This window comes from Peromyscus leucopus, chromosome 11, assembly GCF_004664715.2.
Source record: "Peromyscus leucopus breed LL Stock chromosome 11, UCI_PerLeu_2.1, whole genome shotgun sequence".
Classification (NCBI taxonomy): Eukaryota; Metazoa; Chordata; class Mammalia; order Rodentia; family Cricetidae; genus Peromyscus; species Peromyscus leucopus.
Window position 1 is genome coordinate 36,399,288 of NC_051072.1, and position 72,089 is coordinate 36,471,376.

Here is a 72,089-nt window from a genome sequence, read left to right on the forward strand (position 1 = left end):
AATCTTAGCCCGCTTCGGACGCCGCCCAGATCAAAGAAACACGCCACAAGAGCTCCCAATTTCCTACTTTGTCTCCTTTGGTCTGTCTATCCCTCAAATGCTAGAATGCTGTCTCAGAGTCAATAACTGGAGAACCTAGAGTATCTCCCCGTCCTGCGGTGGGGGAGAGCCCAACCTAAATGTCTACACCCACACGGAGCCTTCTGAACGGAAGTGCACACATGTAGTTTGTGGAAGGATTTTTATATATTCCTCTAAGAAAAATCGAACCAATAGAAAGGTAAGCAACCCTCAGTAAGATGAGAATTTCCCTCTAGGGAACCAATGATCCTTCCGAAAGCAGGAAGGACTTTTATCCACACACACACACACACACAGTACATTAGAAGGCAGGCTGTGCCTCTTAGACCTCTAGTGAAAGTGGGATTTAAACAAATCCCAAACTCCAAACTGAAGGTTTTTGTATAAATTTGAGGATAGACTTGGAGGAGTGATGTTTACTCCTTGGCTAATTTGTAGGTTTTTGTGGTGGTATTGTGTTCTCCAAAATATTGTGTACCTTAATAAATTTATCTGGGGTCAGAGAACAGACAGCCACTAGATACAAAGGCTAGAAAATGGTGGCACTCACACCTTTAATCCTAGCATTCCAGAGATAGAAATCCCTCTGGATCTCTGTGAGTTCAAGGCCACATTGGAAACAGCCAAGCTTGGTGACACATGCCTTTAATCCCAGAAAGCCAACCTTTAATCCCAGGGAGTGATGGTAGAAAGCAGAAAGATATATAAGGCGTGAGGACCAGAAACTAGAAGCTTTTGGCTGGTTCAGCATTTGGCTGGTTAAGCATTCAGGCTTTTAAGCAGCAGTTCAGGTGAGAGCCATTGGGATGAGGACACAGAAGCTTCCAGTCTGAGGAAACAGGACCAGCTGAGGAATTGGCAAGGTGAGATAGCTGTGGCTTGTTCTGTCTCTCTGATCTACCAGCATGGACCCCAATAACTGGCCTCGGGTTTGATTTTATTAATAAGAACCTTTAAGAATCCTGCTACAGGTTTTGGCCCACTGTGTTTCTAGACCTTTTCTTATAATCGCTGACTTGGTTTCATGTAGAGGCAAATGTGGAGACTGCAGCAGCATGGACCGGCCACTAGGTGGCGCAGCACATCTATACTTGATCCCTGAGCAAATTCATAGGGGATCACCCACTGGGAGTAAGGAGGTTGGAATTCCAGAATTTAGGCAGTAAATCTGAAAAGGGTAACTGACTGTCAGGTCTTCTGGTACTGAGGCCAACGCAGTGTATCAGCTTATTTTAACTCCTATCCCATTATGCCAAAACAGCATTTAAAAAGCCATAGCACCTTCATAAAACATCATCTATACCAAGACCCGTATTAACCAACACCAGTACTAATACCAAAACCTTATGCATGACAGTCAGATAGTGGTGACCACACACAGGAAAAAACAACCATTTCTTTCTTAAATTTACTTAAAGGATTAGAGCTGATATAGTAAGACACCGATGGTAAGTCAACATAAAAGTGACAGCCTTGGTTATACTCACACGTTACAATTCACTAGAGGTAATGCTCGCACAAGCGTTCCAAATGAAGCGACATGGGTGGTGGGGGTGGGGTCCTAAACCAGCAGGCAAACTTGAAAGGACTGTGCTCACATGAAGTACAGCTAAGAGCAGAGACAAGAAGGAGCCACACCTAATGCCTGCTGCCACACTGGGCTAGCAAAGTGCACTTGCTTTGAGAGTGGACTACATTAAGGCTACAGTTTTCCAATCCTCACCTCTGTAGCACCCCTGTTTCTGACACATCACCTCTCACTATTCATGAACAGCATCTGCAGCCTGTAGTGACCCAACCAAGCTGGTCACAACAGGGCTAAAAATCTCTACCGAACTGGCCTAGTGTGTCTCCATCCTGATCCATCAACAGTACTGACAACTGGTTAATAAAAAACTAACCAGTTTGTGGGGCTTACAGGGGGAAAAGTCCCGGAAAAGGATGGAGCAAACGAGGAACCCAGCTCACCTGGAGCTGTCCTTTTGGCTTTGATGCCTCGAGCATACGCTAATCTCCATGTGACAGGAAAAAACCAGGAATCCAAGAGACAGTGCAGCTGCCTTGAAAAATGTTGTTGACGTATGAATTATGAGTAACCGGAAGAGAAAAAAAACGGTGCCTGGGCCCCAGAGCGGGCCAGGTGTGGGTCTGCTGGTTTACACCTTTGTATTCTGCAAGGCCCATTTTATGGCTGTGTGTTTTCTAATTTATAGGAAGGCAGATTTTAAAAGTAATCTTACCTGGGCAAGATAATCTAACAGTAACAACCTGCAGTAGAAAGCTAGCCTAAGAGGTTATTTTTAGTAACTGACCTATACATTTTTTGTAGCTTACTGATTTTACTCATCTTCCTAAAATCTTTACTTAAACAGATGGGTTAAGTACTTTTTTTTTTTTTTTTAAAGATTTATTTATTTATTATGTATACAGTATTCTGTCTGCACACACCCCTGCAGGCCAGAAGAGGGCACCAGATCTCACTACAGATGGTTGTGAGCCACCATGTGGTTGCTGGGAATTGAACTCAGGACCTTTGGAAGAACAAGCAGTGCTCTTAACCTCTGAGCCATCTCTCCAGCCCAAGAACTTACTTTTAAAACGAATTCAGTAACATGAAATAGGAGAACAAACAGGATAGTCTAATGGCTTGTTCTACTTAGTTAATGCATGTCTGTAGCAAACAGGGGAACCCTAGGATTATTAGGTCTAGATCTATGCCCTGGTTTTACTCATTCTGTGGGTAGAAAAAGAGAGACTGCTGTAAGAATTGTATTCACTGTCTGAAGGTGCCTGAGCCATCCATCCTACTTTAAACATGAGCTTTAACAGTGTCCATAAACACTTCAACAACTTCCAACTTCACTCTCAGGACTCCGGTCCCCAGACGAGCTGATGCACACACACCCAGGAATTCTGCAGAAACTGAATAACTGAGTAGACCCGAGAACCAGGTGGGGTTTGCACTCTCCACTGTGTCTGCTGTGTTCCTGAATACCGACTCAGAATTTGAAAAGGCTTTCTGCTCGAGTAGGTAAAAGATCGAAATTGTATAGTTTTGTAACCGTGATTCAGCATTAAATCTTTATGAGACAATGGCAGGATGTGTAACCTATGTTGACTTTTCCTCTAAATCCTGAGGCAACTGCTTTAGAAGTAGTGAACGAGTTCCGGCCACAGAGAGGCTGTTTTCTGATGTGCCTTATTTTAAACTACACTTTTACACGTGAAAGAATTAAAGAGTAACTACGCAATAGCTTTATTAGACTGGATTTACACAAAGAAGCCAGAGCAGTTTCTTTGCCTCCCTAAAATACAAGGTACATGCATCCAGATTATTCTAAAACATGCTGCAGCAAAGTCTGTATTTAAAGACGAGTTTTAGGATTGGTTTTTCTCTCTCAGGGCAAAGCTGATCCATTATACATTTCCTGAATGAGTTTTCATGCAGTGGCCACACTACCATCTCCGTTGGTGGGGGCACTGGCTCACTGGGACATTTTCTGAATGGGATTCAACATGCAAACTTGCTTCATTGAGGTCTTCCTTCAATGGTCTCTCATGCTCATTCATGAACTCACCCTGGATAACTGCCCCTCCCACCCCCAGTGCAGATGTCACACTACAATGTTCACAGCACCACTATTCAATGTGAGGAAAGTTATAGCTAAACATGAATACAGCAACATGACTAGACTACCTCTGTGAGAAAATGAAACATTTACAAGTGTTCTTGACATACATACATACATAGAAAATTCAGTCTTGATCTGGACCAGGCTTTGAGGTCCAGCTTGAATGTGATCACGCCACTGCCCTGTAGTGTGAATTCTGGTCTCTTTGACCCTACCTGACCTCTCTGCCCCTGACTTTTCATCATCTACTTTCAATTCAGCCATTTTCTCAGTTTCAGGTTGGTTTTGCCAAGTGGGCAACTGAATATAAACAAAAATATAGAATGAAGTGTCTACTGTCTCACAAGGATTATACGTGTGAAAGGACTCAGAAGAGTATTAGCTATTATAAAAATAGAAATGATGACATCTATCAGCAAATCTAATATAAACAACATTCGGGGAGTAAAAGGTCAAACTGCATCCAACTTAACAAGTATCATGCTTCGTAGCCTTTTTCGGGAACTACTCAAGTGCGCCCCTGCTCTGAAACCTTCCGACTTCTCCTGGGAGCACACTTCGTGACGATGAGCCACTAACGGAGGAGAAGCCCCTCCTGTCCGTCCACTCAACTTCTACCTTTAGCCCCTGGCCAGGTCACACTGGGAAGTTAGGCACAAATACATTAATGGCTTTAGTCCTAACCCCTGGATTGCCTGGACTGTCCCTTCACAAAGCAACCAGAAGGACTAGGTTTAAGATACTCCTAAGTCACATGTAAAGCTCTACCTCAGCAATGGCAGATATTAAAGATGGCATCTCTTGTTGGGTGTGGCAGCACACACCCCAAGTCCCAGATACTCAGGAAGCTGGGACAGGAGGATCACTTGAGCCTAAACAACAACATGAGATGTGTGGGTGGGGAGCTCAGTGGTTGAGTGTCTAGCATGTACAAGGCCATGGGTTCAATCCCCACCCAGCAAACTCTACAAAACCCTACAGCTTCTTCAGCTCCATATGACAAGGCCCTCAGCCACTGTGGCGGCCATTGAGACGGCTTGTGTTCTGGGGTTCTGCTTGGAGCTGGGGTGAACGCTGTCCTTCAGTAAACACCTTGCTATTCTTGAAAACGAAAACAAGGTGGAGGCAATTAAAATCATTTTGAGCTGAAGGCATACTGTATAAAGTGCGTCCTCAACCAACCTTTGGGATCATCTGTCCTGGTGTTTGTGTGCATTCAGAAAGCTGTCAGCAGCTTACACTGCGATTCTGTGAATGCTTGAGCTGGTTTGCAGCTGGAGTTCACTGCTAGCCCTATCACGCCCTCTACGGGGTTGGTGAAATTCACTTTAAAGAGCTTATCAATGAGCAGAGCTTGGAGAGGTTGGGGGTAATAGTAAGAAAATGGGAACTTCTCTGTTGCTCATTTTTTAAAGTTCATCCTTTCCTTCGGTAACAACCGGCAGCACTGATAAAAACAGCAGGGAGCAGGCCAATGTTCTCTAACTGTAGAACCAGAAATGAACCCGGCCTCACTATTTCTTTTGCCAAATGACAAAATCTGGACAGTCTGCCCCATGGCACTTTGAAATGATGCTGTTGGTTGAAGAGGGTCTAGACCTTTGCTCATCTGGATGACTAGTCTTACTAAACCAGCACACTGTACTATGCCTCGGCTCATTAGAATTCTGCTTTCTATGGAGCAAACAAAAAGCTTTCTAAATCTCAGACACAATTTGTTTTCTTCAGTGCAAACATCCTGAAACAGAGTCCTTCAGCTATTCAGAGGATGAAGTCAGTTCATGTAGTGCTTGGAGGAGAGTCCCAGACATCCGGAATGGAGATGTCTGCTGTGACTTTGTCCTTGAAGGAGAATCCCAGACATCTGGAATGGAGATGCCCCTTGAGACTCTGACCTCAGGGGCAATGATAATCTTCAGGAGTGAAGCTGATTTTTCAACTGAAGTCACAGACGAGGATTTTAGCTTCCCTTCACAGGACCTGCTGAGGCTGTGCAGGCCAGTCTTTCACTGTGGCATGTAGCCACCTTGTCTTACAGTCTGTGGCAAGTAACTCTTGGGAATTTCTTCATCCATTGCTGTCTCCATTCCAACCGGTTCAAACCGCTCTACTTGTCCATCAGTCCCTGGGCCAAGAGCATCTGCTGCAGGGCCTTCCTGAAACAGCCTCCGCTGCTCAGACCCGCAGGGCTGGGAGATGTGACCTGAGCCCTGCTGCTGCTTCAGTCTGACAAAATCCTCCTCGCTGCCCGACGACACTTGGTTCGACCTTTCAAAATGGGAAATATCTGGACTGGCTTCGGGCTGACTGCAGTTCTGTTTAAAGTACTGCTGCCTGGGCAAAACCTCCTCACTGCCGTCCACGTGATCGGCCAACTGCAGCTCGTCGGGCCGCTCCTCGGAGTCCAGCAGGGGCTGGGTGGACTCGGACCTGGAGAAGACCTGCACGGAGGGGACCTGGTGCCGGTAGCCGCTGTGAACCACGGTGGAGTACTGCACGGTGCTGGCCGTGTTCTGAGCAGAGCCCCCTCCTCGGTGCTGGAGATGCTGGGCCTGGACGAGGACATGCAGGAAGAGCCCCCAATGCCGCTGCTGTGACCTTCCGTGCTCACTTTGTCCTTCTTGAACAGGTCCAGGGACTTCAGGTCGTCCGGACAAGGCTTTTTATTGTTCGTCTCTATTTCCACAACGCTCACATCAGTGAAATTGCCATCCGAATACATTTGATCTTTGGAGCTAAAGTTGTGCTGGAAAGAAAGCAAAATGAATGATTACTTTGGGCATATTCCAACTTTTTTAACCACTGAGCTATCTCTCCGGGCCCTCTATTATGACTTTTTTAAATAAAAAATTCTAAGAGTTAGTGTATCTTTGAAACTTTTCAGTGATTTTCAGGAGTGGGATCATCCACCTCTGCAAGTCTATAACCAGCTCAAGTGCAGATAAATAAAATATTTAAGTACGAAGTCTGAATCAGTCTGTATTTCCAGTTTCCAAATTAATATTGTTGTATTGTAGACTATAAATAATATTGAATATTTCATACTTATAGCAGGCCTAGAATTAAATAGAAAAAAAAGCCTTGAAAACATTAAAAACTCTAACTTGAATAACTGAGGTTTTGTAAACTATAAAATTTTACAGGTATAATTGTTAAAATTAAGTTCAGGGATTACTAGGGGTCAGCAGACAGGCCTGCCCCTGTAGGGTGTTTTTTAATTTAAGAGTCTAGTACAGTTCCCCGAACGCATCTGCTCAGTGTGAAGATGGAGCACACGAGCCAGCACTTACGATCCAGTCCAGACCCTGTGTTCTGGTTCTCAAGTTCCCTTTCCACCAAGTGTTTGTTGTGTTTACTCAACAGTGTGAGGAACAGGGGCACAAACATGGTACTGTAAACAGTGTCCTAGAGTGAGTGGGCATTGTTTATGATTTTGACAACTGCCAGTTAAGAACCAATTGACTTTCGCCAGGTCCGAATATCTTTTGGTTAAACTCTGTAACTGTATCCTAATAAACAAGCCTGCGTACTAGAGACAGTAAGATGTTATCTTACCCTTGGGGGGGTATGAGGTGACCACTGCGCGATATGACTCTTTGAAGGATCTGGAACATTAGGCCAGATGTGTTTTTTAATTCTGAAGAGAAAAGAAGTAAGACAGATGTAGAACCACATGTAACAATGAGAAGCCTTTTTCTGTCATCCAAGAATCTTAAGTACCAAACCAACAAAAATACCTGTTATCCTAAAGCCAAACAAATTATTACTTGTAACCAAGAAAAAGATACTGCCAAAACCACATATGGATTGTCTGTACAGTATTCCTAATGAAATACGGTTAACAAGGCTAATTATCAGTATTCAATTAAAAAAATCTCTGATCAGATCCTCTAGTAAAAGACCAATTAAGAACTTTAGGTCATAACAGGTTGTGATCTGCCCCAACAGAAACAAATGCAAAGACATTTAACTTTCAACTCAAAGTGTCTAGTCAGAAACTTAGATAAAGAAATGGTTTACTGATATCACGTAGAATATGATAAGCTTGTTTTCCCCCCAAGAAGACAAGACACTGTAGAGCATACACACAAGGTGACGGTGGCGCACACTCATGTCATAAACTCAATACTCGGAAGGCAGAAGCAGCAGGAACAGGCGACCAAGACCGGTCTGGCATATGGAAAACCCACTCTCGGAACATAAAAAATTAAAAAAGAATAAACGAGTCTGGAGGAACAGAAGTAACATGGACTTGAGGAAACGACTGATCTGGGGCCCAGGAACAAACACACTTACTTCAAAAGAGACCTATTTTCAAAATCAACGGAACTAGACTGGGGTGGGAGGGGTGGGGGGACCTAACTGATCCATAGCATGCCCCCAAATTAATTCAGGATGGATTATAGATGTTAGAGCTAAAACTAGTGACCTAGAAAAAAACATAGGACACTGGGTTAGACAGATTTCTTAAAAAGGTTACAAAATGTAAGAACCAAAGGGAAAAGCCTGGGAAAGGGACTTCAAAATTAGAAACGTCTGCTTTTCCAAAGTCACAGTTAAACAAAATACACAAACTGGGACAAAATTTGCAAAACATGTATTTGACAAAAATTTTTGTTCTCAAGCAAAAAGAACTTTTACAACTCAGTATTTGCAAAACAACCCAATTTAAAACTGGACAAAAGACTTCAATTGATCTTCTATGAACAGGCCAGGTGACTCCTGGCCAGAGCCACTGGTAATCAGGAAAATGGTATGAACACAGTGAGTACTTCACTCACACCACACTTTCGGCAACAACCAAACTGAACGCCTCAGGACCAAGTGCTAAAAGATGGTGGAGGCACTGAGAGGCTTAGGCTGTCTCTTTATTCGTCTCCTGTGGTGCTGGAATTGGAACCTAGAGCCCTGCACACGTTATCTGAATGCTTTACTCTGCTTTACCGCAGTTACACGCCTGGTTCTAGCAGCTTCTCATCAGGTTAAATTATCTGAGCGCCACACACTGCAGAATGTGGAATATGGATCTTCACAGTGGTGTTATAAACAACCGTCAAGGTGAGAAACCTCTAAACTCTCCCCCGTATCCCACTACAGGTCAGGATGCAGCAGCATAAAGGAGAGACATTAACATAAGCAAGAGCATGAATGAAAGAGCATGAATGAAAGAACATGAATGAGCTCACAAGTAGCTAAACGTGAGTCTCACAGAAGACTGCAAGCCACCTGATGGCATGCACATGAACTTCGAGCTGAGACGAAGTTGTCACTGGGAACCCGCTCGTCTGTGTGGGGTGTGGGGTGGCGGCAGACTAGGAACGAGCGAGGAAGCGTTGTAGAAGTGGGGTGGATGGTTGGGATGCATCCGTACACAATCCATCCACCTGTAGACATCAGACAGTTCGATACTATCATGTAAATGAACTGCAGCCCAGTAAACAGTGAGGGGAACCGGTACTTACAGGTCTCGTTTATTAAAGCAGAACAGGACGCCCAGAAGAGTCGTCAGGAGGAATGCTAAGCACACAGGCACGACTATGGCTTCTATTTCTCCTTGAGCTAAACAACGGAGGGCAAACGAGAAGTAACGGTTAACACATACAGAAAGAGGAAAACACACGGTGTCCTCACTGGACACTGCTTGATTTTGTTCATGGAGACAGTGTCTCACATGCACCCAGAAAGACCTGGACTCACTCGGGAGCCTGCCCAGGCTCTCCTGTCTGTCTTCCCAGCGCCTGCACTGCAGATTATCAACAAAGTATACATCCTTTCACCCGCCCCGCCCTGCTGCTTTTCAGGTTGGAGGCAGCCTTTCTTCCTCTCTGTCCTTGGTTAGCCCGGCCACTGGTCCTTCCGCTGCAGACCTGGCTGTGTAGCAAGTATCAAACACACTGGCGAGGAGAATACAATGAATTTGGCTCACGGGGAATAACCATCACAACGGTAATACATCTACTACGGGGCCAAGACTTTCAGAAGGGATGCTCACAAGGCATGGGGGTGGCACAGCAGACGATTATCTAAAGAGCAGCAAGGCCGGCATGGTGGTGCTTGCCTGCAGTCTCAAGTAGGCAGCAGGTGGAGGCAGGAGGATTGGGAGGTTGATGCCAAACCTGATCCTGGGCTACATCACTAGAGACACTGTCTCAAAAACAAATAAAATATTTAAAGATGCAAATAAATCTGAAATTCCTAAATACCACCCAAATCTCTATATGCTTTTTAAAGAAGACTTAAATGAGTCACTGAGGGAGAAATGTTGGAGACATTTTAAATGCTCTCCCTGTGGTAGTTCCTGGTTAAGTCCTCCAGCTATCTCCACCTGCCTTTTCCTCTGGTTCAAAGAGTAAGTCTTCAGGAAGGCTACAGAACAGCCACACAAGAGCATAAGGATGTCAACAAGGACAGGATGAGGTGAAGACAGTAAGGAGCCTCTGGTCAAAGGGGCAAGTTGATTCCAATGCGGAACGAAGCACAAGCAACCTGACTTTCTTCGATCACGCGAGAGAAAACCACAAAGCCATGTACTGCAATTACAGTTACATTTCTGGTTTTCCCAAATAGTGGGATGGTTGCAGCAGGAAGGAGAAGGTAGCTGAAGCGTGTGGGGAGTCTAATGGGCCCATAGGGAGATTGGACCAGGGACAGAGGCGAACAGAACTTGTGACAGTGCTGTGCAAGCAGGAAAACAAAAGCAGGGCTCTAAGAACCAGGGGCCCAGGGGAGCTAAGGCAAGGGAAAGCCAACAGACTGTGCTGAAGCTGAGAAACAAAGGTGAGGCCAAAATCCAGCACTGGGCAGGACGTGGGTCCTGGATGAGTGACGGACACTGGGGTGAGAACCGACTTCAGCAGCACAGTGAATGAGCCAGACTAGTTTCTCAAGAAGTCTGTCTGTAAGCAGAAGGACCAAGTGTAGGCAGGATGGAAAGTTGACACAAGCCACCCTGTGAATAAAGGAACCCACGAAGAATGGTCTGTAAGCTCTGGGGATTTACAGTGCTGGTGGCCTCAGCCGCCGCAGGTAAGTAGACTCCAAAGGGGGAGGGATTCCTATACCGAAGCGTCTAGAGCAGATGACCACCATAAACATCCTAATGGACACACCCCTTTCTGAGGCTGCCCGCCCCCAGCCAGGGCTCTGATGCTGTTAGCACTCTACCACTGAGCTGCACTGCCACCCTCAATGGCACACTCTTAAACAACGCTTTAGCATAGCAAATCCATGTCTAGTCAAAAAAAGTTAAAACAGGCAGAACTTCCTGACTTCTTACCAAACTTTGGTGTTGTGAAAGTGAATTCCGGACCTTCTTTTCCACCCTCGTCTGTGTATGCTGCCATTTGGACCATGTACAGCGTATCACTACTCAAGGAGGACAGTGTATATTCTGTGTGGGAAGAATCCACATTCACAACTGCAAGGAAAAACGAGGCTTCTTTTATCCAATGTTTTTGATTTATCTGTCATATTTGCAACTAAAAATTCTTTAAGGACAAAATAATATTTATTTAAAGTTTAAAATTGTTGCAAACTCACACTTACTCTGTATGTATATGCGAGAGAGAGAAGGAGAGATAGCGACTGTATGTGTGAAAGTCAGAGGACAACTTCTGAGAATCAGTTCTCAATTTGCTCCCTCACCTGCTGCCATGTGAGGCCCGGGCTTGAACTGAGCTCAAGAGGCTTCGTGGCGAGCCCTTGATCTGCTGAGCCACAGCCCACACACTACCAGCCCACAATACAGTATTTTACAAAACAGTCACACACAGCTGCGAGAGACATTTGTGGTGTCTGCTAAGGATGCTGCATACTAGAAGACACCTTACGTGAGAAACTAGTACCTAAAAAGCTTAAGAAAAAGTTTTAGTAACAGTCTTAGTTATTGCTGCAATTTATTACCAATTTCATTTCCAATGATGGTTCTGTAAGAGATGGAGTAGTTTCTGATGAATCCATTCTGTTCATCAACAGGAAGCTGCTCCCATTCTAAGACAGCTTCATTCTTTCCCACTTTCTTTGTCCGAACAGTGGGCCCTCTAGAAGGTGCTGAAAGACAGTAAATGCATTTGGTGACTGAGGTAACACACATCAGTAAATAGTCTCTTCACACAATTATTTGAACATAGTAGAGAGTCTGATTTACGAGTGATCAAATGTTTTTGTGAATGGTAAGCATTCCCAAGGCAAGCACGGGTGACTCACCGGCCTGTTTGAGGTAGGCCTTGACTGACTCGGAGCTCCCGGGGCCACTGGAGAACACTGGAGTCACGGTGATCAGGTAACACTTGCTCTCCAGGAGGCTTCCTACAGGAACAGAGAAGTCATTTCCCCCAAATGAGAAATGAAAATCCAGGAGTTTACCTTACAATTTCATGACTACTGCCTTTTCCTTTCTTCTAAAAACTGCAGTTTTCTAAAGTTGCCTTTTCTATACCAAATGCAGACTTAATATACTAAAATGTCAGTTGTGTAATTCTAGCACTCAGACGGCTGAGGTGGGAGGCGGAAGACGAGCTGGAAGCTATCTTGAGCTACACTGTGAGCACAGGCTAGGATGAGCTATCTTGAGACAGCAAGAACTAAAAGGCTATGTTTACTGTCAACACAGCAAACTGAAAAGTATCGAGTGTTTACACTGTTCACAAAAGCGGACTGCCTTTACGTCAGGACGCATAAGCAAAGCCCTTCCAATTACTCTGGGACAACTTAGGGGTTTGAGCTCATTTTGAGACTGCCGAGCTGCGAGGGTAAGATCGAGGGACGAGCACTAACACCCAGCTGTGGTTGGCCAGGGGCCGTAGGGAAACGACGTGAAGGCTGCTTCCCCCTCGATTTTAAAAGAAACAAATCTTGAATACACTACTTCATTTCTAATCCTTCCAAATGATCAAAGTAAGTTTTAGCAGGCAAGTAAAGCAGCGTTTAGCAGGCAACAGTTAAAACGGTCTTTTATAAACTATGTCTCATACGTACCAGAAAATAAGGTGGTTATCATACCATTTACACCTTCAACATGAACGTCTATTTCCTTCACTAACATCCATAAAAGTATACAAACCTTTTGTCTTCCTAAAAATAGCAATTTTACCTTTTCTTGATACCCAGTATCAAGAAGTGAGCCATTTCCAAATTTTGCTCTAATAACAATGCTTCAGGGTACTGCGCCTTGAATCCTTGTTTCTAGGAGATGACCCTACCCTCTTTCAGTTCCCGGGTTTGATATGGTCAGCCTGACAAAGGAGACACCCAAGCTTATTACCAATGAAGAGCAGGTTGGTAAGAGCCATGCATGCCCTTCACAAGTGAAGCTGTAAGCTGTGCTCTGCAGCAGCCATCCTGCTCAGGGTGCCCTCTGTGCCACCCACTCTGATGGTCGCCCTGCTTTAGGAATACAAGAACACACATGGAGTGGGCTGTTTTTCTCTTAATGCTGTTACGTGACTTTACAAGCGCGTAGTAGTAGGTAGCAGCTACAATCACACAGAAGAGTGTGTTTGGAACCCCGCAACATCATTACCATTCTAGGGGAGAACTTGAAAGAATATGGAAGCCTGTGTTCTGATTGGGCTCCCTGTACTTGATGGTCCTACAAAGTTAAACTAGGAACTATTTTACATCTGGAGGATTAGGCAGTTAGCAGAGTTGAGTACACATAACGAAAGGAAAGGCCGGACTTGATTCTCTGTTAGTTTTCCGAGTGTCTACAAAAGCATTAGCCCTTCTCCACAGAGACCCTAAGAGAGGCTAAGTGTTTCGTGTAACTTGCCAAGAGTCACATATCTAGTCTCAAGTGCGGCTCTAAGTCTTTCCGGTGGCTCACAACACCTAGAAAACAGAAAACAAGAACAGCAGCATGCAAAGGAAACCGTCTCAAGAGTCAGACAGACGCGATCTACTTAAATGGTCAGGGAGGAATACCTCTTAAGTAGGTCTGCGTCACGGCGCCACCTTCCTGCTGCCAGTCTGGGACACAGGGTGAGTTATTTGACAACACACACCACTCGATGATGTATTTCTTCGCAGGCTTTGGTGGAGGAGTCCATTCTACCCAGAGCTTCTTATCTTTTGGGAATGCGCTAAGATCCACTACAGGGTGAGAGGCTTGAAAAAGAATAAAATCAGTCAACACTCACAGAGCTGACATTTCAGTATTTTACAATCATATCCAAAGCACGTGGCTTATAAAGCTCCAAAAGAAAAAAACACTTACACACAGGCAGTCTATTTTTAAACTCAAATTCTCTCTTTCTCCAAATCTCCAAAGGTTTTATGATTTTAAGTTTATAATTGGGTCTTTGTCCTAAACAGCTAGAGGTAAACAATGTATTTGTGTCACTTGCAAAGAAAGTTCTGAGAACCTTGAAACAGTCTTTCGAAAAACCAAATAAATCATAAGGAAACCCTTAAAGAATTAGTAAACTGCAGCAGAGTTTACATGAGCCACACAGTGTGGGAGTCCTTCCTGAGTCCTGATGGACAGAGCCTCCTGACCTCACCCTGTGGCCGCTGCCGCTGCGGGCAGAGAAGAGCGTCTCTACCATGCTTTCTGGGGCCCTGGCCACACTTAACCCTGACACCCACAAGTGAACCTCCACCTTACACGCACCTTTGAAGTGGGAGCTGGGGATGGTGAGGACAGCTCGATCTGACTTGCCAACCTTATTTCTTGCTGCTAGAGATGCTGTATAGCGATTATTTGTGAGATTTACTATCAATTCTGTACCATTAACTGTGTAATTTTGTGAAAATGATTTCCACTGTGTAAGAGTCACTTCATAATCCAAGATTTTTCCATTGGCTTCAGAAAGAGGTAATTCCTATAATAAAATTTTACCAAAAATTATTTTATGAATCTTGAATAATCATTTTTTTCACATCTATAAATTCTGCCAGTATGTCAAACCTGTAACTATTTAATTGGAAAGAGAAGACAAACTCATTTAAAAGAAGAGTTATTTCTGTTTATGGATATTAGTGTTTTGCCTGCATGCCTGTCCGTGTACTGTGTGCATGCCTGGCACCCATGGAGTTACAGACAGGTGTGAACCACCACGTGGGCACTAGGAACCAACCTGGACCCTCTAGAAGAGCAGCCAGGGCTCCTAACTGCTGAGCCATCTCTTCAGCCTGAGCTCATTTTGAATTTAGTACTACTCACTAAGACCATAAACAAACAAAACAGTAAACAGGAAAAAACCCTTCAAATGAACCGGGGCTGTAGCACGGTCTAGCTTCTGTTCTGCAGCGTCCACACAGCTGAGATGTGGGTCTACATTACTCAGGCTTCAGTAGTTTTTTCTCTCTACCTTTTAAAGTATGATGTGTTGGGGCTGGAGAGATGGCTCAGAGGTTAAGAACACTGACTGCTCTTCCAGAGTCCTGAGTTCAATTCCAGCAACCACATGGTGGCTCACACCATCTGTAATGAGATTGTGCTCTTCTGCTGCAGCATACATGCAGGCAGAACACTGTATACATAATAAATAAATAAATAAATAAAAAAAAAAAAAAAAAAAAAAAAAAAGTATGATGTGTTTAGTCAGCCCATGTATGGCCTCATCAGCCCACAGCCTGCTGTCTCCAAGCCTCGGTTTCTTTCTAGGAGGCTCTCTCGGGAGTTCAGAGAAGTTCAGAACATGGGCCTTGTTCTTACGGAGGTTACCATATTATGAACTGTGCTGAACTCCCAAATGAGGGGTCAGCTAAGTTCATGAACTTGGTTGGCCTCTCCCTTAGCTGAATAAGGCTTTGTGTTTCTATACGGTAACATTATTAAATGCCTGGAGGAAATTAAGATGCATAGAATAAAAATTTAAGTGTTAAAAAAATTCAAATAACATTTAAATGATTCTATGGGATAAGAGTATAAATCTTTTTTTTTTTTAAGTTTTTTTTTACCTTCCATATGAGCCGTACAGTTCTAGATTCCGGAGTATGGAGTGGATTTATCTTAAACCAGAAACTCGGTGGTTTGGATGGTCCTAAAGAAAACACAAACTTCATAAAATAAAATGCTTTTTATCTTAACAATACAGAAAAATCCCGAAGTGACTCTTTTTGTTCTTCGTGGTCTTGCCCTTCAATCACGGTGCTTCTCTTCACAGCAGCAGGCCACGGTGGCCTGCAGTACAATGCACCTGGGTCTTCATTAGTCAGGTGACCACTGATCATTTAGATCACTGTCATCTTTCGACTTCTTTACTTGAGATAGAGTTTTGCTTTGTTACCCAGGGCTGGTCAGAACTTCTAGGCTCAAATGATTCTCCTGCCTCAGCCTCCTGACAGCTGTGCCACGGTGCTTGGCTGTGGATTACAATGGAATTCTCTTCTAATCTTAATGTTATAGAGATATAAGTATATTCTAGTCAGCAGACAGAAAAGCATCCCTATTTCTCTCTTGTGTATGCACGCTTCCTTCTGTGGGGTGCTTCACTGTATTCAGACACACACCTTCACTGCACACAGCAGCCTCCTCAGTTCACTGGTCTCCTCCTTTGTCTGTTTTAACTGCTTCTTCATGGTCAGCAAACCCACCACTTACATCCATGCAAATCTTTTCTCATTCTACTGACTGGTATAGCTTCAATTATATTTAACAGTAGTGTTTTCTTGAAAAAATGAATGGGATCCTGTGGCTGGCAAGGCTGGGCCTGAAATGGTGATATTCCAACCTCAGTTTCTCAAATAGCTGTGATTCCAAGAACATGCCACCATACCACATCTAATAAGTAGGAGCAATCAGGTGACAGTATTGATTAAAAAAAAAAAGTAGGGTATGTGTGTGTGTGTGTGTGTGCATTCACGTAGTACAGTGAATAGAAAGAAAAAGTCTTAAAAATAAAGTTTTTCTTTCAATACTGCTTAAAAAATGAAACTGAATTATTTGATATTACATTTTGCTAAAATTTAAACTGGAAACACATATGTAAGTATATGGCTGAGGTCTAGAATTGTATGTACACACACACACACACACACACACACACACACACACACATATACAGATATATATAAAGACAGCTCAGAGCACTGGGATGTAGTGTCACACACTAACACAGCAGCCCTCTAGTCTGTATGGGCTGTGTTCTGAGAACCCACGTGGACACCAGGAACTCCGAGAGTACTGAGCATTACATATGCATTGCTTTCTGCAGATACACTACTCGTGCTAAGTTTAACTTGAAAATTAAATACAGTAACAGATTAACAACAATGGGTGGTACCAAATAATGGATAATAAGAGAACATAACAAAGTTACTTAAAATTGATAAATTATTACTTCCTGGAATTTTCATCTACTATTTTTAAACTGGGGTAACTGAAGACAAGGAGCGAGCACTATAACTACACTAAAGAATTCTTCTAGATCAGCACGGTGTCTCATTACCCAGCACTGGAGATGTGGAAGTAGAAGACTGTGGCCAGCCATGGCTACCTAGCAAGTTTGAGCATGGGCCCATTTCACACAACAAATCAAACGGTCCTGACTTTTCAGAGCTGTGTTGAGTTAACTGCAAATACAGTACTCACTAAAACAAACCAGTATTTGGAAGAAACACAAGAGGTGGGGTGCTGGTTATGAAAAGGCTGTAACGCAGTACCCAGTGAGGGTGTGAGGAGAAGGCGGCCATCAGGGTTTGTGAAGAGCTGCTGGCGCAGGACATTTGGATCTAACGCACTCAGATGGAATCAAGAACATGAGAGCACACAGGAAGTGAGCCAGAGAAATGTCTTCACACGAACAGCATCCAGAAGCTTCATGCTGTAGGCTTACGGAATACCTCCTCTGATGGCTTGTAAGGTATTGGCTCTAGAGAACTCTGAATGTACACTTAACCAATTTTGCCTACATACTGAGATGTTTCATGAACTTGTACAAATGACCCATAAACCTCTAAAAACCCCTTTAGGAATTCCCAGTTAACAGCCTGGCGTGGTGGTCTAATATTCCTAACATTGGGAGGCTGAGACAGGATTGCTGAGAGTCTAAGGCCAGCCTGTGTTACAAAGTAGGAATTCTCCTGCAAAAAAATCCTGTCAAGCTGAAGGAGCTTAAGTTACTTGATTGAGTATCTTCAAACTGGCCATAGTAAGACTGCTTTCTTCACCGTATTTATGAGAGTGAGAGAAAATCCTTATAGAACGAGGGGACTTTTCTGCCTCTGACATTCTTAGTTAACACAGTGACCTAAACCTCTAGCACGATGGTGTGAAGGAATGGGGTGTGTAAGCTTAAGCTGCTCTTCTGAGACTATGGTAGGAGAAGAGTCAATGCCAAGGGCTGTTTCTTGGTGGCTACACAGGAGCTCAGTGATGCTGGCAGTTCTGTGAAGAAAGCTCTTTCTTCTGATGTATGTGTCCTTATTTTATGAGGGTTTTCCCTGCATGTATGTCTACACACTGTAGTATGCAGTGCCTTAGAGGCCAGAAGAGTGGGGGATTCTCTGAGCTGGAGTTACAGATTATGAGCGGCCATGCGGGTGCTGGAAATTGAACTCCAGGCCTCTACCAGAGCCACAAGCGCTCTTACTCACTGAACACCTCACCAGACCCGGAACGACCCTTTTTAGACTCTCTACCATTTGGGGTTTTATATTCTGTACAGTATATGTAATTATGATTTAATCAATGATGAAAAAAGGAAAATTAAAGCAAACCAACCCAAACCCCAAATCATTCCTTTTCCAAGGGCTTATCAAATGCTGGTAGGAAAAATAAAAATGTGTAATATGTTTTTTTTGGCAGTGTTTTGTTTTGTTTTGGAGACAAGGTCTGTGTAGTCCTGGCTGGCTTGGAACTCAAACCCACAGAGATCTTCCTGCCTCTGCCTCACCAATGCTGGCATTGATGGTGTGCACCATCACACCCAGCTTTGACAGTGTGACTTTTTAATAAGTTAGGAAACAATTCTCTAGTTAGGGGTATCTTGGGACCACCTTTTTTGAACCAAGTTAAGTGAATGGTTTTTTGGTTTTGGGGTTTTTTTTGTTTGTTTGTTTTTTGAGACAGGGTTTCTCTGTAGCTTTGGAGCCTGTCCTGGACTACTCTGTAGACTAGGTTGGCCTTGAACTCACAGAGATCCGCCTGGCTCTGCTTCCTGAGTGCTGGGATTACAGGCGTGTGCCACCACTGCCTGGCTAAGTGAATGGTTTTTAATGACAACTAAAATACTTTTTCATAATAATGTAACCTAATTAGGTATCAAATAGATTTATTCTATCAATAATACACATCAAGTTCTATTTCGTGATGTCCTTACAAATGAAAGAATGAAACACTGGTTTGACTAAAATGACCCTATCTAAGCAGCAGTGAGGTCTGCATCTCTAAAAGATGGCAACACAGTTCACAGCCTGACCTCCACTGGTGCTCTCTCCACCCCAAAGTTCTCCACTCACTGTCCTCACAGGTGACCCCACCCCGTTCTCTACTCACTGTCCTCACATTCTCTACTCACTGTCCTCACACGGGACCCCACCCCGTTCTCTACTCACTGTCCTCACAGGTGACCCCACCCCGTTCTCTACTCACTGTCCTCAGGTGACCCCACCCCGTTCTCTACTCACTGTCCTCACAGGTGACCCCACCCCGTTCTCTACTCACTGTCCTCAGGAGACCCCGTTCTCTACTCACTGTCCTCACAGGTGACCCCACCCCGTTCTCTACTCACTGTCCTCACAGGTGACCCCACCCCGTTCTCTACTCACTGTCCTCACAGGTGACCCCACCCCGTTCTCTACTCACTGTCCTCATATGTGACTCCACTTGACTCCTCACTCCAGTCGCTCCAGTAGCCTTTGCCGTCCTCCTTTATGGAGCGGATCCTAAACACATACTCTGTGAAAGGTTTAAGGTCCTGGATGGTGAAGGAAGTTCGGGGAGACTCTGTATCTTCAAGAGGGACCTGAAAATAAAGCGAATCGATACCATCATCAACACCCCAAAATATAATGTTTCCTAAACTGAGTACAATTTTAGAAATCAATTTAACATAAGATTAATAAATTCAGCCTCTGGAGAGAAAGAAATGAAGGTAAAGATATGACAATCTACATCCATCTGTTCTTCCTTTTCTTTCTTTTTTCTATGAGACCTGTATTGCTAAGGATTCTCAACATGAAAGAGATGACACGTGCTTGTAATATGAGGCAAGACTGCACTAGTGAAGACAGAGCCAAGTAGCAGGTTCGAGGCCAGGCCAGACTATTTAACGGAGATGCTGGCTCAAAGAACCGCACCAAGCAAACAAAGGACCAAGTACAAATATAAACTTTTATAAACCAAACCAAAGAGTAAAAACAAACAAACAAACGAACAACAAAACCCCTCAAGGAGGCTTAGTAAAAAGATATGGGCAAGACCATATATATTGGAATCTCAGTGGTCAACTAACTCGATGTCCAAAGGGGAAAAGAGTCTGAACAAAGAGTCAGAGAGGGCAGCCTTGACAGGCACAATCTTAGAGAGGCAGCTTACTCCACAGAAAAAGAAAATTGACGTGTTCTCAACTCTATCTCTCTTCTTTCCCATCAAGCCCCTTCCATGCATTAACTCATAGGAAGGTAGATGGAAAGGGAACCCACAGTGAAATCATACAGGCCAGCACACCAAGACAGGAGTCGTGTGGAGAAGAAAGGATGTGCCCTCGTCAAAGAAAAGGAAGCCATTATCCAAGCGCATCAAGAAAAGAAAAGCTAGGGCTGACGGGATGGCTCAGACCGTAAAGGCGCCTGCCACCAAGCACGACAGCACGAGTTCTGGGGTCCACACAGTGAAAAGAGAAAATGCCTTCTGTAGGTTGTTGTGACTTCCACATATGCGCTGTGATGTGTACACAACTAGAAGCTAGCCTAATAAATAAAGTTGCCTTTACTTGGGCGTAGAGAGATCAAATATACAAAATTACTATTTTTTTCTTCCACTCTGCAATTTTGATACTGGATACAAAAATAGATGTTAAGTTTGGTGGGGTCTCTTTTGTACTACTAAATTAAGATTCTATAATCTTAAAGTATACTTTGAAGAACTTTGGGTACACGTCCTCTCTTTACAGTATGAGTCATGATCCCGATTCTGTTTTGTTAATTTGTAACTGTATTCCGAGCCCATAAGAAAGTGGAGCAGCAGAAAGTAGTACCAAGGTTTGGGGCTCAATAGCCTTCTAACTTCATAATGCAACCAGGGTAGTAAAATAAATGAATGGACCAATCAACCAACTAAAGCCAAAGTGGGCTATAGTAATAAGTGGAGCAAACTAACCCAGGCAGTCAGTGAGGTGCTGGCCTGGAGACAGCGGCAAGTACTTCCTCTGCTGAGCGTCAGCTCTGGGCATGCCACCCCTTCCCTTCCCATTTTGAAATTCCCCTTCATCTTTTTCTGTACTTTAGGAGCTGGCAAAGCCTCTTAGGGCTGGAGAGTAAGGATCATGGGCTGTGGGCAGAAAATCCATCACACCTGTTCAACTCTTGCACTCTAGCCCCCAAATAAAGACAACAAACACGTCCCAGTAAAACCCCATTTATAAAAGTGGTGGCAGGCTATAGTCCACTGTAGCAAAGACGGTCTGAACTATGTATGCCAAGCCCTGCTCTATTTCATCCTTAAAATCTCCGTATTGATCCGCATGCCTTTCATTTCCATCAAAAGTGCTCTTCCTACGACCCTGCATCCTTAAAGATCACTGTGTGTTTCTATCAGCATGTCTGTCAAATGACATGTTCACATGATCACAAACTTCAGACATTGAGAAAAGAGGTAAGACTTTATATTAGTGTTAAAAAAAAAAAAAAAAAAAGAACACTATTAGAATAAACAGCAACTTTCAATTTACCTGGATCCAAGTTGAGGCATCTTTGGTCCTATATTGAATGTCGGATTTCAGCCTTGAAGAACTGCCAAAACCCGAATTGATCCATGTTAACTTTAATATACTGGATAATTCCTCTGAGTTGGTCACTGATAAATTATGTGGTGGGCTGGGTTTCACTGAAGAAAAAACAAGTCCTAATGTTGGTTATACTTTAGTTTTATAATTTCATATACAAAATCAAACCAACTATAATCTTCTTTATTAGATTATTCTTACCAAATGAAAGTTCTCTAGAAACGATGCTCTGCTATACAATGAGAAAAGATGCTAAGGAAAATTTCCTTGTCTGTTTAGTATAGTTACTAATTTTCAGGTGCTGGTATAAAAATACTTTTTTTTTTTTTTTTTTAACAAAACACATTTTAAAAAGAAAATAAAAATAGAACAAGAAAGCCACTATGATTGCAATGGTATGAGATGCTGGAAAATTGGATGAATACCAAAAGGTAACATTCGGAGCATCAGTTCAATGTTAGCCTCAGATACACAGTCAGTTTAAAACCAGCCTGGGCTACATGAGACCTAGTCTCACAAACAAAACAACAGAAAACAAACAAACAGCAATGATAAAACATTCCAAAAGCACACTGAAAATGGCTACAAGTGTGGCCAGACTACAGCTATTTATAATATTACATTTAATAATATTATAAAAAGACTACAAAAATAACTGTACTAATAAGCATTTCTATATTAACTGAAGTCTGAAAAGTAATTACAAACCATTGAGTAGTCTCAAATTCAGGCTTATAGGTACCTTTATCCACGGGATCGAAATTGATGCCCTCTGATGAGACCTTCCCGAGGGCATTTTCTGCTTCCACCCAGACTTCAATGTTGACAAAGTAGATAGGAGGATAGCTCACCATGCACGAGGTGCCATGCTTTGTTAGACAGTCAGGAAACTTTTCTGTTGCCCTAAATATAAAATTGGAAGAAATCAGCCATTAAAATAAATTTAAAAATACAAAGGTAAAAAAAGTTACTGGAAAAGAGTTGGATATGACCCAGACTGTTGCAGTAAAGTCTGCAATAAATGTTGGACACCAAAGACAGATCACATATTTTTTAAAATTGTACTCAATCTATATCTATGTCTTATTTCCACATTTTAATCTGAGAATTTAATTTCAGAATTTTATGCTATGTCCTTATTGACCCATCACTAAAAATTATCTATTTCTTGTGATCTTAGAATAGCAGCCCCACCTCATCCACAAAGACATGTTTCAGGATCCCCTGCAGATGCCTGAAATGCTGAGTAACAGCAAATCCTAGGTACACTATGGTTTTTCCTAACAATGCTTCACTATGATGGTATTTAATCTCTAAATTAAGCTTGGTAATGAACAACTCTACCATGTAACAGTTAAGTAAATGCAGTCTCTCCCTAAATCTGTAGTGTGCTCACTTTTCTAGTCATGCTGTGAGGTGATGACACACTGCATGGAAGACAGTTTGAATTGAGGTGAATGATATCAGTCCTGAGAGAGAATGTTGGGACACTACTGACCTGACAATAATTCTGAAAGAGGACTGTGGTGGTCTGAGCAAGAATGGCCCCAGAGGCTCCTAGATTTGAATGTTTTAGTCATTAGGAAGTGGTGCTACTTGAGAAGACAGGGGCTGTGGCCTTGCTGGAGGAAGTGTGTCACTGGGGGTGGGCTTTGAGGCTTCCAAAGTCCAAGCCAGGCCCAGTGGCTTCTGCTGCCTGTGGATCCAGGTGTATAACTCTCAGTTACTTCTCCAGCACTACCTACCTGCGAGCCACCGTGCTCCCTGCCGTGATGATAATGGACTCGGCTCTGAAACTGTAAGCAAGGCCCCAGTTAAATGTTTTCTTTTATGAAAGTTGCCTTGGTCATGGTGTCCCTTCCCAGCAACAGAACACCTTAGTTCTTAGGACCATCTGTTTCAGGTGATGCCATTTGGGGCAGATTATGTCTATGGTTGGTGATCTATTGTTTGTAAAATGATCCACTGCAAGCTTCTAGAAGAACACTGTAAGTTCAGCTTGCCTGAAAGGATTGCTTAGAAAGGCGGTAATCTGCCTGTGATCAGAGCATGCCTTTAATGTTGTATTTCTCCAAGGACTATATTCTATACTTTTGTTCTTCAGTGTCTGTGTGATTCAAACACTCTGCAGATTCCCTAAGTTCTTGAACTTTTGTTCTATGAGGCTGTTTCTGTAATATGTTCGTTGCTGGTTATACTTCAGTTTCCTCTTCATCTTCTTCTGTAGGTGACTCAACAAGATGGACCATTCTTCATTCATTAGTACTTCTCAAAGGCCTTCAATGCTGTTCCACACGTCAGCAAATCATTCTCTACCAACTTATCTGCCATGTGAACGATTTCCCTGTCTTCTCTGTAAACTTTTGAAAAGCATTCACAACTACACTCTATAAACTTACCAGCAGGCATTTACATGTAGATCTGGTTTGAATTCACCCACAGCAACTCTATGACTGTTACCATCCCAGAAACAGTAAGTCACCTACAGCACTGCCTATGTACAAACTAGGGTTGAACACAATCAATACCAGGTGGGCACAAGTGGCCTCTGCCAGCCAGCCAAGGCTGTAGTAAGAGGCAAATACTACTTGACACCTTGGTAGCAGCCTATGCACTATCTATTGCTTGTAGGACTCTAAATCTTCTTAAACTCTTCTTCCAAGGGTTTTTCCACTTCTTGGATGAGGCAGTGATGGAAGCACCCCACACAGGAGGGGTGTGTCACCTCCACATTGTAATTATGCTATCAGAGCACAGGCAGATAGGCATGTAGTCTTCACTCGTACACTACACCAGGCTTACTCATTGCCTTGAACTGGGACCACACAGTACCAGATAAATCTATGCTTCATGGTTTGACGGCATCACCGCATCTTAATGACTGGACGCTCTGCTGAGCACCTGCAAATATAAGGGCAGTTTCTTCATTTGCAGACAACCTCTTCAGCAGGTCTGTATGTTTCAATCCAAACCACTTCTGAATATGTATAACCATCCCTTACTCACAGTAAGTGGCTTGGTGTCGCTCCCCTTAGAGATCCCTTGAGATCCCTTGCAGACTCATCTAGAGAATGATTTCTGTTCACATCATCCAGTCACAGATTTTAAGGAAGTATCGCACACTGTGGTAGTAACTGAGATGTGAAATAGCATATTTTTTTCTTCTTCATAATACCACAAATAGTACATCTGTCCTTACTGCAGATTAAAATAACCATAGCATGTGATTTTCCTCTTCTTGCTCAAGAACTTCCTGTCTTTACTTAAAGAAAACCACTACATCATTTCTCTTTGCATATACAACGCCATGCTTTAGGACCACTATTAGGTCAAACTGGCTTTTCTGTTTAAACACTGCACTGTGTTATCACCAGCAACCAATCTAATAACCAAGGTGACTGCTAAGTAACTAATAAGCAGGCAGCATGGATATGTGGGACCAAAGGGAGGACCGCAGGGGATGGGGAATTTCAGGGGAATTTCATCAATGCAGACAGGAGTACAATTGCTCGGAATTGCTTATTTCTGCAACTGTACATTTAATACTTTTAGACTGAAACAACAGATTAAGGGGATTGTTGTAGTTTTCTCCTTCTCGAAACAGAATCCCTACGAAACCAGCAATATCTTCTCTATTCAGAACAGGCTAGGCAACAAAAGATTAGGTGAAGGGGGTCTATCAAGCCCCCAAATGTCTTCAACCTTTACAGCCAAACCAGGGAGCCACTTTCTGATTACTGTCACCATAGAATAGTCCACACTATTCACAAAGTTATGGCCCAGTTTGAAACATTCATATACAGTAAACCTTCAAAAAAAGGAAAAGATAAAGCAAACTCTTCCTCAGCAGAAGTCTCTCCAGCCCTGATTTCAAATGTTCTACAACAATGATTTGACCATACATACTTGTGGCGAAAATCAACCTTAAAATTGCTTTTAGAAATATCATCACTAGTGCTAATACTGTGCTTGGTTATATTCCTGTTTATCTTGGGAAACGGTAACAAACATATGTTAGTACTGTTGGGAACTAGCATTTCAGTGCAGAAAAAAGGAGGATGTAGCTGTTTGATGGATTATATAAAAAACAAAACAAAACTATAGTCCCCTTTTTCAAAGATGAAAAGATCAACATGAACTCATGATGCACCTTATCTTTTTGTGTGAGAGCATTCAAGTAACTCTGAGACTAGAGGTCTAGCTCAAAGGCAGAGTGCCTGGGAAGCATCTGTTTTGATACCAGGAACTACAAAATAAAATACACAAATAAAGGAGAGTGCTATCTTATGATTCACAAATAGTCATCACTGACAAGTGCTCACACACAGAAAGAAAGTCAACAGGAAGTGAGTTCGTTCAATCTTAGTAGCTGTCTCCTAAGCTGGAGTCAGGACTAGAATTAACTGAGGAGAAACGTGAGAAAACTTTTCAGGGAACATCTGAGTTCTACAGGTGTGTACACTTGTCAAAACGTGTAACAGACACACTTTGGATCTGTGCTCTCACTATATGCAAAGTTTAGTGCACTTAAATACTGATCTAATCATGTAAACACTGAAGTGTTCAACTAAATCATACTAATGCTTACAACTCCTTTGAAATTCTTTAAAGAAAGAAAGAAACTGACTGCTGGGGAGGAGGATGCATATACAGGAGATAAAGCGAATCTAGTAAACTGTAATTGCAGAATCTAGGTGACGGGTGTGTATAGGTATCCACTATTCTCTAAGCTTTGGTGTGTATCAAAAACAGATTTTTAATTTGCACAAGGCTGACAACACTAGAAATCAATGCTCAGTGTGTGTGTATTCATGCAAGGGCAGTGGCTGATGGCCGGTGTCTTCCTCAATCCCACTGCACTGTACTTATTAAGACAGTGTCACACGGACGCTGGACCTCAGTGACTCAGGCTGCCTGGCCAGGAAGCTCCAGCCTATCTCTAGCTGTCCCCCAGAGCTGGACCACTCACCTGGCTTGATGTGTGGGTGCTAGGCACCTGAGCTCAGAGCCTCAGGCCTGTGCAGGAAACACTTCCCTGAGCCATCTCCACAGCCCTCCCCCTAACACCAGAAAACAATGTGGAAGAGCACACATCCCTGGGAGTGGGATTTTTGAGGAAAGAAATCCAACCCAAATTTGATCAATATATAGACCTAACAACAATTTTTTGGATATGTTATACAATATCCAACAAGTAACTCAACTGCATGGAAAGGAAAGAGAAGCAGGTAGAAGCAGCCATTTAAGAAAGAGGAGAATTTATCAACTTAAAAGGTGTGTGTGTGTGGGGGGGGTGTTTTCTTTGTTTTTAAAAATCTCAATTCAAAAGAGTATTTTTATAAGAAAATATTTTTGAGAAATGAGAAAGTTAATACTAGCTGAAAGTCTGATGTTAAAATATTTTAAACTGTTGGAGTAGAACCATAGAGCGGTGGTCTGAACAGGAACGGCCCCCACAGACTCATACACTCCAATGCCTGGCATTAGGGAGTGGCGCTATTGAGAGGTGTGTCCTTGTTGGAGTAAGTGTGGCTTTGTTGAGGAAGTGTGTCACGGATCTGGGGGAGGCTTTGGGGTTTCAAATGCTCAAGCCAGGCCCAGTGGCTCTCTCTCTCTTCCTGCTGCCGGGGATCTGGATGTAGAACTCTCAGCTCCCTCTCCAGCACCATGTCTGCCTGCATGCTGCCATGCTTCCCACCATGCTGATAGTGGACTAAATCAACCATTGATTGTAAGCAAGCCCCAATTCAATGTTTTCCTTTATAAGAGCTGCCATGGTCAGGGGTCTCTTCACAGCAAGAGAACATCGCCTAAGACAAACAGTATGTGACTGTGTTTGAAAGTCATCATTTAGAGCTATGCACTGCAGTATCCGTGGACGGAACATGGCTGGGCTTCTCTTAAAGGCAGCATTGGGCAGACAGAGGACACACACTGCTGACGGCTGACACTGGGGACAGGTGCACATGAAGAGCACATTGAGTCTCCTGTCAGAGGACGCCATGTCCTAAAACAGTCACCCAGTATTACTACCGATGAAACGAAGGTCCCAGCAACGGTGTCTGAGAATCCAGCAGAGGGCATATCTGGAGTGACTTACCACTCGGACTTCAACGTGTAGTTTGTTTCCAGGAACGTCTCCCTTCCTGGGTCCCACTGACACAGCATATTCTTCCCCTCGTTCACAATGCAACTCAAATTTGTAGGTATATCTGGGGGAACTAAAAGGAAATAAGCATACATATACAAATATTATCCAACTCATATAACACCTAAGATCCACCTCAATTAGATAAACAAACCCAAGATAAAGATATGGGCATAACGAGAAACAGATGTTAGTTATCTTTTTCTTCAAACTCTTAAATACTTCTTAGGTCATATATATATTTTCAAGTGTAACTGTCATTAATTTATTGCTTTCATATTAGTTTTCTATATAAAAATAACTTTTTATTTATAACCAGATAAATTACCAGTAATGTCTCCATTAAGTGTTCTAAAACTAATAATAACTGAATAAATATTAAAAGGCAGTTATAGGAGCAAAAATGATTCACATATACTTTATTTTACTTTTCTATTTCAGGACAAGCTCCTACTATGTAGCCCAGGCTGGCCTCAAACGCTCAATCCTCTTGTTACATGTGCCAGGAGCTGGCATTTCTGGCCTCATCAGCACACGAGGCTGCTGAATTTGTCCTTACTGCTTTGACCCGGGGTGGAAGTAAGGTAAACGCTGAAACTGTAACTCCCGGCTAACCCTCATGGGTCTGGATCACTGGTTCCACTCTTTTTAAAAAATATTTTTAAGATTTTAATTCCATCATTTCCCTTTCCCTTTCCTCCCGTACACCCCTCCCTGCTCTCTTCAAACCCATGGCCTCTGTGTTTCAGGGTTCCTCCATTTTCTTCATTCAGGGGCCTGTTTAACTTGATTGAACCTTTCTCAGTAATGAGGAGACACAGAAAGCTGCCATCAGCAGAAGCTCTGCAAATCAGTAATACTCTCGGGGATACGCAAGAGTCTCTGGTCAAGGCATTCTTCAAGAGCATGACGATTGCTTGTCTTTTAGCAAAGAAAAGGCAGCCATGTTACTCTTGGATTTGTGTATAACGGTGAAAATGTGCACAGTATTTCTAAACATTTTTATAAAGTAAGTATATCCAAAAGCTACTGAACCAAATGACTGTCCTTGGGAAGGCTAACAGAAACCATCACAAATGTAGTTCAAGAGTCTGGCGAAGCTGAAAAGAAGACACAGATCTTACAGCCTGAAAGTACGGTGGTTCCGTACACGTTCTGTTCGATCTGCCCAAATGACAAGACATTGCAGGTGAGCTGGACCGTCGGGAGGATCATGTCTGTGAAGGTGACACTAGATGTGGTTCTGTTGATGACGGTGACCTGCTCCTTGGGAACAGCAACATGGTTTGTCTTCCACACGATGAAGCTAGCATTCACGTCATACTGCTGAAGACACTTTTCCTTTAGCACACAAATGGCAGTGAAGTTAGAGCCACGCTGCACAACCGGAAACTCGGGGTAGATATAACCACATGGTTCCACAATTTGACCTGAAAAGAACAACAGACTGTGCTAAGTGACCTGAGCTTGCCTAGCACATGTGATGCCTTGGGTTCGATGCCTGGCACTGTGACAGGAACAAGGCAAAGGAACAAAGACTGGGTATCTCCAGTACAAAAGGGTATCTGGATAGCAGCACTCAATGTGGACCCCACAGATTCATTATAGCAATTCTGAAGGAAAAGGAAATGTAAGACTGAAAACATTGTGGTCTGAATTTAAAACCTAAATTTGTAAAGAAATACACAAATTATACTGTACAAAAGTAAAAATTACTGAGCCCATGGTCCAATATTCTGATTTTCCTTAGACACAGACTGCTTCCAGTACATCTCAAAGCTGCCCATCCCTCATGCACCCCCTTGACTCAGACAGCCTAACTAAACTCCAGAAAACAGGTGGGCTGTCTTCTCCAGCCCTGAATGCTGGTGGAGGCGAGGCCACAGGAAGAGAGGGATGGACATACTGTCCATGCATCAAAATTCAAACCGTAGTGAGACAGCAACCCAAACAAGAAAGACGAGAAAATATGGGCAAATATGTGTGTTTTAACAAAGTGTAGAGGATAGGGTTTTCTGAGAAAACAATTGGACTAGTTTTAGCAATAAATGTATTTTATCCATCAATGCAGGGAATAAACGTTTCTATTTAAAGAAGGAGGAAAAGAAATTAGATAGGATCAAAAACCACAAGCCATTATACAGCTGAAGTGTCTCACCCCCACTGCAGATGACAATGACAGGTCCACCTCTCATTTCCTCTGCTTTCAATATCCTGCTAGAGACACAGATCTTTGCAGTTGGAATTGTTTGGGAATGCACAGGATGCTACCACTATTATAGTTACTTTGCCGTACAAAAGAACCCCAAAGCTTATTTCTTGTATTTAAATATAACTTAGTACCAGTGAGCAACCTTTCCCTCCCCTAGTAACTACCATTCTACTCAACTTTTTATGAGATCGACTTTTTTAGATTTCACAAGTGAGATCATGTGATATTTATCTTTCAGTGTCTGGCTTATTTCACTTAACGTGGTTTTCAGTTCTATTTATGTTGTTTCAAATGACAGAATTTTGCTCTTTTTTAAGATGGAATAGTATTCCATTATGAACACACACATTCCATTATCCACTTACGTAGTTCTTGCTGTAATAAAAATAGGAATGCAGCTCTAATTTGATATACTGATTTAATTTCTTTTCTATTATTTACCTAATAGTGAGAATGCAGGATCATATGTGGTGTGCATCAATTGTCAATTTGACAGGATTCAGACTTGCCTAGGAGATAAACTTCTAGGCACGTCCATGAGGGGTTTTTATATTGGATTAACTGAGATAGGAAGACACACTCTAAATGTAGGTGGCACCACTGCATGGGCTGGGGTCCTGGAGTGAATAAACGGATAAAACAAGCTACACACTAACATTTATCTCTGTTTCCTCTAAGTGCATGCACAATGCAACCCTAATGTACCAAACTACTGTCGCCAGGCCTGCCCCAGCCCGATGGGACTATCCACTCAAGTCCTACCTTCCTGAAATTGTACATCAGGTATTTGATCCTGGCAATGAGAAAAGCAACTATAACAATCTGGTGGTGGAACTGCCTTTTCATGAAGAGCCTCTGTATTCCTTTTGAAAACAGCTGAACTAATATAACATCCCATCAATACTGTGTTTGGTTTCCTTTGCTCTACAGTCCTGCCAGCACGGTTCTTGGGTTTTGTGCTAACAGGAAGCAGGTCATTCCTCACTATAACTTTGGTTGGCACTTCCCTGATGATTAGTGCTGAGTATGTTTTCATGGAATTATTAGTCATTTGCATGTCTTATCTTGAGAAATGTCTACCTAGGTCTACTACCCCTTTAAAAATTATTTATATTTTTCTACTGAGTTGTTTACATTCCTTGCATAATCAATATTAATCCCTTATCAGGTGTATGATAAGGAATATTCCCGTTTGGCGAGTGTCTTTTTACTTGGTTGGTTTTCTTTGCCACACAGAAGCTAAAGTGTGACACACTCTAATTCTTCTACTCTTGTTGTATTCCTATGGTTTGGGATCCTAGTGAGACACTCCTCACCTGTTCCAGTATCCTAAAGCATTCCCCCTGTATTTTCTTCTAGTGATTTCATAGTTTCAGGTCTTGTACTAAGTCTTCAGTTCAGTTGGTTGTGTTGTGCACACCTTTAAGCCCAGCACTTGGGAGGCAGAGGCAGCAGATCTCTGTGAGGTCAGTGCCAACCTTGTCTACATAGTGAGTTCCAGGGTGGCCAATGAGACTGTGTCTCAAGAATTAGTAAATAAATAAGCCTCTAATCTGTTCTGAGTTATTTCTCAGACTGTTGACAAAAAGAGAAAAACTGGACATCCAATTACCCCACATCTTGATCTGGAGTGACTATACTTTAATATCTTAGCGCCCTTGTCAAAGATTGGTAGCTATACATAATGAATTTACTAGAAAAGGCTCTCTAGTCTTTTCTGCTGTTCTGTTTTCATGGCCACACCATGCTGTTTTAATTATTGTAGCTTTGTAAAATATTTTGAAGTCAGTTGGTATAATGTCTCCATTTTTGTTATTTTGTTCAAGGTGTGGAATAATCTTTTTGTATACTGTGAAGATTTGTCACTTGGATTGGTTTAATAAAAAGCTAAACGGGCATTAGCTAGCAGGATTTTCAGGGCAGAGAGAATGATGGGAAGAGGAAGGGCAGAGTCACACGGAGATGCCATGAGATGCAGATCGAACAGGATGGGAAGTATGTAGATGAGGTAAATGAGCCTTGGGGCAGCACATAGATTAATGAGTGTGGGTTAATTTAAGTTATAAGAGCTAGCTAAAAACAAGCTTAAGCTATTGGCTGAGCATTCATAATCAATATTAAGTCTCTATGTGGTCACTTGGGAGTGGGCTGGTGGAACAGAAAAGTCTGCCTATAGCTCAAGACTATTTGGGTGTTTTGTGCTTCCACACACATTTTAGGAATTATTTTTTCTAATTCTATAGACTGCTTTGAAAAGTACAGAAATTTTAACAACTTTAAATCTTTTAGTTCATGCACATGGACTGTCTTTCCATGTTTTTGTGTCCTTTCCAAAACTTCTTTCATTAGTTTTATAACATATTTTAGCTCTGACTAAATTTACGTGTATTTATTTTTGAAGTCACTGTAAATAAGAGTGCCTCTTCAGATACTTTACTATTAGCATATGGAAATGCTGCTGACCTATGCATGCTAATTTTTTAATCAGCAACTTTTCTGAATTCATTGATTTAGTTCCTTTTTTTTTTTTTTTTTTTTTTTTTGTAGACTCTTTGGGGTTTCTTGTATATAAGACCATGTCATCTACATGAGACAATCTGACATCCTCTTTTCCAACCAGGATGCCTTTTATATCTCTTTGCCTGCTATTTGCTCTGGCTAAGTCTTCAAATATCATATTTAATAGAGGTGGTTAGAAATAAAGGTAACAAAAATAACCTCTATCTGTATCAGGATCTTGGAGAAAAAGCTTTCAGCTTCTCTCCATTCAGCACATTAGCTGTGGACTTCAGATGTGTATGTGGGGTGTGTGTGTGTGTGTGTGTGTAAAACTTTTATTATGCTGAAATGTTCTTCCTATACTTAATTTATTATTTTAGGTTATGAACGGTTTTACATATTTATCAGAATGCATCTAAGGTGGCCATACAGTTTTGTCCTTCAATCTGTCTCAAACTAGCTAATTAGCATTTAGTATTTATAAAACTCAAATAAATGATATAAAACAAATTATCAGGCTTATTTGTACTAAGAAATTTCTCTCAATAATAACCAAGAAAGAATATATAAGCATAATTATAAAACTATTAAACATAAGCCTAATTATACAGTATATAAAACACATAAGCCGAATTTGTAGAGTTGAGACATTTCATGAACCTTACCTATAGATTCAGTGGTGATAAAAATAAGCAAAGCTTGTGTTAGCCAAATCCTCAGTGTTGACATCTTCAGGGATGCTCCTGTAACAGACACAATGTGCAACTTAAAAACCTTTCTCTTATACACAAGCTAAGACACAGGCTTATTTCTACTGTGCAGCTATTTCCTGAAAGGTGGAAAAATACCTATGTGAATGAAGAAAGGGAATATTTTTCTCTGTTCACTAAAGTTACAGCTGCACAAAACCACTAGATGCCATCGACGGTTAAGGACCAATCCTGTTGTTTGTTTTGTTTTTTGTCTGCATGTACGCCTGCAGGCCAGAAGAGAGCAGCAAATCTCACTATAGATGGTTGTGAGCCACCGTGGGGTTGCTGGGGATTGAACCCAGGTCCTCTGGAAGTACAGTTTTAACCTCTGAGCCATTTCTCCAGCCCCAATCCTGTTTTTTTTTTTTTTTTTTTTTGGTTTTTCGAGACAGGGTTTCTCTGTGTAGCTTTGCGCCTTTCCTGGAGCTCACTTGGTAGCCCAGGCTGGCCTCGAACTCACAGAGATCCGCCTGGCTCTGCCTCCTGAGTGCTGGGATTAAATAAAGGCATGTGCCACCACCGCCCGGCTGTTTTTTTTTTTTTTTTTTTTTTTTTTTATGATATGAAATCATACATACAAGTAAGTAACTGTGAGATGGAGGACTTCAGAAATGGCAAAGTCCCCTCTAAGGAACCTCAGAAGGGACTAGACAATGGGAAATTAAGCTCAGTGTGACCACAAGTAGTCCCTGACAAAAGGAGAATGCCCACAAAGTACTAAAAGATTCTAACATCTCAGAAAAACAAGCAAAAATTTTTGAGTAGGCAGTTTATAGAGAAATTCATGTAACTAAAATATGCAAAAAGACAATTTTAAACTATTCACAAAGAGATGCAAATTAAAAAGAAGATAGGAATGAAAAATGATACACTCTGGAAAATGGCGGGGCAAGCGAGGCTTTAGCAGGTTAAAAAGCATTCTGGCATTACACATATAGCTAAGGAAAATAGGAACAATGTATGTCCACACACAGACACACTCAAATGTTTATAGCAAATCTATTCAGAAAAACCTCAAACTGGAAACAACCCAAATGTCTATCAATTGGTGAATGGATAAAGAAAATCAGCTCAGGGTATATCTACAAAACAGAGTACACAGCAATAAATGGGAACAAACTAATGATATATCAAGCACAAGGGGAGAATCCCCCCACAGAAGTGAGTGGAATAAAGACACCAGTCACAACAGGGTGCATGAGCAAACTAAGATGACACACAGCAGATCAGGGAGCCCTAGGGTGAGGTAGAGGGGAGGAATGACCCAGTCTGTCGGGGTGATGAAAATATTCAATAACTTGATTTGGGTGGTGACTTTATAAAGACTATAGGTATTTGCGAAGATTCACTGCATTGTGCCAATATTACAAGGCTCTGGTCTGAGACTACTTGGAAGCTGATAAAATTTGCTTGCTGCAGTTACATGAATATCAGCAAATCATTGTAAGCCCTCTGAGTTAGAAACAAAAAAAATATGATGCATAACAGCAGCGACAAACTATCAATAGCTTCTTTTGCTAACTACCAGCTCATTTCACAGGGTGCTGTGAAGTCAGGTGACACCCAGAGAGAGCAAGTTATCTTACAGCACACAAAGATCTGGCTTAGGAATCCACACCTTAAAGTGAGCAGGAAGCATTCCGGCCTTTTACTCTAGAGGGGGCCATTACAGCTATGTTTTAAAACTGCAAGCACGCCTTCCTAAGTGAAACAGTATTTCAACATCCTCCAAATGATAGTAAGGGTGGGGCAGTCAGGGCTTTTGCAACTAAGGCATATAGTATGCAAAAATCACGACCCACTTTTCTTTTTAGTTTATACATTGAATTTTAATTGTAACCAAACAACACTACACAGACGAGGTGTACATACACTGAAAGAAACATGTGCTAATGTCTTCCAAAGGATATACACATAGGATGCCCAAGGCAGGTGCAGCTCCACAGATCAGGTTCTCAGGATACACAGGGCATAGGTTCAGTCCCCAGCAACAAGAAAATCAAACCACATCCAAAAGCTGATGAGAAGCAACCAGACAAACTGGCAGTCACGTAACTGAGCCATGGCAATTGGCGAGAAGAATGTACAAGTGTGCACAGCATGGTTAACCCTCACATGCAATACAGAACTAGAGCAGGGTAGGCTTGTGACTGAGCAGTGTCATGAGGAAATGGGAAAGTCTTTCACTGTAGTGACTACAAGTATTACTTCCTAATTTTTAAAACTGTCACTGAGACGTGAGGAAAGAGCGTCTATGAAAGTGCCTGACATCAAAGTACGAACGTATTCTGTTTGGTATCCTATACAACTAACTTCTCTTGGGTTTTATTTTGTTTTAAAATGGACAGTATTCTGCTACATTCTTTTGATTCTGTTTTTGAGTAAACATTCAAATTAAAAGTGTATTAAACAGCCAGCACGCCTTTAATCCCAGCAGAAGCAGGCGGATCTCTGTGAGTTCGAGGCCAGCCTGGGCTACAGAGTGAGATCCAGGAAAGGCTCAAAGCTACACAGAGAAACCGTGTCTCAAAAAAAACAAAACGACAAATAAAAAGTGTATTAAATGCTCCTCTTACTCCACAGCTCTTGCAGAATATGCACATATCGCAAAAATACTGCATATGATGACTTCCTTGAATTTGTAAAAGCTTTCTAGGAAGCCTTTACAAAGCGAAAACATGACTCGTAACTGCAGATGCTTGCATCAACAGTTTATTTCAGAATGGAGTGACTCTTCTATATTGGTAATTCCTCAACTCTGTCGAGCCAACAGTGGTGTGCTGAAAGGTGTGTCACCCATGACTTCCTCCAGTAATGCTCCTCACACAGACTGTGAATGGCTTGCTTGAGAACTCAGAGCAGATATGCAGTAACTACACCACCGCTCGCTCTGTCAGTCCATGGATTTTCTCGAGTGGGAAAAAGCAGTGTAGTTATAACTGATGAACAGTTAACAACTGTGCATGTTCCTCCTTAACAAATGTCATGTTCCTTCTCTTGGTCTCCCTGTGAAGACAGAGAGCCTTGTTCAGAGCACTGGCTTTGGTAAGTGTTGTACACGTGCTTCTTACTAGGGTCTTTGAGAACGTCATACACGCACACAATGTATTTTGTTCATATTCCCCCCTCCTCCTCTAACTCCTGAATCCACCTGTACACATGTTCTTTAAATCCTCACTGGTATTATGTTTTCGGGTTTGCCCCAAGTAGCACATCAAAGGACTTGAAAATAAAAGAATCCCACAAATACTTGGGTGAGAGCACTCAATAATTCAGTGGTTATTACTATGTCTTTTTTTCCCCTTTGAGAGAAGGTTCTGCTATGTTGTCCTGGCTGGCTATTAACTACTGAGTTCAAGTAATCTTCCTGCCTCAAGCTTTTGGGATCAATAGGGCCCAGAGTTATGTTTAATAGTGGTTCTCAACCTGTGGGGTTCTGACCCCTTTGGGTCAAATGATGTTTTCATGGGGGTTGCCTAAGACCATCACAAAACACAGACATTTATATTACAGTCCATAACAGTAGCAAAATTAGTTATGAAGTAGCAATGAAAATAATTTTATGGTTGGGGTCACCACAACATGAACTGTAAAGGTTTACAGCATTAGGAAGGTTGAGAACCACAGGTTTAATACATAACTATTAAAGTCACCTACACCTAATTCAACCCCCTTGATGTCTGTGCAATGTCACAAGGGCATTTTGTTGACAGGAACAAGAGGTCCTTAGTAGAAGGCTGATATCTTTTGTTCTCTAGTCGCCCTGAGTTCAAATTGCTGACTCCTCAACTGTCCAACCATGCCCAGTACTAGGTTCAGCTGAGCAGTGGCAGCTATTTTTTTTTGAAATAACTTGAGACTTAGGCAAAGAATTGAATCCTGTATTTCCGCTTTCCACGTGTTACATCTTTGATATGACGCAATAACAAAGAATTAAGTTTGTAACATTTTAAAAATTTCAAATGAAAAATGGGGTGGGGTGGGAAATGTAGGCATGTAAAGTCTATAATTTTACCAAGAAAAAATAGCTAGTGAAAATGCTGCTGGTAGTCTGGAAAATTCTCCACCTACAGCTTCATACTGTCTAAGTAAGTAGGTATTTCTTACGTTATAAAGTCAGGTTCACCGTGTGGTGCGGCCTGCCGCTTGCCTTCTTCATGTAACACTACAGATTGGAGCTCTGTGAGCACCACAGAGGTTAGGTTTGCAGCCTTGGCTCTCCCTCCTCTCCAGAGGTCTTTCTTGGCCTCTCTGAACTGCTTCTCCCACCCTGCTCTCCTGCTTTTTGTTTCCTCCTTCAGAACATTTGAGACATCTGTAACAGATTGGCAAATATCGTATGTAATGAATCAGATAAATGTTTAGACTTTCCTTACAAAAAGACTGCAAGCCAGATTTGGTCTGCGGGCCACTGTTTGTCAGGCCTCATTTTAAAATGCCATATAATTTTCTTATTTTGCTTACTGTTTCTTCAAGGTTGAACTGTGTCCCCTACAAAAGATGCACTCAAGTCCTAACTCCTGGAACCTCAAAACAGGAGCCTCTTTGGAAACAGAACCATTGTTGGGGTAGTCAGCAGAGAAGCCCTAGTGGAGTATGCTGTAGAAGAGTATTTTAAGATGTGTTGCATTTGTATATGCTGGGGAACATTTGTTTAATGATGCAAAGATGTGTTGCATTCTTTCACGTTGCATTTGTTTAACTCTGTGAAGCTGTGTTACTTTGCCTGTCTAATAGACTTGATTGGTCTAATAAAGCACTGAATAGCCAACAGCTAGGCAGGAGAAAGGATAGGCGGGGCCGGCAATTAGAGAAAATAAATAGGAGGAGAAATCTGGGAAGAACAGATCAAGGAACAAGAAAAGAAGGGCCAACCACTTAGCCGCACAGCCAGACGTGGAGAAAGAAGTAAAGAAAAGATACACAGAAATAAAAAAAGGTAAAAGTCCAGAGGCAAAAGGTAGACAGGCTAAGTTAAGAAAAGCTGGATAGAAATAAGCTAAGGCCAGGCAATCATAAAAAAGACTAAGACTCCATGTGATTTATTTGGGCCCCCTAAAGAGCCAAAAGAATATAGAGTTTAAAAAAAAATAAAAAAATAATAAAAAAAAAAACCACCAGCAGGAATAGGTAAGACATTAGAACAATATGACTTTTATAACAGAGACACAGAAAAGTGCCCGATGATAGAAGTCAAGAGTCTGGAGTGACTGCAGCTACAAGCTAGAAAAATGTCAACATATGGTTACTACAGGAGGCTAGGAAGAGCCAAAGGATTCTTTCCAATCTTAGAAGGACTTAAGGAGAAAATAACATTTCTACAGTTTTATTTAATTTATTTATTTATTTATTTTTGAAGACAGGCTTTCTCTGTGTAGTCCTGGCTGTCCTGGAACTTGCTCTGTAGGCCAGGCTGGCCTTGAACTCAAAAATTCACCTGCCTCTGCCTCCCAAGTGCTGGGACTAAAGGTGTGCATCACTACTGCCTGGCATCATTTCCGTAATTTTAAACCATCTGATTTATGGCACTTTGTTACATTAGTCCTAAGAAATGAACACATTGTGTGTATTACCCAAACAGACTGTAAGCAAAGGAGATAGTTTCTGTCTGTGTTCTTGACATATCTCTAGAATTCAGAACCATATTCTGTATATGATACAGTTATTAAAGACACAACAATCAAATGTGTACATAACATATAATACTGCAACTTTTTTGTTTTTGTTTTCAAGACAGGGTTTCTCTATGTAGCCCTGGCTGTCCTGGAACTCACTCTGTAGACCAAGCTGGCCTAGAACTCACAGAGATCCTCTTGCCTCCGCCTCCCAAGAGCCAGGATTAAAGGCATGCACCACCACCTGACTATAATACTTAACTAGTGTTAAGTCTGTGTGTGTATACATGCTGTAATTTTGAGAAGTGAATACTAGGGGTATAATTGCTGGACTATGTGGTAGGTGTTATGTTTAGTTATAGAGCTTCCTAGATGGTATGACCATTTGAATATTCTGCTAATTTTTAATTAGACTTGTTTCATTATTATTAGGTTTGACAGTTTTGAACATATATCTTGTATATAAGGCCTTTGTTAGAAATTTGATTTCTACATAATTGTTCTGCAGTCTGTGGCCTGTCGTTTTATAAAACTTCTTAAACGCTTTTTGTTTTCAGTGTGTGCATGCATTAGGTTCTTACACTACTTTATAAAACCAACAACAACAAAAACCAAGAGGTGGGCTGTAGTCTGCCTGTTCCCATCTATTTGCTTATTCTCATGTAACTTTTTCACTGTTGTGATAAGTAGTTTACCAGTTTTGAAATATGTAGCTGCTACAGTGTCAAACAAAATCAAAATGTTAAACTAGCAGGACTCCTAGACATTTAATGTAGTGTTTAAAGAAATGATTATTTAAAAAATAGTACTTCTGAACATCAGTAGTAACCAACTAAGAAATACAATAGAAAAAAAAAACCACTATTCATAATAGCGCTCAAACACTAGAATAGGAAAAATCTAGTCAGAACTAAAAAGAATTTCACAATGTAAAAATGCAATACAACTTTAACCCAAATAGCAAAGTGGTTTATTATAGAACGTTATATCTCAATTAAAATTTCACATTAAAAATGAGACACTAAGGGCCAATTTTCAAACAACAAAAAGAGGATTTGATGTACCCTCATTCAGACCTGCCATAAAGAATAAAACACACATGGGCACAGACAACAGACGAGTCAACAGCATAAAGAAAAGAAACTCAAGTATATATAATTGCTTTTAGAATTGGGATGTAGCTTGGTGGTACACAGCATGCCTTCAAGTGTATGACTTTGTTTTGATCCCTGGTACCACAAAACAAACAAAAACCCTCAGATAAATCATAAAGAATTTATAAGCCGGGCATGCAGACACCTGCAAGTCTCAGGGGCTGGGGGTGGGGTGCTGAGGAAGGAAAATCAATTGAACCTAAGACTTGGCAGCTAGCCTGGGCAATACAGGGAAAGCATGCAAAAAAAAAATCTGTTATGGCATCTCATATTATTCAAAGATATTTTTTGGGACAACTGGTCCTATGAAGAAAAATACAAAAGATATTTTTATTATACAAGCATATTCCGAGTTAATATATTACCTATTCAGTTTCACGAGTACTCTGATAAAAACCTATGTTCTCACCATCATTTAAGACATAAAACATTGCAAACACAATTGATGCCAAACAGTTCTCGGCTGCAGGAAGCTCAAAGCTAACAGGTAAAATATATGCAAAGTGCTTTGGGAACAGATAATTTTATCCTACTCAGGGCTCAGGGGCACTCAGTATAAAATAAAGTCAGAGTTTCATGAACGGGAAAACTGTATGTTTGGCTGAAGACCGCCAATGGGAAGGTCTACGGGCCAGCACTGTGCTCTCTGAAATACAGCTCTGATGAGCTCGGCTTGCACTAGAGGGTGCAGTCGCAGGGGATGGACATAAGACAGAACATCCAAACAAGATGGACTGTGCAGAGAAGCAGTATGAACCCACTTTATAATAACTAGCCCACTCTTCCTTAGAGCAAAGGATGAAAGTGACTATTAAAGAGAATACGGAATTCCAGAGGCGAGACAGTTGTGTTCTACCGAAAGGAATTCAGTTCTTGCTCTGGTATGAGCACAGTCAGCTTTAAGGCATCAATGGAGTCTCAGCGTACACTAACAGATACAGCTCTCTGATTCGGGAGCGGAGAAACTCACAGAATCCTCTACCTAGCCAGCAACAGAATGAAGTCCTGGTGGCCCTGGGCCACCACAAGAGTTCCTGAGTCTCCATTTACTACCCTTGCTTGTCAAGTTCCTCATTAAGCTCCTGGTTTAAAATGCAACCATACGGTTGGTTCTTTCCTTTATCCACTTTTTGGTATTCTTGGCTAGCTTTTATCTGCTGGCCATGAATGTGCCCAAAGATGAAGTACTCAGGATCTACTTTTCTTTTAAAATATTTACTTTGAAGACATGTAACTTCAACTAGTAGCTTACCTTCAAACCAAATTTCAAGAATTCTGGCTTGAATCATCAATTCTAGTTATGTATCATCTTAGACATCCTGCATCTGATGCAGATCAATTTAATAAATCTCCCCACTTAAAAGTACCTACAAACCAAACACAAACAACATAATCCAATACTGTTATCAGGGTTTTTTTAATCATAGAAACTTACCCCCCCCACACACCTATAAACAACTCACGGTTTTCAGTTGCTCCAGTCAGTAAAGCCTGCTGTTCTCTGAGCAACCCTTAAAACTTGACTTCTCAGTTACGCATCTTACCCAGACTTCTTCCATGACCTTCTCACTGGCCTCTCTATGGATGACTGGACCTGGACCTGATCCCAGCACTTCCAATGGCTCCCAGCCACTCCTCTACCACAAACTCCTCCTACTCCGATCATGGCACTTCCAATACTTCGTCTATCAGAGGACCTAGGAACCGTTCCATCCACCCGCACTGTCCAGCTGACCGCCAATATTCAGTTCTATTTTAAAGTAACAGTAATGGAGGAGGCTGGGGTACAGTCCATGGCAGAGCACTTGCTTCCAATGGGGAAAGGCTGGTTCAACCCCCAGCCCACTACATAAATAAAACCCTTTCCTTAGATGTCCTTCTCTCAAACTACTGTGCCTATAATCTCAGAGAGAATTACGAACAATCTGGCTTTTTACTCCAATTATGCTGAAATTATTCTTTTAGTTTTCCAACTGCAAAGTAAATATTTAAGCTCCTCGGTTTTCCGTGGCCTCAGCAAATTGGTCCTAACTTTCATCATTTCCCTGTGAGCCACACCTAGATGGTAAGCTCAAGTTACAACAAACTTCTAACTTCCTCTCGAACACCTTCTTGAACGTGTGCTTGTACACGCACTATGGTGTGACTCCACAATGCCAGTGCCCTGCTGACTCTGTCTTGTTCTCCGTTGTTTATAACCCATGGGAGCATCTCTTCTGTGGAATTTCCTCCACATTCACAAACATCTATTTCCACTGCACTTTCAGAGTTCCCTAAAAGGATACAAAATCTAGCACAGTAATTACACAACTTCATATACTGAGAATCTTGGAGCATTTGGTGAACAGCTAGAAGAATGATTAGTTTACATATGTATGCACATATGTAAGTGGTACTGATAGACAATGCATGCAGTATGTAGTGCTGAGGACTGACCCCAGGGCTGCACATGGTAGGCAAGCACTCTACTATTGGCTACATTCCCAGCCTAATAATGAGTTTTAAAAGAACTGGTATAACCATTTTACTCTGTTGTCATGTAGACAATATGAAAAAGTAACATGTATTATAGTTAAGAGCTCAGCCTGAACTCAGGCTATCTAAGCATAAACGTAGAATCTGATGATAATGTCTGTGTTTGGAGGTTTGCCTTTGTGTAGAAGAGGGTAGTGGACCTACTTCAATAAGGCTATGTTCAGAGACTGACATACAAAACTGCATAAGTTACTGGTTATTAAACTGAATATACTGTGGTAACAGCACATGGCTGTCCTTGACGAAGTTCTAGTCTCCATTCTGCCCTCCGTTCTATATTTAGAACAGGATCTCTCTAATTTCCCCTTTATCCAAACCTTATCCAGATCTCAAGGCTGACCTCTAGGAAACACACTGACTATTTCAATTCCAATCCTTAAAGACCCACAGCACTTTCTACATCACTCATTATTTAATTGAAACTGCTCTGTCCGGGTAATTTTTTTAAACACGGATTTGTCAGCCCAATTTTGTAAACCTGCAGGAACCTAGACGCTATCTCAGGCATCTTTATTAATTCCACAGCAGGCTGAGTGCTTAGTAAAATAATCTCAAAGGAAATCTCACCTGCAATCAAACCACTTTTACAACCAAAAACATGGAGAAAGCTGTGAGAACTTCCATGGTTCTTTAGCAGACAAGCTGCAGATATATCAGGGCCAGGTGATCTGCAGCAAAATGAGGTCTGAAATCACGGCTAGGGAAAAACCCCTCCTGCTATTGCAGTGCCGTGGACAACATGCAATTTCCCAGATCGAATTATACTAATGAATTTTCTGTAAGAAATCTGCCAAAAGGACAGTCTGTGAGCACAGGATTTGGAGTCATAAATTTTTTCAGCCTGTTTCCATTTCTAAAAAGGAGATACTGTAACAAGTACTTCATAGGTATATAATAATCAGCATTCATCCTAGTATTTAACCAAAATGTCACATTCTCTTAGGAAAAATATTTTTAAGTGAAAACACAAAGTCATAAATAAAATAGAACAAAATGTCCAGTTACATAAAAAGAACGTTGCATTAAATTAGCAGGTAGCAGTGTTTGTAGTATTTTAAATAACCATGTCAACAATACAGATGAGAAGAGTGAAAAAAAATTCTACCATAAAGTTTATGCTTATCTGACATCACCCCCTTGCAATTTTTTTTTCTTTCACTTGTGAGTAGAAGCAAACGGGCACAATTATTCCCCCAAAGAAACCTGCGGAAAACACAATTAAATCTACTATCAGATCAGTCCTATAAATACAGCACTCCAGTTTAGGGCTCAAAAATAATTCGGAATGTCAAATATGAACATGAACTTGGGAGATTAAGGCGATGGCGATCATCCCCTCCGCTAATGAGTCAGTAAGTTCAAATTAAGAGATGTTCCAACTGGAAGCTGGCAGTCACACATGGTCTGAAAGGGTTTGTTTACACCCCTGACCAGACCAAACAGCTTAAGCTTTCAGGATTTACCCTGACATTCCAGTATCAACTGTCTACTTTGAAGCAGCACAGCTGGAGGAACATCCCATAACCATACAAATTAAGCCCAAATGAGCTTCCTTTTGATGGAAACAACAACAACAACAATAAAAGGAGCAGTGGGCCCAGCCTTCGATGTTATTTCTGTTTGGAGTTCTGAATTAAAACGTCGTTCATCCAGGAAAGAAGAGAACAACCCTCTGCTACTTGGAAAAGTTAACGCTTAGGAGAAGAGGTGAAAATGTATAAAGACAGATGGGATTGCGCTCCGGATGTAAAGGCACGCGGGATTTACTAGGAAGGGACCAGAGGGAGCGTTAATATTTATAATCCCTGAGCTTGTCATCAACGCCAAACCCTTGCGATTTCTGGGTGAAAAGTTCGCTCTGGGTAAGAGAAATCCAGAGCAGGGAGTTTAGAGTCACGTCTGGGGCGGGTGTTATTTCAGGGGACACCGAAGACTAGACTTTTCTGGGGCCATGTCTACCGCTGGTTCAGGGGACGGGGCACAGGAGCTGGGAGGACGCGGGACGACGGACGCGGTCATCCAGGACGCGCGATCCCGAGGGAACTTTGGGGCGGGGGCTCCGGAACTGTGCGTCAGGAACCCGGCTGGAGGAGACGAGTGACGAGGCCCGGGAAGTGGGAGCCCGGGAGCGGGGAAGGAAGGAATGCGGGGATTCCCGAGCCGGCCTGACCAGCTCCGGGCGTGCGCCGAGCCGCTCCAGCCCGGCCCCGCTGGGCCCCGGCTGCCAGGTGGCGGCGGCGGCAGCAGCGCCAGGCAGCCCGCACCCTCCCGCGCCGGGGCCCTGCCCTCCTCACCTCAGGCCGCGAGCCTCGCCGCCCCGGCGCGTCCCTCAAGCCTCCGGATCCGGGCCCACTCCGCCCGCCGGCCCCTCCGCGGAGCCGCAGCCCGGCTGGCTCGAAACTCCCGACGGCACACGCCGCCCTCCGCCCGCCGCCGACCAAGGCTCTCCTGGCCCCGCCCCCCCGTGGGCCCGCCCCCTTAGGGCGCGGAGTCTGGAGCTGATTGGCCTGGGTCGGTCCCGGAGCGCGCGGCCATTGGTCCCGGGGTCGCCGGAGACGAAGGGGCGGGACTGCGCGCCGCCGCGATTCCCGTAACGCGGCTCCCCGCGTCCCGGATTCCCGTGGTTTGAGCCCCGGTCTCCTCTCCTAGACGAGATCGAAGGCTGCCCCGCCGCTCCTCCGCGGGTGGCCGGGACGGAAAGTTCCATTTCCCCCGAGGGTAATGGGGTCTTGGACCGCAGCCCTGGCCTCAGCTGCCTCCCTGGGCGGTCTTCCCCGAGGGCCTGCGAGCCTCCGGAGACAGCCCGGAGGCCCTTGGGACTCCGGAGGCGAGGGAGCTCCCTGGGGACAGGGCAGGGCTTAGTGGCTGTGACTGCACACGCCAGTGGTGACCGCACTAGTCCTAGGCTTAAGTAAACGAACCTTGCTACTGTGCTATTTTTTGTTGCTAGTAAATGAGTTTGGGTGTGATTGATTGATCCGTGAGTCCCAGAATTGGTGACCTGCCAAGAAACTCTTGTTTTTTTTGTGGTTTGCATCTCCTGGTCTGTGATTAGAAATACCGCGGAAAAGCCAATTTCATTGTAACTCATCACCCTCCCCTCGACTGGAAAATGAACCTAAAAGCTCATGTGTGTGTGTGCGTGTTTGCGTGTGTGTATGTGTATGTGTGTGTGTGTGTGTGTGTGTGTGTGTGTGTGTGTACCCCGCACCCACGCAAGGTGAGAAGCTTAAAAGATAAGGGATGTGTAGCTGTAAAGAAATATTCCAATTTGTGTTGGTGAACTGAGCGCAGGGCCTGCCCTAGAGTGTGGTTGATATAATCAGTGTAACTCCATTGAAGAAAAGTGATTCTCTCTTCCCCAACGTCGTTTTTGTTTTTTTGCTTTGTTTTGTTCAAAGGAGAGAAAGGACCGAAAGTTGGTTGGATGGACAGGTGTGTGGGAAGAGTTGGGGGACAGACAGCAGAGTGGTGTGGTAAAAATATACTGGTTAAAATTCTCAATAAAATGTTTTTAAAGGATTAAAAGTGAAGAAATGATTCAAAAAGAGGGACTGCGGGCAAGGGACTTTTTGGAAGAAAAGCTACAGTAATGGTACAATTATGGTAGGCTACAGTAATGATTTAAGGGGCAAATAATCCCCATGAATTAGTCATTTTAAAGTTCTTTGTTATGTTGAAGATTCGGCTGGAACAAAATGCAAAATGGATCCCTGCCCCCTTTTCCTTCTCTCTCTCTCTCTCTCTCTCTCTCTCTCTCTCTCTCTCTCTCTCTCTCTCTCTCTCTCTCTCTCTCTCTCCTGCAGATCTCTAACCCCCCCAAGCTCTAGATTATGAGCCTTCAGCTGTTGGTGAAATGCTCTGAAAAGACACTGTAGAGGAATCCCCGACACACTTGAGGTGGATGCTTCAACTAAAGATGTGTTCGGGCCCTGCCGCTGCTGCCTGCTGACCTTCAGGGTGTGCCGAGATAGATAGGGGTGGAGAGGCTTCTGAGAGACATCGCTCAGCCGGAACTCTTACAAAGGGGCAGCTGACATGGCTTGGGGGCAATGCACAGCGGTTCAGTGGTACTTCTGCTTCCAGACTGTCGAAGGGCAAATCCTAGCACTGCTACTTTGCATCGCTGGGACCCTGGACATGTCTTGAGTTTCTTTGTCTGCAAAGTGAGGATAAAGGTTCTTACCTGCTAAGTGGCAAGAATGAAATTATTTAAAATACACAAAGGGTGTGACACATGCTACATGTTTAGTAAATATCAGTCATCCCTTGACGGTCCCTTGTGCCATTGCTTCTCAGACAGACCTTTCTGCATGGCAGCATCTATTTAGAATTCTGTTTCTCTGAGGCGGTCATGGGTAGGAAGAGGTCAGTATCTTATAACACACTCACTTGCCTTGACCCATTGGAGAATACAAAGGTCTATGCTGCCCCTGGAACATGTATACCTTATCACTTTATTTGTGGCTGTCAGTACTGACTCAGCTCAGGCCTTGGCACTAAGAAACTCACATTTTGCGAGAGTAATTAAAATCCTAAGCAAAGGGGCTGGAGAGATGGCTCAGCAGTTAAAACACTTGATGCTCTTGCAGAGGATCCAGGTTCCATTCCCAGAACCCATATCAGGTGGCTCCGTTCCAGGGAATTCAGTACCCTCTTCTGACCTCCAAAGTCGCCTGCATACACATGGTGCACGTAAACTCAAAAGGACACACACACATTACAAGAAAAAAACAACCTTGACAAACAATCCTAAATGGAAACGATTAATGTTGGACAGAGAACTCCCAGAACTGCAAGACACTAGGAGACAGCCACTCTGTGGAAGTTGTTTGATTTTTCCAGACCCGTCTGTACAATGTTGATCCTGAACTGACCACTTTAAGTGGTTAAGGTTAAGAATTGGTCATTAGAGCCGGGTGATGGTAGCGCAGGCCTTTAATCCCAGTATTTGGGAGGCAGAGCCAGGCAGATCTCTGTGAGTTCGAGGCCAGCCTGGTCTACAGAGTGAGATCCAGGACAGGCACCAAAATTACACAGAGAAACCCTGTCTTGAAAAAACAAACAAACAAAAGAATTTGTTATTAGAAAGCCCTGTCAAACATTGCAATGTGCACTTTTTTTTTTTCAGTTGTAACACCTTGTTTCTAACTACGATTGATAATGAGCACTAGTTTGTGGAAGAAAGGATGGGAGAAGAATGGGTGGAGGAGTGTCATATGACCCGCCCTCCAACTGTGTTTGGGGTAGGTGCACAAAGCTAATGACCCATGCTGTAGGAAGAAGGAGACAAACGTTAAAGACACACTCTACCTGTTTCTGTTTGCCTGAGTCTGCCCTGACCAGGTTGTAAGTGTGATTCCTTGTCTGTGCCCTGTAATGTTTCTGAAACTCTGTGTCAGTCCTGCAGCTAATCACACACCCTGTTATCTAATGATTTCAGCCTCCGTGTTGATGATTCAGTGACTACTCTGAGCTCACAATTTCTCATCCTTTTCCAATGATCATTGGCTTCATTTTATATGCAAATATAAAGGTAAAGCCACCCCTTCATCCTAGTCATTTAATGAAATTACTCCATCTCCCAAACTTGGGGCTGTTTCATTCTCAGTATCCTTAGCCACCTACATCTGCACCTCCCTTTTGTGCTCACTCCCACGGAATCTGCAATTTGTCCTCAGTGTGACCTCCAGACTTTGAGCTTACCAGTTATTTCCTGCCTGCTCTTATCTTCCTAAGCAATGGGAAACTTTCTAATCAGCCATTTTAACTATGCTCTCACTTACATCTTCAGTTCCCTTGATCTTCAGCCACATTTGCCTTATCAACCTAGTTGCTAACAATGTTCCCTTTCCTTGGACTGCACCCAATGCTTATCTTAGTATAGAAATGCATTATCCTTGGGAAAGATCAGGTCTACCATTTGTGAGCATCTTTGACTTTTTTTTTTTTTCAGTTTAGGATTCAACTACTGTAGACGTGTATCCATTTCCTCTTTATCCTTCTGTCTTCCAAAAAGGAAGGTTCTTCACAAAAATATTCATAAGGAGTATGATTTTACCTTCAATCAAACTTTTCTTAAGATCTGCATCTAGAGAATGAAATTATATCAAGCAGTGGGCTATTTTGGGGTCCTGAAATCCAGGAATTGAGGAGGTAATAATTATTCCAGTTTGTTCAGCTCATCTCCTCACTAAACATTTACTATCAATTAAGTGCCAGCTTGAGATATAGATCTAAAAAAGACATAAATGTTCCTTGAGGGACAAAAATTGTAATGCAATAGATAAACAAACAGATAATGATGATATTGATGTCCCACTGCAACCAAGAAGGTAAAAAGAGTATTTTGGGAGAACTCACGCTTGAGTACTTCAGGAACACGGTTCTCTCCTCCTCATTTATATACCCATACACCCCTGGGTGGGCTAGAGACAGCCGCTAGAGACAGTCACAATCCTTTAATGCTCTAGGGAAAATTAGAACTAGTTCCCTTCTTGAATTTGAGCTTGAGTCTGCACTGATCAAGGAAGTACAGAAAAGTGAACCTGGGTGAACTGAGGCTTCCACTGTGGCCTCTGGGAGGGCTGAGACACCATGTACAAAACCCCACTAGCTTAGCAGAGCACTTCGAGAGAGCCAAGACGACCTGGGAAATCAACGTGGTCCTTCTGATGTCCGTCCTGCTGCCGCCCCTGCTTATGGACCAAGCATGCGAGTGAGGCCCATCTTGGAACTTTTAGAGATGTATAAGTGACCCCAATCAATGACACCAAGGCAGAATTGTCTAGATGAACCCTGTCCCAATCTCCAGCTCAGAAATGAGAGTGCATGTTAACATGTAACAGTAAATCACTGTTTTGGTAAGAGCAGTAAATAAAATGAAAACCCTCAAATTAATCGTGCAAAATCCTGAAAATCTGGCCATCTTACCTTCCTGCAGCTATCAGCAGTTCCTGTTACGTAAGCCCTTTTTATATGCCTCGAGAGTCCTCCCCAACCAGACCTCTCCGGCAGCCTTATCTCCTAACATGACCTCCAGCTGTAGATGCTCTAGGGGCTCCTGTTACCTGTTAATGGTTCCCCCGGGCCAAGATCCAAGATACTATTTCCTGCTTCCATGGCAAGAAGAAGACAGCTTATGTTGTTCCCATGGCCTGTTGTGGCCTAACTTGCTTGCCAGTTTCAATATTCATCTCAGGACTGTTTCCTCCCAGAAGTCGACTCTAGGCCATGAGAAACTCACAGCAAAAATTCAAATAATTTCAAATGAATGACCTTTCATCTCAGAAGAGGAATTGAGGAGGATGGAGACTTCTGACTACAGAAAAAGAGGGAGTTGGAGTTGAAGAGAGAGCATGAATTGGGTGTGATGTTGATTGGAGTCTCTTCCCCAAGGTTCGGTTGTCAGTGTGGTGCTGTTGAGAGGAGATGGCACCTTTGAAAGTTGGTGCCTAGTGGAAGGTCTTGTTCCAGGGGCAGCACCGCAGAGGGAATGACTGCTGATCTCATTAGAGAAGGTTGTTACGGAGCTAGCCCCACGTTGGCACATGGCATTTTCTCCTACTGTCATGCCATTTTGTGATGCAGCCAGGATACCTTTACCAGGAGCCAAATCGATGGAGTCACTCTACCTTGGACTTTCAGCTTTCATGAATGAGCTTTTCTTTATAAAACAAAAACAAAAACAAAACAAACACAAAACAACCAGCATCTGGGACTGTGTTATAGCAACATGAATGAATACGCCATGTTACATGATAAACTATAAATTTTTTTTGTTCCTCACCTTAGTCTCTGACAACACATACAGTAGTGTGTGTGTGTGTGTGTGTGTGTGTGTGTGTGTGTGTGTGTGTGTTGAATGCTTGTGGTTGTGTCTGTGTGCATAGGGGCCAGAAGTCAGAAGCCAGTAGTATTCTGACTATATTGAATATCTCTCGCTGTTGCTACTCACCTTAACTTTGAGACAAGGACTCTTACTTGTTGGGGAAATATTATTTTAAAGTGTGTTACTTTTGTTTACATTGCATTTGTTTGAACTCTGTGAAGCTGTGTTACTGTGCCTGTCTAAAATACCTGATGGCCTAATAAGGAGCTGAACAGCCAATACAAGAAAGAGAAAGGATAGGCGGGGCTGCTGGGACAGTCTGTATGTCAAATTATCTGATTGTCAATAAAAAAACACGATGGCAGTGCTAGCAGAATATAGCAATAAAAGAGAAAAAGAAGAACAGAAGAGAAATCATGTCAGCCAAGACGAACACATAAGACAGTAACACAAAATGCAAGATAGATATGGAAATGAAATAACTTAAAACAGTAGCAAGAAGCTGCACGGCCAACAGTTGTAAGCAATATAAGTCTCTTGTTTACTTGTTGGTCTGAGCGGCTGTGGGATGGGGTGACAGAGATGTCTGACTGTGGCAAGGGGAAAACTAGCTACACAGGGCTGCCAGGCAGAGAGAATATATAGAAGGAGAAATCTGAGAGGATAAAGAAGTAGCCAGAGAAGGAGGAGGACTCCAGGAGCCAGCCACCCAGCTACACAGCAAGCCACAGAGTAAGAGTAAGATTTACAGAGAAGTAAGAGAAGGGGAAAAGCCCAGAGGCAAAAGGTAGATGGGATAATTTAAGTTAAGGAAAGCTGGCAAGAAACAAGCCAAGCTAAGGCCAGGCATTTATAATTAAGAATAAGCCTCCTTGTGTGATTTATTTGGGGGCTGGGTGGCGGGGGCCCCAAAAGAGTAAAAAACAACCAACGCTTACCCAACCTGAAGCTCACTGTTTCAGCAAACCTAGCCAGCAAACAGTCCTGATCTGCCCCTCCGTCCCCCTAGTGCTAGAGTGAGAGACAGGAGCCACTACGCTTGGTTCTCATGTGGGTGATGGGAGGTCCAAACTCAGGTCCCCGTGCTTGTGTGGCGAGCACTTTATCCACTGAACCATCTCCCAGTCCCTGAAGCAAGTTCTTGAAAGATGAACTCAGCAGTTGAGAACTCAGAGGGAGGTAGCTGCAGGAAGAGGGATCAGCAAGAGGAAACAATAAGAAGGTGAAAAGACAAAGTGTCAGGTGATGAGAGCAGCAGAGAGTCTGGGGGTGAGAAATAAAAGGGCACACGAAGGAGGAGGTCTTCCTCAGGTACCATGCCACGTGGAGAATTGGGACTTTATTTTGCAAGGAGATCCAGTGGGGCTTTTATTGGTTGTTGTTTTGAGACAGGTTCTCATGTAGCCTCGGCTGACTGCTCGACCTTGATACGTACAGACCTTAAATTTCTCACCCTCCTGCATCCATTTGGGTTTCAGGCTTGTGATACCGTGCCCAGGACATGTGCTGCTGGGCATCAAAACCCGGGGTTTGTGCATGGTAGACAAAACACTCTACCAACTGAGCTTACCTCCAGCCTAGAAGTGAAGCTTTTCAAGCAGAAACTGGCTCAAAGTTAGTTCTCCTAGTACTGTGGAGGGTGAGTTTGAGGAGTGAAAAATGGAGGTGATAGGTTATTTCAGGGTGTGTGCTGGAGGGCTTGACCTAGGACAATGCCTCCTTTCATGGGGGAAGGAAAGTGGCCACTCTGAGGGATGCCAGTAAGACAGAAGAGATAGGACTGAACAAGGGGTATGGGGAGGGATATGTGGACAGATCTCTGTTGAGAGTTTGACTCAGACACTGCTCACCAGCAGTTCTTAGGTAATTTACAACATCGTAGAACGTCAGATTCCTCATCGACGTAGGTGGTTACACATAGTACGTGCATTCTAGATCTCTTGAAGGCTGACATAACATGAAAAGGTGAGTAGCATAGGACCTAGGGAGTGGACTCCCATGGTTTGGGTGTGATTTTAATTTCCTCTAGTCATTGTTGGGAGTCAACAGGGATGATGCAAGGTTTATATCTTGGGCAGGATGGTGGATGGTGCTAAAGGATGGGGCACACTTGTCAAGGAAGAAGTCACATTGTCGTATTCTGAGACACAGCCTCTTAAACTGTGCTGTTTAAATGCAGAGTCTCAGAACCGAATGTGGGGATCACATAAAGGTTGGCCATCGTAAAAGGCTTCTGAACATGCAATGACCAACAATTCAAAATCAAAGACGTCACAAATGTGAGGAGTTTCTAGTAGCAGTCACCTTGTTGCCTTGGAGACCACTACAGCCTTGGTTCTTCGCACACAGCCAGCATGCACTGAACATTCCATATGCCGTCAGACCACACAATGTCAGTGAATGCTGCCCAAATAGCCACTGTTGTATAGAATGGATTGCATTGCTCTTACTGAAAACACACAGTTTTCTGCTCTTATAGAAACAATGGCCTAATTAGGTAAACAAAAACAATATTTTCCCACTGTCATTCTCAGCATGTGTTAAATAACTTTATCTTTGGATTGAGTAAAATTGTCTGCTGTTGGACTTAATAACTTTGAGTTTCATTTAAAAATTGATGAATAACTTTTGGCTTTGATTTATAAAATAAGCCTGAACATACTTCTGCCAATTTTCATTCCCCATTTGTATGAAATGTGAAGAGGTATTGTAAGTTCTGAAGATTATAAAATCGAAAGATAATCAGCTGGCTGACACTGAAGATGTTCTGTGTCCTGAAGTATCAAATATTGGGATTCAGGGCTCGGGAGAATGCTCAGTGGAGCTTGCTCTGCAGGCATGAAGACCAACACTCATGTTAAAGCTGGGCGGGCTGTGTATTCAACTGTAAGCCCAGTGCCGTGGGCGGCAGAGACAGGAAGCTTGCTGGGGCTGGCTGATTGCCAACCTAGCTTCAGGTTCAGTAAATGCGAACTTGTCTCAAGGGAATAAAGTAGAGGGTAGTAGAGACGAATGCCTCTAGTTTCTGTGTGGGTAGATAAGGGCATGCATACCTGCACACCTATACACAATTGCACGTGTGTGTGTGCGCGCGCACACACACACACACACCACACACATGACTTTTGTAAGATGCAAGAGATGTTGAACTTCTATAAGATACAAGAGAGGGCATGTCTGGCTCTCTACATATAAAAACACTGTTAGAAAAAAAAACACTAAAAAATGCACCAACATGGTGATAGCCCAAAATCTAAGATGTTTATATCACTTATATCATAAACAAATGATATAAACACACACACCAAAAACATCCACATGAACACACGCAATCATAAGTAAAATTTAAAAAGGAAATCAGGATGGCGATAGTAATGTATTGGTGAAATTATTAAGGCCACTCCACGTAGTTAAAAGGGAGGTTTACTTTGTGGGGTAACTTACAAGTGAAGGGATAGGTTACAGGGTCTGGGAAAGGTGAAGTGCAGTCCAGCGGTGTTCTCTGGAGAACTCTGCTCGGTCCACCTCCAGCGTACGGGGTCCAGGAACCAAGAGAGTGCAGCACATCTGGATCTCAGGTCTTCAGGGCCCTCTCTTGGCCCTGCCGAAGCCTCAATGGGGGTTGGAACTTCCAGGCCAAGCTGGAATGGCTACCCACTACAGTAAGTTTCACTTCTGTGCTTTGTATCAGGGTAGTTAACTCTTCCAACAGTGCAATAGCTAGTATTTCATTGTTGGTATACTCCACAGACAAAGGAAGCTGACTCTCCTCAGTAGGTAGGCAGTGTCTACAGACCCTGGGTTTGATTCCCATGCTCGTAAACACCGTGGAAATAGTACTCACAAATTACAGAGTAGACAGTTACTTTTACAATCTAGAATTTATCTTCAGAGAGAGCTATGTATCAGTGAGAGCTCCCTAACATTTCTGAGAGGTCCGCAGGCCTCAGGTAAGCTTTGATCCACATTGCCGAAAAGAAGCAGACTTCCCTTCATCTGTCCATTCAGCCTTGACAATATGGCTGGAGCCTTGGTTTCTGCTTCGTGGTTGCCTGAGTCATTTTTGTGTTTTCACTCTGTGGTAACTAAATGACTACAGCAGTTTCAAGCCTACCGCCAGCACCCCATTCCAGCAGAAGTGTGAAGTCTTCTTGTCTTTCCTCGAAACTCGAGAAAATGCCTCCCAGTGTCTCTTTAGATGACGTGCCCATACACAATGGGCACGGGATGATACACAATGGACATGGGATGATCGCCTTCAGTTCACTGGATCCCCTTTCTGTAAGTCCTCCCAGCCCTGCTTCTAGGAATGAACGGGGTGGGGTGGTGTTGTTTCCCCAGAGCAAGGACAGGCTTCTAGGAGGAAATGGACACGGCAGGAAGAGACAGCTGTCCACTGTGCTCTTACGACTTCCGGGTATGGTGCCTTTATTTAGTTTTTTTTTTTTTTTTCTAACAGTGTATTTACATGGATTTACTTTGTTCCTTGAGTTGGCCCTCTGGCCTAAATAACCCCCTATGTTGTCTGTAAAGTCATTACTGACTACACTCATGACATCTTTAGTAGCCCAGTGAAATCTCCCAATGGAGCCTGCACGGATGCCCGCAGTAACACAGCTGGCGGCCATGGTATCTTCAGAGAGGCCTGAATTAAGGTCCTAGAAGGAAGAACTGCCCAGTTGCTCCCCAATTAGTCTCGCCTCTGCTACAGTCAAGCCTTGACAGTCCCTTCTCTGCACAGATTCTGAGGCTTGGTTGGGGAGGGGAGAAGATGGAGAGAAGGTTGGTTCAAATATCAGGTCCACACTGTGGCTACTTTGCCTGTCGCCACCATTTTCTAATAACAAAAACACTAGACACCAATTCACACCTCCTCATTGCTTGAGACCCTTTCCATCTTGAGGAAAAACACCCCAAAGTGGGAGAAATCATCACTAGGGTTCTGGAGAGCCTAGGTGGAAGGAGCTAGCTTCCAATGACCCTGAAAAATGCCGGGACTCCCTGGCATTGGTCTCTTAAGAAACACAGGAACACCTCTGTGAAATGTGGTTTTCATTTGGCTTGGACTTTTCATGGGTAAGAAGGCCAGTTTCTTGAGGCTTTTCCCAGACTCTTTCAGGTCCTAAATCTGTGAGCCCAAACTCATGTGTTCATATTCTAAGCAAAATAGCCGAGTTGAACTTGGGAATTAATAGTTGACAGGGTGCCAACCAAAATATTTATCTTCTTTAATACAACAGTGAGTTCCAGTATTTTTCATGAGCCTTTCTTATATAAGGAAACAGGGCATTTCATTAAAACTGCCCTGGAGGAAATTATATGACAGCCTTTGTAAAATAATAATAATAATAATAATAATAATAATAATAATAATAATAATGTTTTAGAAAGGAGGGATGGGACAACTCCAACACTGGGAGAATGATGGGTTGCATTTGGTGACTTCAGCTGGCTTGATGCTGTGTGTGTTGCCAGAGCTCGTGGTAGCCACACTGTAAGCAAAGGAAGGTTCTGGTAAGGGGCGCGAGAGAGATGGCTGGCTCGGTTTCCCACTCTGCTGGGCCTTGGTGGAAGCAACCCTTAGAGAGGGAGAGCCAGGCACGCCGTCTCTTACCTCTGACAAGGGTGGTAATCTTTGCTATTTCTGATGATGAATCCGGGAGGAATGTCTAGGTGTGGAGATCCAAGACTAGGAGGCCCTGTCACGGAGACTCGGAAGCTTGGTTTCCTTATCTGTACAATGGGACTGCAATCTCTTCCACCAAGGGATTGTGAAATTGAAAGAAGGTCATCTGTGTGGAAATGATTTCTTTTTTCCACAGTTTTCAGGTATGTTTTTGTCATTGTTTTTTACTTTCACACTTGCTTTGAAGACTGACAATTTGGTGGGCTGTGACAGTTTCCGTTGGGATTTGTGGTTTAAGGTCTCAAAGTAACAATGAAAACAGGAACGCAGTTCCTTAATACACACAGACATGGACACACACACACACACACACACACACACACACACACACACAGTGTAACTAGGGCTCACCTTGAACTCACAATCCTCCTTCCACAGTCCACTGGGTACTGGAATTGCAGACTTCACACCTCTGTTATACAGCTGAAAGCATCTTGCACATAGAACATACACATTATGTGTTTCGCTGGGAAATCCCATGGCATGTACAGGGGCACAAGGCCATGAGGGGGTGGGGATGACTAAGTCTAGCCCGGGGCATCTGGGGCTGAGCCCTGACTATAACTTCCTTTGGTAAATTGCGTAGTCACTGGACTTTGCATTTACAATAGGTGAAAGGAGACTTAGCAAAGATCGTTCTTAGCTGTTATACAAGGCTGATGTGAGGGCCACATGGAAGAAGAGACAGAATGGTGCTGGGTGAATGCAAGGGGCAATGCCTGCCACAGAACTCTTTGGTTCTGGTGGGTTAGGGAGGTGGTGCTGGGGGCTAGGGAACATGGTGAGAGGAGGATGTTGGCGATGGTTTTACATCCACGTGTTAACGCACAGCAGCTGGGCAGGCAGAATGCCAGGGCGAGCTGCACTCGAGGGCCTGGCCGCTTCTTTTCATTGTCCCGGAGCTTCCCTGACTATGACCAGCTGCTCTAGTCTGAATCGTGCATGTCCCCCGAAGGCAGCAAGCAAGTTGAAATGAGCGCTGGTCTTGGGATGCCTTCAGCTGCTTGAAATAGAAATGCCTTAAACAGTCATTCATGATGGTGTACGCCAGTGACTTCAGTGCTCTTCAGGGGAGGCATGGAGGGAGGGTAAGAAAAAAAAAACACAAGAAAAGAAAGAACTGGCTTAAACGAGGTATTTGTTCCCAGTCTAGAGGTCGGGGGGACTTCTGGATGGATTGAACCAGTAACCACTGAGTACCATTAAAGAGCCAGTGCTTGGGTCACAGCATCATAGCAACCAGGCAACATGTTCTTTCTTGCACATCTGACAAGAGAGATTCGTTATCTTCCCCAGATATCACAAGATGGCTTTCCTTTGTATTCCATTGGCTCAATCTGGCTTTACCACCATCTGTTCCTATATAAAACAGCCATAAAGGGAGTGGAATATGACTGGCTTCCTTTAGTGGATCATAAGCATCAGCCTGTAATAAAAACAGCATTGTGCTCCAGGGGTTCTGATGCAGCAGGCCTGGGGTTACTTTGCATCCAAAATGAGCTGCCATGCCATAATTGCGTTGCTGTTCTGAGGCCACACTTTAGAGACCGCTGTAAAATATGCAAGGACAACAAATGATGACGCATCTACCGCTATGCCCCCTAAAGACAGTGACCCCAGTGTCCTGCTTTGCTTGCCTCTTTATGCTGGAATTGCTGGGGTTACAGAACTTTCCACTCTCAAAAGGGCTTTAGCCATTTTCACATAGACATTTGACATCCAAATGATTGAGGTTTAATATAGAGTCTATGTTTGGGTTTTGAGAATACAAAACATTTATTAGAGATTGATACTTTCAAAGGGAGAGCAGAGTGGAGTTGGTGAGGGAACAGGATTAGATAGAGGCAGAATTTGAACTCTAATACGGGTCCAACAAAGCCTCAACCAACTGAATGAAGAATGGCACAACTGTTAACTGTCAATTTAGTGATAGGCTACCATGACAGTCTTTTCTAGCTCACAGAAGAGAAAGTGGATCATCAGAAATACAGAGGCCTTGGTAAGCATATGGCATAGGGGTGGAGACACCAACAGTTCTAGTGCCCCCTTACTTCTTTTTCTATACCCCAAATGGGTTGATGGTAAAATGAGTGAATTTTTCAAAATAAATGGCAGATAATAAATTTAAGTTGTTTTTCCAAAACTTTCTTTCTTCCAAAGAAAGAAATAATTATCTATTGATCCATCCATTTTTTTATTGGGTAATCAGAAAGAGATTGATGATAGGCCTTGGGAATGTCAGCTTCAGGAAGAGCCTAAAGTGATAGCAACTCACAGGCTAGCCTGGTCTACAGAGCAAGTTCTAGGACAGCCAGGGCTACACAGAAAAACCATGTCTTGAAAAAAAAAGAAATAAAAAATCATTCAGTTACCCCACTTCAAGAACTTCTCAGAAGTAAATATCATCTTTAAGTACTTGAATCCAAGTACCTACAGGATGTCTGTGGGAGTCGGAGCTCGTAGTTGGCTGGTGTGGATGGGTTGAGTGGTCCAGGTTATAACATAATTATACAAACAAATCAATGGCCCCAAGAATGTGTGATGAGAAAAAGCAGGATACATGAGCTACTGTGAGAAGAGGTTGGGAAATTGCTCAGAGGCAGGAGTCAGCCTGGTGAGAGAAAGTGTGATTAAGTTAGTAAGTGAGAGAATGAAGAGAAATATGAAATAAGTGTGTTCCTCCTTGTCATGCTTCTAACCTTTCAGGGGCATTCTCCCACTTAAGACAACTGACTGAGCTCCCAGGCAGTATGTATTTCAAAGTAACAGAGATGACCACAACTGTTCAAAGTAGTTGCTCTTTCTGCCTGTTGCTATGTTTCTTAGTTCCAAGAGAGATAACAGAATGGAATTTAGAGGTGTGGTGCCTACTCTACTGCGCACAAGCAGAGATTCCACCATGTTCTACATAGGGCCAACGTGACTCAGCATCACTTTTCTTACTTTTCAGCTGTGTATGTAGAACAAATCCACTGATGACAGAAAGAGTCTGAATCCACTGTTGAGAGAGTGCAAACTGGTGCAGCCAGTGTGGAAATTAGTATGGAGGTTCCTCAAAAACCTAGGAACATACCTTCCAAAAGACCCAGCTCTACCACACCTGGACATACATCCAAAGGACATTATATTCTATCATAGAGACACTTCCTTTTCCACACTTATTGCTGCTCTCTTCACAGTAATTAGGAATTGGAACGAGCCTACATATTCATCAACTAATGAGTGGATTATGAAAATGTAGTACTCATGAGGGTAACTCTGAGGGATCCCACAGGTCCAGAGGACAGAAGTTGAAAGCACAACTTTCCAATGGACTGATTGCTTCTCTGAGAGCACCAGGTGAAGTTTCTTCCTCCCTCCCCTTCATTCGGCTGGTCACTGGCCGTCTTTGGGAGTACCCTGACTTGTAGAAGCATTGCTTTAATCACTCCCTCTGTCTTCACATAGCCCCCCTCCTCCCTCCCTCTCTCCTCTCTCTCTGTCTCTCTGTCTCTGTCTGTCTGTCTCTCTCTGACGCTTCTCCTACTCTAAGGACATTGTTCATATTGGATCAAGAGTCTCACCTCTCTTAGAGAAGGCTCTAAGAAATTATTAAAGAATGCAAGCCTGGCGAGGAGAATAGAAACGAACACAATCGTGAGTCTTTTCTGCTGTCGGATGAGCTCCCTCTAAATTGGAGATGCTTGGATGGGAGTTGGTAGTCTTCTCTGAGGCAGCAACTTGGGGGACAGAGCTATTTACAGTCTAAGATTGCTCATGGTTAAGGGTGCTCAGCTGAACATCAGCAATGAAAAGGAAGAGGAAAGAAAGAATAGTACGCCTCTTCTTTTTTCCCCTGAGAGCTAACAGTAATCAGACAATATGCAGAGAGGATTTTTTTAAAATTTCTTTGCAAAAACCTGGCATCGTTGGCAAGAAGTTTTAGCAGCCAGACAATCTCATATATTTTCTTCCACAGGTAAAAATAGACTTTGGGCTCTCTTGAGCCATTTATACTTCGGTTTTAAATTGTTACCTGGTGTGTGTGTGTGTGTGTGTGTGTGTGTGTGTGTGTGTGTGTGTGTCTGTGTGTCTGTGTGTGTGTGTGTCTGTGTGTGTGTGTCTCTGTGTGTCTGTGTGTTGTATGTACATGTCTGGTATGTGTATGTGTGTGCATGTTGTGGAGGAGAAGGTAGAGGTCACAGGATGACATCTTAGACCTTCCTTCATTGCTCTATTTTATTGAAATAGGGCCTGCCTAGACTACATAGTGAGTTCAAGGTTATATATATATATCTTGATACTCATTTTGCTCAATGTTCTTAATAGCATGATTCATTTACCAAACAGTGGGGCATCAATTGCAACTAACTTGTTTTATTTTCTTATGTCCAATGTCTTTTACTAATATTGTGTGTTAAGCTAAAATAGCAGTACATATAAACCAGCCACACCTCAGTTCACAGTCAGAGTTCAGAATTAATAAATAGGGTTGGTCGCCAGGTATTTATGGATGATCCATAATTCCAGGTTTGGTCTGGTGGACTTACTACATTTGTAGACGTACTGGGAGGTCATGGAGTTTGTGGGAGAAGAACAGTGGAAGAATATTCTTGCTTTTTTTCCCCCTAAACTAGGTTCTTTTTCTGGGCCTTTTCTGCCTAACAGTTAGTAAGCACTGTGTTTGGAATGAGCTTACCTGTTAGACACTTCTAATCTCACTCATGGAATCAGACTCAACCTCTTTGAAGGTTTTTCTTAAGAAACTGATAAGAAGAAGTGTTGAGGATACTATTCAAGAACTGACTGAAACCACACCCCAAAGCCCTCGCCAAGTTTCAGACCCATGCACAGTCCAGATTAGAATCAGACCTCAGAGCTCACAGCCAAGCCAAGAATTGTGAAATTTTCGTTCATCACACATTGTCTGAATGATGTCTTAAGCCTTCTATTGGACTTTCTCTGTGTGATGAAAGAATCTTATATGGAGCCAGACTTTCAGAGCAAGGGCAATTCATGGTGAATGTGTTGAAACAGCAATGTCAAAATTTTTCAAATATTGCAGAGGTTTTGAGTTAGAGGGATCCGAAGTGTTTTCTGTTCCAGACGTCATTCATCGGAGGAATGCATTTCTTATCATCCCGGAGGGACAGAAAGCCACAGCTTCAGAGAGATGGCCAACTGGTTTCTTGCTGAGTGGCTTCAACTACAGTGCTTTCACAGAATGAGTCACGTTGTGTGGCTGAGCACATTTACCTCAGAGGACTATAGACAAATGTATGCACTGTGTTGCATCTTCCTAAAATCTGTTTGTTGGAGCTCTAACCCACGGTGTAATGGTATTTAGAGACGGGGCTTTGGGAAGGTCCTGAAAGCCTTAGAGGTGGGAGTCAAATGATTGGTGGCCCTACAAGATGAGAAAGAAAGAGAGGGGAATCGTTCTAAGGAAAGCCTATGTCAGGACGCACCAAGAAAGTGTGGCTATCTGCAAACCACAGAGAGCCCATCAGAAACCAAACTATCGACACTTTGATGTGCGACTTCACAGCCTCCAGAACTGTCAGGAACCAATTTCGTTTCTTTTCTTTGTGAAAGTCACCTAGACCATGGTATTTTGTTAGGCTAGCCTGAGCTGAATGAGACACTGTGTATGTGCATCCTTTCCTGTGTCTGTTCTATTCTGTAAAGTTATCATGTCATTCATTATTCTTCCCCTCGTTCTGTCCCTCCTCCTCCTCATTATTGCTATTGTTGGTGTGTGTGCTTGAGTGCGTGCCTGCGTGTGTGTTAACGTGGGAGTGTATATGCCATAGAGTGCGTGTGGAGGTCAGAGGATGACTATCAGAAGACAATTCTTTTCCTTCTATCGTACTCCAGGGGCTTGCTTGTGCAACAAGCACTCTTACCTGCGGGGTCATCTCCCCAGACACAGCTTCCATCCATTCTATAAAATTAAAGTTCGCAGTGAATGCCTTTATTTATCTTATTCAACAGCTAGGTTGCTGTCCAGATCGAATGGCTATTTCGAAGTCACTGCAGCTTGTGTTGGCCTCATCAAAGCCATCTTGTTAGAACTCTGCATGGTATTCTGAGTGCATGGAGGTTTCATGTCTTCTTGTGGACCACACATAGAACCATGCTGATTTTGCTCGTTCAAAAAACACACTAGGTGTAGTTCAGGGGACGAACACTCGACCAGCATGCATGAAGCGCCGGGTTCTATCTCCAACACTATAAAAACAAAAACCTACCATAGCCATCAACACCAGCCACCAAGCCAGAAGGCAAGCATAAATCTGACCCCATCCCCCTACATGAAGTGAAACCCCACCAGGAAATACATTACACACAGGTTAAAGTCATGGTTGCCTACAATCCTTGGGGCTTTGAGCTGAACTTCTTCCTGGACCTTGCCATCCAGTGGTCTCTCGAATTACCGAGTATGAAATCATAGTTTGAAAATGTGAAGATTTTAAAGAATGTTATTTCAACATACAAATGTGAACTCCAAGAGCCGATTGGTTTTGTGGTAAGACAATTTCTGTATTCAAAATCTAGCCTAGTGCAAAAGATTTCCTATTTAAAAGCTGCCGTTATTCTGGGTAGCATGTGCTTTTAATCCCAACACTCGGGAGGCAGAGGCAGGCAGATCTCTGTGAGTTTGAGGCCAGCCTGATCTGTAGAGTGAGTTCCAGGACAGCCATGACTGTTACACAGAGAAACTCAGTCTCAAAAAAAAAAAAAAAAAAAAAAAAAAAAAAAAAAAAAAAAAAGAAAAGAAAAAGAAAAAAAAGTAGATGCTGTGTGGGCTGCAGGCTCAATGGTAGACAGCATGTATGCTTAGCACATGTTAGGTCCCGAATTCAATTTTTGAGTACCAAAACCCAAGACAGTTGTGAACTGCCATGCAGATGCTGGGAAGTGAATCCTGGTCCTCTAGAAGATCAGCCAGATCCATCTTTCCAGCCCAAATCAGTGGTTCTTCACATGTGAGATTTTCTAACTCATACAAAAACAAACAAAAATCCTGCTTAAGGTAAAGGGGACACACACACACACACACACACACACACACACACACACACACACACACACACACAAATTACCAGCTACTACCACTGGTTGTTGTTGGAAGTTTTTGCTCTTTTCTGTTCCTATCCAGCTCCCAAATAAATCACACATGGAGGCTTATTATTAATTATGAATGCCAGGCCTTAGCTTGGCTTAGTTTCTTGCCAGCTTTCCTTAACTTAACCCATCTCTCTTTTGCCTCTGGGATTTTCCTGTTCTCTTATTTCTGTAAATCTTACTCTTACTCAATGACTTGCTGTGTAGCTGGGTGGCTGGGCCCTGATGTCCTCCTCCTTCCTCTCTCATTCCTAGATCTTCTCTTTCTCCCAGATTTCTCCTTCTATATATTCTGTCTGTCTGCCAACACTGCCTATCCTTTTCTCCTGCCTTGCTATTGGCCCATTCTTTATTAGACCATTAGGTGTTTTAGACAGGCACAGTAACACAGCTTCACAGAGTTAAACAAATGCAATATGAACAAAAGTAACACACCTGAAAATATTCTACTACAATTACTGTTTTACAAAATAGAAGAACATCTTAAGACCAGAAAAGGAGGAGCAACATACAATAACAGCCAACAAATTTAACACACTTCCTCCTAAGGACTGATAAAGTGTCACTTACTGAATGAACTTTTGGAACCATTGATCTTAAATAATCTCTGAGGTCTTGACCATACCCCAAGGTAGGCATGGGGCATATGAGTATTAGACAGTGGAGGAATGGTACATCAGGAAGTATAAACTATTAATGAATAAACTTGTTTATGAATTGAACAAGTATTTATTGAGTAACTACTATGAGCCAAATGTTCAAGAGCTGGTATAGGTCAATGACAAATCTCTAGCTTTGCAATACTTATATGCCAGAGTGAGGGGAATGAAAATAAACAACACATAATATAGAAGTCAGTTATGTATTATATTAGAAGACGTTAGTTGCTATGGAAAAAAAACTAGAGCAGGCTAGGAGCTTGAGGCATGCATTCTTTCTCATGATGGCATAGATCCCACAGCAGATGCCACTAATGTGATTATTTCCTTTTCTGCTTCTGCTTATTGCCTCCAACCCAACTGTGAGTAAAGTGATTAATTTAGAAATTTATTACTTATTTCACATATGCCTAATGCAAGGTTGTTGTTGAGTATAGTCATTAATTCAACTTGGGAAATGGTCACCGAGTTATTTATTTAGGCTAACAGCTTGTGATTTTATTTAGTAGCAGTATATTTGATTTTGAAAATGCCTTCATTCAATCAATTGATGAGTCATCCATCATTTAGTCAACATGTATTTATGAAGTGCTTATTACTTAAAAGGCTGGATGATGCATACATATATTAGCACTGTTGCCACAGAATTATACTCTAGAATTCTTGGGGTTTGTTAGTATGTAGTTAGTTATCTAGCCATATGAAGTTAAAAAATAACAGTGTATTCCAAACCAGTGGTTACATTTACAGTATGAGCATTGACTATTTCATTTTATTTATGTAAGAACACACGAGTTAGCTTCGCAACTGCTCTCTGGTAGATATGTTAACATGGTTGCCTCATCTCATATGTAGGTAAATATGAGATTCCAGGAAGCTACATGCCTTTCCTGTAGTCGCTTAGGAAGTGTTGACTGCAATGAGGACCTCAGGTTTCAGTGCCACACACCTTTTGCTTCGTATGTCTTTGGATGCTGAGGGTCCCTTAATGTATTCTCCATCTATACCCGCCCTCCAGAGTACTTACCTATTTCTGGGTTCTGTGTCCACATTCAATGTCAAAGGGCCCCAGATGGTTAAAAGTTACAGAGCACTCCACGGTCAGCCGGTGGGATTCAGGCTTCTCTCTGGTCCAGGTATTGGTAAGTGTAGAAGAAGATTAGAAAGGTAAGAAGTTGGGTAGGAGAAAAGGTCCAAAGTAGGAATCTGCCATATTTGTTCACCTTCTTCATCTTATTGCTCACTCTTCTCCTCTTAGATATGGACCTTTGTAGATGGAGTGTCATCTTTGTTGGGCATCTTGCATATTCTCATCTTTCCAACTTTCAACCAAACAAATATTTTCCCCATACAAGTGGCTTTGTTTTGAAGAAAAGAATCCTTCCCAGAAAACCACAGGACTTGGACAGCTGTCTTTCCCCATAAGCTAAAGCTCTTTTTGTATTGACTCTGAGTTTATATTTTAACCTACTCAAGGGAGGCTCCTCTCTGTAATCAAGGAATATTTCCAGACACAGTAAATATCATAAAATGAAGCCCTGTGCTAGACACAAAGACTAGAAAACATCCTAGGCAATGATGAGCCAAGATGTCCCATGGGAATGCATCAACAACTCTACCACATAACCTTACCGTTGGCATCATGGTGGACTGCTCATGGGTACCAAAAGAGGGACTGAAGGTGAGGCTTGCCATTGTGTTTGGTCCCTCCGTGACTCTCTGATTGAACTTTATGAATTGTTGTATATGGCTAGTATTTTCCTATTGTCATCTTTCCAACTTTCAACTGTACCCATGAGAACTGGGGCAACATCTTAACTGCACAGGAGCTGTGTTATCACAGGAAAAGCTTCCCAAAAACTTGACAAACTTTTAGAATTGAGTCTTATCTGAGACTCAGGATCATGTTGGATTAGAAGGACACAGAGGCAAGAGTTAGGTGGCTTTAGAGCTTACCAGTTTCAAGTAGCTCATAAATTCTTGAGAAGCCAGTCACCCTTGCTGGGACAGAAGACATGCTTCATCTCAGAGTGCACTGGCCATGATTCTGGGATTTGGTTTCAAGCCACAGGAACTCAAAATGCAAGTGCATTTCCCAATGTGAATCACAGCCGGTAATCTTCCATTTAACTTCCTCAAAATGCCATGTTACCCCAAACAGCCAACTTCTTCATTGAGCATAGATGAGTTTCCTTGGTGGCCCATGTCACCGTCTTCCCCACAGAGATGCCCAGGTCTTCCTCACCACCCATGTGTCCTCCTTAAGGAAAGCCTGTGATGAATCAGAACAATCCACTTCAGAGCATGTGTCATGTTCAGCTAGAGATGGAGAATGCTTGCTTCAGACTCACAAAGTATGTAGCACCTCATAAACTGGATCTAATGGCACATATCTATAATTCCAGCATTTGGGATGTAGAGGCAGGGGGATCAGAAGTCCAAGGTCATCCTTGGCTAAAACAACAACAGTAAGAACAACAAAACCTATGTGTTTTGGGATTAGATGACCTGAGTTCAAACCCTCAACCTGGCTTGCTAGGAGAAGACCTCTGGATAGGTTTCAGAACCTTCCTAAAATATAGTTTTATGCCTTTAAAAAGGAGGAACAATAGTAGTAACACCATAGAGTCAGCAAATAGTCTGTATCACAGCAAGTACTCTGTAAATATTAATTTCTTTTTCAGGATGTAATGCTGTAATGGTTGAGAGAAGGGTTTTAAAGGCACACTGTCTTATTCAAAATCTCAGTGCTATCAGTTATTAGCTGAGTAACACTGGAAAGGCTAGCTAGTCTGTTACTATTTCCTCATGTCTTCATGTGTGATATAATATTATTACTTCACAGGTCAGCTTGAGGATCAAGTGAATTAATATGTGAAAAGTGGTTATAATCAATAATGAGTATACATCACGCTTGGACTTGATATTAGGTGAGAATATTACGTAGGGATCATGATGAAAGGATTCCTGTCAGGGTACAGGGAAGGGTCATGACTTTGATCTCAGGTAGAATCAAGTTGATAGTCCTCTTTTCAGCTTCACAGCCTAGTTAATGTTGGCCGATTCATGAGAAATGCCCTAAAGAAAGTATAGAGGGAGCTGGGCACTGGAGGAGAGTATAAAGTAAGTCTACAGGACTGTGAGATGGTTTAGTGAGTAGAGGCCCTTGCTGCCAAGACTGGTGGCCAGAGTTTGGTCCCTAGGTCCTACTAGTGGAAGGAGAGAACCAACTCTATAAATTGTCTTTGACCTCTACACCCATGCCATGGGTCTACCCAGGGGAACTGTGGGAATTTATGTCAAGTGTCCAAGTGAACCATGACAGGTTTGGTCACTGAGTGTTAAGCTACAAATTATCTTAGCTGTTATGTAACCCTTATTTTAAGTTGGAGAAACAGAGACTGAGAACTTCCGAAAAGTTTCATAGACCCTCATTAGGATCTCAGTTCTTGAAAATCTTAGGTATTTTCTCTTTTCTAAGTTATGGAGGTCCAACAATTTGTGGATCAACTTTAAGAGGACTACCAATTTTAGTATGAGAAAAATGTTGATAGATGCTTTAAAAATTCTGGCCTTACTTCTGGCCTTGTTTGTCTAACCTGGGCCTGATAAAAACATAAGCATGGTTTAAAAATAATACAGAGTTTAGGGTTGGCAAGTTGACTCAGGTGGTAAAAGCACTTGCTACCAAGTTAGATGACCGGAGTTCTAGTCCTGGGACCCACACAGTAGAAAGAGAGAACCGGTTTCTGCAGATTGTTCTATTGATCTCTAGACACACACACACACACACACACACACACACACACACACACACAGGCCATACATGCATATCCATCTTCCCCTACCAAATAATTAAATGTGCAGAATTGTTTTAAGTGATTTTATTTTATGTGTCTGAGTATTTTGCCTGCATGTGTGCATACACTTGTGTATCTAGTGTCTGTGGAGGCCAGAAGAGGGCATTAGATCTCTTGCAACTGGAGTTACCTACAGTTATAAGCCACCATGTGGGTGCTGGGAACCAAACCCAGGTCCTCTGCAAGAGCAACAAGTACTCTTAACTGCTGAGCCATCTTTCCAACTCCTATAAAAATTTCAAAGCATATATAGCTACCTACATAACTATTTATGTTTCTCTTAAGGTTTATTAGCTTTAAAAAAATGTGCATGACATCCTTTTTACTGCGCGAAGCTTTGAATATTTATAGAATTTTTTTTTTTGCTGTAACTAGATAAACATGTGACTAACAGAAAATATACTCTTATGAGGTTCGAATGTAATGCTTGTTTACATTAAAAGTCTGTGAATCACATGAAGGAAGCAGCTTATTAAATTGGAAAGAACTGATCAAGCAATGGAGCTCACCCATAGAGCTCAGACATAGGCACGTTCCTGAGGGCCTTAGGGACTGGTGATAGACAACAAGACTTCAGAGGACTGTAGCCTAAAGAATCAGGATTAACATATGTCTGCTGTTCTGTGTGACCTCTGTCCTCTCTTCAATAACGTATCACCTATTCCATTAATGACAATGGCAGCTCTTCCAATCAGGGAGAAACACAAATACAATACAATACAATACAATACAATACAATACAATACAATACAATACAATACAATACAATACAATACAATAATAGCTTTCATTTATTTAGGGTATAAAGTTTTTTCATTTTCAAAAAAATAGAGTTTTTTCAACTCAAATGCATTTGAGTTGATTAGATATCATCCTTCTTTCTTTCCTTTCTTCTCTACCCTTACCCTCCAGAAACAGGATCACTATGTAGCCTTGGATGGTCTAGAACTTTCTATATAGACCAGGCTGGTCTTCTAACAGCGATCCACTTGTCTCTGCCTCCTCAGTGCTGGGATTAAAAGCATGGGCCACCATGCCCAGTGGATACGCACTTTTCTCCTTCCTTGATAAGCGATGGATGTGTTGATATTAAGATTCAGAGAGATCAAATGATTAGAGAGACTTTTTTGCTGAAGTCATAAAGTAAGAATTGAGGGCAGTAGTGTAGCTCAGCAGTTAAGTATTTGTCCAGCATGTGAAAGGCCCTGGGTTTCCATTCCCAGCAACACACACCACCACCACCACCACCAGCAGCAGCAGCAGCAGCAGCAGCAGCAGCAACAAACTTGGGTGTTGCATTGATCTCCTCACTTCTCTGACTCTGCTTCAAAAATTAGCCCATTAGATATTACGAATGTATCTTATCCACACATAGGCTATGCTTATCAAATCAAAACCGCAGAAAATGATTTTGAGAGTGAAAGACTCATCTCCTTTGCTCACGGCTCAGCTAATTCACAGGGATTCCAGCTTTGCCTTTTGTTTCTGGGAGACTTGTGGGAGAGCGGGTGAGGATCCCTGTGGTTTGGCTATCAAGTGTTCTCTTAAAAGCTCACATGTTAAAGATTTTCTGAGAGACAGTGGAAACATTAGGAGGCAAGGCTTGGTGTGTGAGCCTCAGGTCTTTAGGGGCATGCCCCTGTAGAAGATTTTGGGGATGAAGTGAGTGACTTTGCTCTACCGTGCACTCCTGACAGGACAAACTGCTTCGTACAGGCCCCAAACCAGGGGTCTGTCAGGTCACAGGCTGCCATCACAGAACTGTGAGCCAAGCAGACCTTTCCCTTTACAAACCACTTCAGATTATTTGGTGTGGTAACACCGCCCCGGGGAATGTCTGGCCCACGCCCAACTTATCTCCCTACGAAAGTGAAAGTCGTTCCAAAATTACATTCATAACGATCCTCTCAAGGGCATTGCCAGTTTCCAGATTATGAAAGAAATTTTGTGAACGTCTTTTTGGAAAATTTAAGAATGCGCAGAAAGTATAACGAGGAAACAAATTCCATCCATCAGTGTAATCTCTGCTGTTCCCGTGGATGTGTTTCAAGGCTCTTTCCTTTGCTTAAAAACATCCAAAGCTTGTCGCGGCTTCACAGGTTCTGTCCCAGCCTGCTGAGAAGCTGTAGCTGTGGGCATGCCCTAACACTTCCAGCTCCGCACACGTGTTTTCTGTCTTGCCTTTCCACTTAGGAATGTATAGTAATACATCTCCCCACACCGTGAACATTTTTCTTAAAGACTTGTCTATTTATTTAATGAATGTCCTACGGATTATTTAAATACTCTCCTATTATTGGACACTAGGATTGGGGGCCTATGTTTTGTATGGTATTTGTTTATTTATTTGGGATTTTTGAGATACCTATCCCTGGCTAACTTGTAATTTGTTACATAGCCGTGGTTGGTGTCAAATTCACTGCATTCTTCCTGCCTCAGCCTTTTGTGTGCTGGGATTACAGATGTGTGCCATTATGCCTGGCTTTGCATGCACGTTTTCTGTCTTAGAAATAATTCTTTAATAAAACATCTTGACATGATTCTTTATTTCTCTATCTGTCTTAGTTGGGGTTTCTATTGCAGCAACAGAACACCATGACCAAAAAGCAAGTTGGGGAGGGAAGGGTTTATTCGGCTTACACTTCCACATTGCTGTTCATCACTGAAGGAAGTCAGAACTCAAACAGGGTTGGAACCTGGAGGCAGGAGCTGATGTAGAGACCATGGAGGAGTGCTGCTTACTGGCTTGCTCCCGATGGCTTGCTCAGCCAGGACCACCAGCCCAAGGATGGCACCACCCACTATGGGCTGGGTTCTCTCCCATTGATCACTAATTAAGAAAATGACTCACAGCTGGCATTTGAGGCGTTTCCTCAACTGAAGCTCCTTCCCCTGAAGACTCCAACCTGTGTCAGGTTGGCACACAAAACCAGCCAGTACACTATTTAATATCTTTACAATCTAATCTTAGAACTTGAATTGTTGGCTCAGTAATTGGAACATAGTTTGTACCATATAATTTATCACCCATAAATTGAATTACCGCATCTACCATAGTCTCTTTAGACATTTTTTTAAGAGATTCAGGTTTTTTTTTTGCCTCAAACTGATGTTGTTTTAATTATTTTAGCTTTGTGCTGCCAGCTTTTCTCTTTCAATATTTCTTTTCTATCCTTAAATACTTATTTTTTTTCATTTATTTCAACATCATTGTTACAAGTTCATAAAACCATCTGTTAAATTAGATATGGATCAAACTTAGAGACTAATTGTGTTTTAGGAACATAGAATATTTTTCATTTATTGTAATTATGCTGTTAGATTTTATTTATTTACTTACAAATTTGCTGTTGTTTGTGTGCCTATTTTCATGTCAACCTACCAGTTTCTTGCTTAGGTCATTTCTATGGTTTTTAATGTTTTTGAATTGCAAACGGATGTTTCTCCTTCTACATCCTATCACATTTAGATAACATAGAGATTGCTGGGTACTTTCTATCCCAGGACTTTCTTTGGACTACTAAAAGCTTTATAATTGGAGCAGCTGGATTTTTTTAAGTGCATAACCGGATCACCTGGCAGTGATATTAATCTCCTCCAAATCATTCTATCTCTTATTTCTGTTTCGGGGATTTGGGGGATGACTGAAAATGAGCGAGAAATGCAACATCTAAAGCAATCTCTCTTTCCCCATTCACTCCTACAACAAAAAGAGAGAGCCAACCAAAGGCGAGGCTGGGGCCAGGGAGGGCGGAGCGGAGGGGAGCTGATGCCTATCTGGGAAGAGGGCGGAGGAAGATGCCTTGCTGCAGGCTCTACTTTCTGCAGTCCTGGGTACCTGCCAGGGGCTTGCCCAAGGCAGCTGTGGGCTAAACTGATATTTGTGGTCAGCGATCTGACACCTTCGTTCACCCAGTTTCCCTGCCCTCTGCCTAAGCTCCGGGTCTTTCTCTTCCTCCTCACTTGCTAGGACAAGGGCCAGCCCCACAGTCTCGGCACCTGGGGAAGACGTTGCAAACCTGCATCTCAACCCAGTGGGAGCCTTCTCATCTCTCTCTCAGAGACCAGACCACGACTCAGCCGCAAAGGCCCCATAGTTCACCTGTCGCCATCCTCCCCATGGTCACCAGCAACTCTGCTACGACTCTCCTAATAGCTTCCTGAATTGCCTCCTCTTCCTCTATTATTTTTGCAGATTAATATTTAAGTGCTGTAAGCCAGGATGCATTTCCTTACTGAGGACTTTCCCTAGCACTTAGAGAAAAACACAAACTCAGCCTGGGCCCGAGTCATCTGTCCCTTTCTCTCCCTCTTCTTCTTGTTCTCTGCATTTCTTCCACGCGGACGCTTTTCCTTCCTACACGCCACAAGAGCCTTCCAAGCCCAAGGCCTCTGGATTTGCTATGTCCCCTTTGCCTCTCCCTTGGCAT

The 72,089-nt window shown here is 42.7% G+C and overlaps 1 protein-coding gene across 1 annotated transcript; it reads right to left on the reverse strand.

The window, feature by feature from the left end:
• Positions 1-3,313: 3,313 nt before the first annotated feature.
• On the reverse strand, positions 3,314-44,896 carry Il6st (interleukin 6 signal transducer). The gene is given in 18 exon segments (XM_037209439.1): positions 3,314-6,237; positions 6,240-6,459; positions 7,269-7,350; positions 9,176-9,272; positions 10,990-11,130; positions 11,616-11,762; positions 11,919-12,020; positions 13,635-13,817; positions 14,323-14,533; positions 15,615-15,697; positions 19,462-19,621; positions 21,548-21,702; positions 22,344-22,504; positions 27,702-27,822; positions 28,874-29,179; positions 33,126-33,203; positions 41,234-41,348; positions 44,811-44,896. Coding segments are annotated over 17 exon segments (2,802 nt in total). The 5' UTR covers positions 41,271-41,348; positions 44,811-44,896; the 3' UTR covers positions 3,314-5,719.
• Between the last annotated feature and the right edge of the window lie 27,193 nt (positions 44,897-72,089).